This window comes from Pongo abelii, chromosome 19 (assembly GCF_028885655.2).
Source record: "Pongo abelii isolate AG06213 chromosome 19, NHGRI_mPonAbe1-v2.0_pri, whole genome shotgun sequence".
Classification (NCBI taxonomy): Eukaryota; Metazoa; Chordata; class Mammalia; order Primates; family Hominidae; genus Pongo; species Pongo abelii.
In genome coordinates, this window is record NC_072004.2 from 61,613,122 (window position 1) to 61,685,210 (window position 72,089).

General features: G+C 37.6%; 1 long non-coding RNA gene across 2 annotated transcripts; it reads right to left on the minus strand.

Annotated features, from left to right (window-relative positions):
* Nucleotides 1-7,555: 7,555 nt before the first annotated feature.
* On the minus strand, nt 7,556-27,540 carry LOC129054968 (uncharacterized). 2 transcript variants are annotated; one of them, XR_008519643.2, is made up of 7 exons: nt 27,393-27,540; nt 21,971-24,266; nt 21,323-21,395; nt 20,863-20,953; nt 16,025-16,178; nt 8,128-8,317; nt 7,556-7,681 (listed from the first exon to the last, which is right to left on the minus strand). It is a non-coding gene; the product is annotated as an uncharacterized LOC129054968 (long non-coding RNA). The 2 variants fall into 2 exon arrangements; XR_008519642.2 differs by lacking the exon at nt 7,556-7,681 and having other exon boundaries at nt 7,924-8,317.
* Nucleotides 27,541-72,089: the final 44,549 nt, after the last annotated feature.

Here is a 72,089-nt window from a genome sequence, read left to right on the forward strand (position 1 = left end):
GATAATAGCAGAGAACCTCCCAAATGTAGAGAAAGAGATCAACATTAAAGGACAAGAAGGTTATAGAACACCAAGCAGATTTAACTCAAAGAAAAGTAAAGGCATTTAATAATCAAATTCCCGAAGGTCAAGGATAAAGAAAGGATGCTAAAAGCAGCAAGAGAAGAAAAACAAATAATGTACAATGGAGCTCCAATATGTCTGGAGTAGACTTCTCAGTGGAAACCTTACAGGCCAGGAAAGAGTGGTATGACATATTTAAAGTACTGAAGGAAAAAAACCCTTTTAGCCTAGAATAGTGTGTTCAGTGAAAATATCCTCCAAATATGAAGGAGAAATAAAGGCATCAAAAGATGAATAAAAGCTGAGGGATTTCATCAATACCAAATCTGTCCTACAAAGAATGCTGAAAGGAGTTCTTCAATCAAAAAAAAAAAGGATGTTAATGGGCAATAAGAAATCATATGAATATACAAAACTCACTGGCAATAGTAAGCACACAGAAAAACACAGAATATTATAACACTGTAATTGTAGTGTGTAAACTACTCTTAAGTAGAAAGATTAAAAGATAAATCAGTTAACACTAATAACTACAAGTTTTCAAGACATAGACAGTAGAGTAATAAATAAAGAGAAACAACAAATGTTAAAATGTGGGGAACAAAGTTAAAGTGTAGAACTGTAGAATTTTTATTAGTTTTCTTTCTGAATATTTGTTTATGCAATTAGTGTTAACTTGTTATCAGTTTAATATAATGGATTATAAAATAATATTTGCAAACCTCATGGTAACCCCAAATCAAAAGTATACCATGGGTACACAAAAAATAAAAAGCAAGAAATTACATCATACCACCAGAGAAAATATCCTACACTAAAAGGAAGACAAGAAGGAAAGAAAGAAGGGAGAGAAGACCACGAATCAACCCCAAAACACATATCAAAATTGCATGATTAGGTCCTTAATTATCAATATTAGCAGTGAATGTAAATGGACTAAACTCTCCAATAAAACGACATAGAGTGGTTGAATAGATAATAAATCATAGCTGAATGATCTGTTGCCTACAGGAACAACACTTCACCTATAAAGACACACACAGACTGAAAATACAGGGCTACAAAAGAAATATTTCATGCCAATGGAAACCAAAAAAGAGCAGGAGTAGCTATACTTACATAAAAAATATATTTCAATACAAAAACTATAAGAAGAGACAAAGAAGGTCATTATATAACGATAATGAGGTCAATTCAGCAAGAGGATATACTAATTTTAAATATATATGCATCCAACACTGGAGCAGCCAGATATATAAAGCAAATAATATTAAAGCTAAAGAGAGATATAATCCAATACAATAATAGCTGGGGACTTCAACAACCCACTTTCAGCATTGGACAGATCTCCCAGACAGAAAATTAACAAAGAAATATTAGACTTAATCTGCACTATGGTCCAAATGGTCCTAATAGATATTTACAGAACACTTCATGCAACAGCTGCAGAATACACCTTATTTTCCTCAGCACATGGATCATTCTCAAGGGTAGATCATGTTAGGTCACAAAACGTCTTAAAACTTTCAAAATAATTGAAGTAACATAAAGCATCTTCTCTGACCACAATGGAATAAAACTATTAATCGACAATGAGAGGATATTTGGAAAGTGCATAAGCACACAAAAATTAATATTCTCCTGAATGAACAGTGGCTCAATAAGGAAATTAAGAGAGAAATTGAAAAAATTATTGAAACAAATGATAATGAAAACACAACATACCAAAACCTGTGAGATATAATGACAGAAGTTCTAATAGGAAAGTTTATAGCTATAAGTGCCTACATTAAAAAAGAAGAAAAACTTCAAGTAAATAACCTAACAATACATCTCAAAGAACTAGAAGTGCAAACCCAAAATTAGCAAAAGAAAAAGTACAATTAAAAAGAAGATACAAAATACCAATGAAAGGAAAGATTGTTTTTTTAAAAGACAAACAAAATTGACAAATCTCTAGCCAGACTAAGATAAAAGGTGAGAAGACCCAAGTAAGTAAAATCAGAAATAAAAAAGGAGATGTTTATACCAATACTGCAGAAATTAAAAGAATCATTCGTGACTACTATGAGTAACTATATTCCAATAAATTAAAAGACCCAGAAAAATGGATGAATTCCTAGGCATATACAAATTACCAAGACTGAACCATGAAGAAGTCCAAAACCTGAACAGATCACTAACAAGTAATGGGATCAAAGCCATAATAAAAAGTCTTCCAGGAAATAAAAGCCCAGGATCCGTTGGCTTCACTGCTGAATTCTACCAAACATTTAAAGAAAATCTAATACCAATCCTATTCAAACTCTTCCAAGAAACAGAGGAGAAGGGAATACTTCCAAACTCATCTACAAGGCTGCTACTACCTTATACCGAAATTAGACAAAGACAAACTAAAAAAATATATATCCTACAGGCCAATATTGCTAATGAATATTGATGCAAACATACTCAACAAAATACTAGCAAATTGAATTCAATAATACATTAAAAAAATCATTTATTATGACCAAGTGAGATTCATCCCAAGGCTGCAAGGATCATTCAACATATGCAAATCAACCAATGAGATACATCATATTAACAGAATGAAGAACAAAAACCATAAGATCATTTCAATTGATTATTAAAAAGCATTTGATAAAATTTAACATTCCTTTGTGATAAAAACCTTTAAAGAACTGGCTGTAGAAGGAGTACCTCAATATGCCATATATAACAGACCCACATCTGCTATCATACTGAATGGGGAAAAGCTAAAAGCCTTTCTTCTAAGATCTAGAAAATGCCAAGGATGCCCACATTCACCACTCTTATTCAAAATAGTACTGGAAGTCCTAGCTAGAGCAATCATACAAGATAAAGAAATAAAGGGCAACCAAAATGGAATGGAAGAATTCAAATTATCCTTTTTCCAGAAGATATGTTCTTACATTTGGAAAAACTGAAAGACACCACCAAAAAGCTACTAGAACTGATTAACAAATTTAGTAAAATTACAGGATACAAAAATCAAAATACAAAAATCAGTAGCATTTCTATATGCCAACAGTAAACAATGTGAAAAGAAATCAAGAAAAAATCCTAGTTATAATAGCCACAAATAAAATTAAATACCTAGGAATTACTTAACCAATGAAGTGAAAGATTACTACAATGGAAACTTTAGAACATTGATTAAACAATTGAAAAGGACACAAAAAATGGAAAGATATTCTATGTTCATAGATTGGAAGAATAAATATTGTTAAAATGTCCATACACCCCAAGCAGTCTACAGATCCAATATGATACCTATCAAAATACTGATGACATTCTTTGCAGAAATAGAAAAAAATCCTAAAATTTATATAAAACCACAAAAGACCCAGAATAGTCCAAGCCATCTGTAGCAAAAAGAACAAAACTAGAGGAATCAAATTACTTGACTTCAAATTATAGTACAGAGCTATAGTAACCAAAACAGTATGGTACTGGCATAAAAACAGATACATAAACCAATGAAACAAAATATAGAACCCAGAAATAAATCCATACATCTACAGTGAATTCATTTTTGACAAAGGTACCAACAAAATACACTGGAGAAAGGACAGTCCCGTCAATAAATGGTGCTGGGAAAACTGGTATCCATATGCACAAGAATGAAACTAGACCCTTATCTCTCACCACATACAAAAATCAAATCGAAATGGATTGAAGACTTAAATCTAAGGAATTAATCTATGAAAATACTACAAGAAAACATTGGGGGAATTCTCCAGGACAGGACATTGGAGTGGGCAAATATTTCTTGAGTGATACCCTACAAGCACAGGCAAAACGGACAAATGCAAAAATGGACAAATGAGATCACATTAAATTAAAAAGCCTCTGCACAGTAAAGAGAACAATCAACAAGGTGAAGAGACAACATACAGAATGGGATAATATATTAATATTTGCAAACTACCCATCTGACAAGGAGTTAATAACCAGAATATATAAGGAGCTCAAACAACTCTATAGGAAAAAAAATCTAATAATCTGATAAAAAATGGGCAAAAGTTTCTGGCGGGGTTGGGGGAGAAGTGGGGATGGTTAATGGGCAGCATAAAATAGGTAGAATGAATAAGATCTAGTATTTGATAGCACAACAGGGTGGCTATAAACAATAATTTAATTGTACATTTTAAAATAACTAAATGAGTGTAATTGAATTATTTGTAACAGAAAGGATAAATGCTTCCAGTGACGGATACCTCATTTACTCTGACATGTTTATTATGGATTGCATACCTACATCAAAATATCTAATATATCCTATAAATATGTACATCTACAATGTACCCCCAAATTTTAAAAATTAATAATAATGCAGCAATGTTAGGCTCATGAACATCATTTTTGCAAAAATTAAAAAAAAAAATCTCATAGGACAAAGGAAGCAAGCGATTATCTTGCATGGTTGACCTCTAAGCATTGGCTTCCAAAACAGCCCAGTAACCTATAAGAACAGATCATTTCATCATAAAGAAGTAAATTACATGCAAAACTGTTACACACCAGGTATCTGCCTTACTCTATGAAGATTTGAATCAGGCAACAATTCTTTACGATATTTTAGCCATAGTGTTCTTTGTCAAATAGTTTTTCATGTGAAGAAACTGACACATAAAGAAACAAAACGATGGGGTTTTTTTTTGACCAAACAAACATACATTTCTTCACAATTAACGATATAGTTTTATTAATACATATTATTTTTGCCTAAATGGGTCAACATGATCATAATTTTAAAAGTCACTAAAAATAAAATACAATTGATGACTGGTTGAGTTGAAAATGGGGCAGTGGCTTAGAAATGTCTGAAGGCAAGAGGCTGTTAAATTTCTCATACAAGCTAACATATTTTCCATGTATTTCATTCTGTATGGAATTTCTTTCAGGAGTCTTTTCCAAAAATAGCTAAGGGCAAATTAGCTATACTATAACATTCTTTTAAATTCATAGTGTTAAAATATAGTATTCTCTGTTAATTATTTTAAATTGAAAAAGGACAAGTTATCAATAAGGATTGAAAGTCAAGTTTTTAACATAATCACATATTGAATTGTCCATTGCAATACAAAAACACCTACTTCATGGGGTTGGTTGGTTAATGGCTACAAAATATAGTTAGGTAAAATAAATAAGGTGCAGTATTTGATAGCACAATAAGGTGACAAAAGTCAACAATAATTTATCATATATTTTAAAAAACTTAAAAGAGTAAAATTGGAATGTTTGTAACACAAAGAAATGATAAATGCTTGAGGAGACAGATACCTCATTTACCCTGATGTGAATATTACTTGTTGTGTCTGTATCAAAATATCTCATGTACCACATAAATATATACACCTACCATGTACCCACAGAAATTAAAAATGTTATAAATAAAAACACCTACTTTAATTCTGCATAGTATATAAAACAGGAGGCAGAGCGCCATTTGGGCACAGTATATCAAAAAGAATAAAATTTAAAGAAGAAAATCTCAAAAATGTTTGAATGCTCTCAGTTATTCTGTCTAATACTCTGTTATCAAAGGGTGACAGCCTGGCTGGATTTAAAAGTTGAGGTACACTTTTTTCCTGCTTTTCTAAAACCAGGCATAAGACTAAGTTCTTCAAACTATCAAAAAAGTATAACTTTTAGCAAAGCTGGGAATATGTGGCTGATATATTGAAGTTTTGTATAAATTGAATCTAAAACACCAGCATTATTTCTCTTTATGATTTATTTACCTCTAACAGAAACAGACTCCAGCTATGAATTTAGTAATTTTTCTCTTAAAATGCCTCCTCATTTTCTTGTCTTAATGAAGCTTATAAAGACAAGAGTCTTAAAAATTATTTCAAAGAAAATATCCAAATCCAATTTCTGCAGAATGAATTCAGGCAATATTTTCCTAATGTTGCTTCTGAAAATGCCATTTAGATGATTATGAGGAAGGCTTTTCTTACTAATGTTGAGTCATTGCCAGATTTTAAGAGAAATTTTAGAATTCAACTTTGATGTATCTATCAGAAAGAATATATGGAATGCCGCTTTGGAGATTTGGGGGGCAAAATATCTCTCTGTCTGTCACAAGAGAATAGGATTTGCCTGTCATCTGTTTTCATCAGAATGCATTTGCAAAGATATATTTTTTCCTGCACTTCTGCCTCTGAAAGCAAAGTAATACAGTCGGTTCAGTACAGTCATTTTATTTTTTCCTGCACTTCTGCCTCTGAAAGCAAAGTAATACAGCGGGCTCAGAGTAGTCATTAGTACTGTTGCCAAATATTTCTGGTTCTCTGCTTCTTGACACATGACAGGATTGCACTTTTTGACTCCATTTTGGTTGTGTGGGGCTGTGTAAGTCATTTTGGCTAACAAGTTATGAGTGGAAAGGAAGCAGGACACTTCTGTGTTGAGCCAAAGTGAGACACACTCTGGAACTCAGTTACCCATTGCCTAAGTCACCAGCTGTATGAGTTTCCTAAGGCTGCCATAACAAATTATCACAAACTAGGTGGCTTAAAACAACAGAAATTTAACCTCCTATAGTTTTGAAGACCAGGAGTACAAAGTGAAGGGGTTAAAAGTGTTGGTTCTTTCCAGAGGCTCCAAGGGAGAAGCCATGCCTCCCTCCTGGTTTCTGGTGGTTAACAGTGCTTGACATTCTTTGCCTTGTAGATGCGTCATTTCAATCTCTACCTCCATCTTCACATCACTTTCTGTGTCTCTGTGTCCTCTCCTCATATAAAAACATGAGTCATTATATTTAGGACCCACCTTAAATCTGGGATGATTTTATCTAAATATGCTTAACTAATTAATTCTGCAAAGATCCTATTTCCAGATATGATCACATTCTGAAGTTCTAGATGGACATGAAATTTTAAAGAACACTATGCAGCCCAGTACACCAGCCATTGTCCAGATTCTTGAAGCTCCATACACCTGAGATCCAGAGTAAAGACAGCATTAAGCCTCAGCCAAGCTACAATGTACCTTTAACATAAGCGAGAAAGAGGCTGCTGCAAGCCACCAAAAGGGGGGATTCGTTACTGCAGCAGTTAACTCTATGTAGATAGACACGGATTTGATGTTGAAAGTGATCCTCTTAGAGTTCAACTTTCCAGTTTCCTGGTGTGTGGAAGTCTACTGGAAGCAGACTCAATGGTCACATTAACATCAAATGATTACAGTAAAAATGAGTACATAAGCTTAAATGTTATTTGAAAATAGGGTGGCTCATCCAAAGGAGATTTGGATTAACAAATTTAAGTAGTAATAGTTAAAAGAAGAGAATATTGTTTTAGCATTAAGAAAGCTAAAAAGTACTTCAGGTAAATAAATTTGTTACTCAAAGATCAATCTATCATTTAAATAAAATATTAATCAAAATTCCAGTAAGTTTTTTTAAACTAACAAACAAGTTCATTAGACAAAAAGTAGAATAGTGTTGACAGTTTATTCTTTTAAGTAATTTATTTTGAATTTAGGATTTTTGCATCTGTATCTCAGACAGGTCTGTGTGGTTTTCTGAGTTCTCTTTTTAAGATTTTGGTTTTGCTCTCATTAATTAAATTCATTTTTTTTCAGTTCCCTGAAATAGTTAAAACATTACATAAAAATATTTTCAAAGAATATAGAAATATTCTGTACTCATCTGGGTATGGTATTTATTATAGGTGGAGTTTTTTCACAAAATAGAGAGCAGAGGAGGACTCTGTGTGTGTACACACTCACATATATATGTGTATATATAATCTTTGATCTATTCTTCATGCCTCTTTGCCTCTTTTACTTTTTATCACTATGTGAATCTCTTCATTATTTGCCTTGGAGTTCTAGGACATTCTAAGAATTCTCTAGATGGTCATCTAATTCAACATGCTATTTACAACTTCCAGTAGACTCCTTTCTACCTCCATTTCTCTTTTTAGTTGAGCAATTATATATTTAACCTGTAAGCAATGTTCCCAATCTCTATTTGCTCAGTGTCTATTACTTGACTACTACCTGGGAAAGCAGGGAGACTTCCAGCCTTACCTCCAGCCCATGTCACTGGGACTGGTTGCTTTGCTGACCTCCTTCTGGAGTCTCCTATTACACACAATCCTTAGGCAAGTTATCTGTATCCAGTGACTTGGGGGTTGGAAACTTTTCCTTTAAAAAATTTTGTGGGTTTCCAGCATTTTCATTCTTTGTCTTGTTGACAAAATTTACTCATTGGAAGGGGCTAAGGGTGAAGAACACAAAAGAGAATTAAACACATAGGCTGAATTCACTACCCCAAACCAAAATTCTCCCTACTTGATATTAAATGATTTCTTTACATTTGTTGTAGGCCCAGTCAAGTGCCTGGTGTATAGTAAGCCCTTAAGAAATAAGTAATGATTGACTTTTAGCAGGTTGAAAACAATCACTTTATACAACAGATTGAATCTATTAAATATGACAATACTAAAATTTAAGTATTCTTCTTTTTCATAGATTTTGAAAGTTTTCTCTCATTTAGCAAACATTTGTAAGAATCACTTCATTTCAGCCAATATCTGGAGCATGGAATCATACAATGACATGATTCTTGTTATTGAGGTCTTTCTAAGCTTTTAAGTCTCTGCTTTGTATTCAGCTCCTGATGCTATGCTTCCTACCATAGTAAATAGTATTGCACAATTGTAAATCCTTCAACAGTTTCCAAGGCACTTTTTCAGATTCTGGTATCTCATTTGGTCCACACAGCAACTCCCACAGGTTATTTTGTTTTTACTGGTGAGCAAAAGGAGACTCAAAGTAAAAGAAAAAATTACCAAAGTTTTACAGACAGCAAGATGTGATGATAAGGAACATAAATTCAAGGTAGACTGGATGGCCAAATATATATTCATCTCTCTCTTTATCATAAAGATCAAAAGCACTAAAGATGTTATTAATTTGGGAAATTTACTGAGTGTTCAGAGCTTTGCACACATTTTGTCTGTTGGACAGATACATTTACACCCCAAACTCACACGAAGAGCCCTGGAAGAATGCCAACATCAATTACATGTGGGGAAGCCTATTAACAATTTATCAGTTGCTTGAATCCTCAACCAACGTTAAGTCCTATGGAGGAAGGAAGATGAGACTCTGGCAGAGAGAAATGCATGTCATTCTGGAAGAAAATTCTGCTCACCCAATAGCTGTTATTATAGATGAATAAGAAGGGAAATAAGAATAGTGAAAAGGACAAAATATGGAGAAAAGATATAAAAAAAGGAAGTAAAGTGAAAATTCAGTCATCCATTCAGCTCTTCGGGCACTCCCAGATGATTGACATTTAGTAACTATCCAGATGGCCAGCTGAGGTGTTCACCTGTCATCAGATGTTTTGGCATCCTGTAGACAGTGGGCTACACGCCATTTTGCAGAAAAGTTAAATTAGATTTGAACCATTTCTAACTGCCTGCATAATCCTGTAATATTTGCCACTAGGCATAAAATGAAGTAGAGTCCTCAAGGATTTTTAATTTTTTATTCAGTGGCTGTGGTTTTTCTTAATGCAAAATGAATTGCTGAAAAGATGCTAAATTTATTTGTAACTCTGTAAAAACTTGTCACTCTCCATAGAGAGATGATGAAAAGATTAATTTCTGGTTACCTGAGAAGCCAGAATACCTGGGCTTTAGGTAACAAGGGAGCTTCCTTTGAATCCAGAGGGCTCACTTACAATCTATCTGAAGGAACTTGAAGCCTAATTGAGAAAAGTTTAATAATGTGGAAGAGGGAATAATATGGAGGACTACAGAAGTTCCAATCTTCACCCATTCTGCCATGTGGGAAATAGGGAATACTGTGGTCTGATTGTGTAGAGCATGGGTTTTAAAGAGAACCCACATGAACAAAATGAGAGGAAGGAAAGAGCCACTTATTCCTCATCACCTTTGACCAGTGATTTCCGAGTTCCCACTCTAATGCTTTGTCATCAATGCATAACAGAGATTAAAAACAAATTAATGTCTGTTCTGAATGTTCACAAGAATTAAGGTATGTTTAGATTTTAAATATGCACATTTTTTCAAAGTGCTAAAAATTAACATAAAGAAAGCTAATGTTATTATCAAGTATTATACATCAAGTACTATTTAAATCAATTTAAGTGGATTGTCTCATGAAATCATTACTACAAAATCTACTATATACCTTCTCAGTTCCAGCTGGATTATACATCTTTCATGCTTCTTTCTGGGCATATGATTAGTATAAACAAATTTTCAGCCGGGTGCAGTGGCTCACACCTGTAATCCCAGCACTTTGGGAGGCAGAGGCGGGCAGATCACAAGGTCAGGAGTTTGAGACCAGCCGGGCCAATATGCTGAAACCCCATCTCTCTAAAAGTACAAAAAAATTAGCCGGATGTGGTGGCACATGCCTGTAATCCCAGCTACTTGGGAGGCTGAGGCCGGAGAATTGCTTGAACCCAGGAGGCTGAGGTTGCAGTGAGCTGAGATTGCACCACTGCACTCCAGCCTGGGCAACAGAGCAAGACTCTGTCTAAAAAAAAAAAAATTTCCCTCATTTTTTCCTGAAATGCTTTCACATAAATGATTCTGTTTAATCTGCACAACAAGCCTGTGTGGAATGTACTGATATACCCACTTTTGCAGATGAGGAAACTGAGCTTAGAGAGATGGAGTAACTTGCCTCTGGACTCCCAGCATAGACCTGGTGATCACAGGATTTGAGCCTGAGCAACCTGACTCTAGAACTGGTACTCTTGAAACTACGCTAAGTTGCTTATATGCTGCCAGGAGGATTATTGCCAATATTCATTCTCAAAAGTATCCACTACCAGATCAAAGCAAGACAAGAGGAAAAGTTGGTATAAGAATTCCATTGAGCTCAGAATCAGTCACAAAACCATTAAAACAGCACCTCTGTTCTCACATCTCATCTACTTAATTGTCCCAGAGATTCCAGCTGTCTACTTTCTAGTAGAGGTGATCTTTCACAGGGTGGTGTATATTTAGCTGAACTTTTAAAGAAACTTCAATTGATCTTTTCAAAGGGATAAAATGTGTTGTGTTTTTAAAGAGAAAACATTAGCACAATTCACTAGCGTGAATATAGCCACTACTTTCTTGTATGATGAAAATGCTTCCAAAAATGTCATTAGTCAGCCATCTCAATATCAACAGAAATACCTGGGTAAGGTCATAAATGAAAATGATTATTCTTAATAAATTATTTATCTAGGCAAATTGTTTATCTGGAGGGGAAAGAGCAATAAAATTCAGAGTTGGACACTTTGATGTTTCCCTTCATATCTCCTCATTGTGTCTTCAGCACAACCCTTCATGAAGACCAAGGATCAGTTTCACAGCTCAAAAACTTAGAAACAGTAACACCCAAAATATGTATGCACTGCTGAACAGGACTATAGGGAAGTACCTCATTTTAACCAACATTAGGTTATGGAAAGATAACATAAACCCAAAATAGTGTATGTTAAGTCGGTTTCATATAAACTGATTTTTGGATTTTTCTAAATAAGAAAAACTGGATATTTATTTTATTTTCTTTTTTAATTTAGGTATAGCTTTACATAGAATGCACAAATCTCAGGTGTACAGATTGATGACATTTTATATTTGTATATGCCCAGGAAACCACTACTCAGGTCAAGACATAGAACATTTTCAGCACATCAGAGGGTTTCCTCATGCCAATCAATCTTATTACTAATCATTCTCTCCCACAAGTAACCATGGCCTGGTATCTATCATCCAACGTTAATTTTGTCTCTTATTAAACTTTATATAATTTAAATCAAACAGTATATACACCTTTTTGTCTGGATTTTTTCACTCAACGTTATGTCAATGTGATTTATTCATGTTTTTCTGTGTATCAGTTCTTTTCTATTGCTGTGTGTATATCACTGCATGAGTGCACCAAAGTTTAGTTATCAATATTCCTATTGAGAGACATTTGGGTTATTTTCAGTTTTTGTCTGTGATTATTGAAGATGCTATGAATACTTCGTGCATGTCTTATGTTGGACTACACACTCACCTAATTTCTGTTGGGTGTATACTTAGGAGTAGAATTACTATGTCTTAGAGCCCCATGTGTTCAAGTTTGGTAGTATGTGCTGCTAAAACATTTTCCAAAGTGGCTTTATTAACCAATTAACACTCCTACTAATAAGGTATAAGAATTCCAGTTCGTCTATGTTCTTGCAAAACTTGCTATTGTCATTCTTTTAAATTTTAACAATTTTGCTGGATTTAAGGAGGCATTTAATTATGGTTTTACAATGCATTTTCATACTGAGCAATGATGTTGCATACTTGTTCGAAGTCAAATCTGTTTGAGTATTTTTTTTTTTTTTTTTTTTTTTTGAGACAGAGTCTCACTCTGTAGCCTAGGCTGGAGTGCAGTGGTGCTATCTCGGCTCACTGCAAGTTCCACCTCCTGGGTTCAGGCCACTCTCCTGACTCAGCCTCCTGAGTAGCTGGGACTACAAGTGCCCGCCACCACACCTGGCTAATTTTTTGTATTTTTAGTAGAGATGGGGGTTTCACTGTGTTACCCAGGATGGTCTTGATCTCCTGACCTCTTGATCCACCAGCATCAGCATCCCAAAGTGCTGGGATTACAGGCTGACTGAATGTTTTTTAAAGCTCCAACTATATGCTGTTTACAAGGAACACACTTGAAATAAAAATACATATAGGTTAAAAATAAAAAAATGGAAAAGATATGCTATGTATGATAAATACTAAGCAAAAGAATACTGATATGACTATAATAGTATCAGACAAAGTACACCTAAACAACAAGTGTTATGAGTGAAAAATAAGGGTATTTTATGATAAAATCTCTTTTTCACAGGAAGATATAACCATCTTTAACCTACAGTTCATGAAGAACAGCAAGAAAAAAAATAATTAAAAAAAATCTTAAATGTATTTTCCTTAATAACATAGCTTCAAAATATGTAAACAAAAGATGACAGAACCCAAAAAAGGAATAGGTGAATCTGCAATAATTGTTTGAGATTTTAATATTTCCCTGTCAATAACTTACATTAACAGGGAGATCAATCAGCATGAAGAGACTGTGAACATATAATTAGCCAACTTGACCTAATTGATATTTATAGGGCAGTATAACCAAAATTGCACAATACAATTATTTTCGATTGCTAACTGGAATTTACCAAACATAACCATACTCTGACATTTTTAACTGTTTTGTAAAATTAAAGAACTTGCAGTTGATAAAAAAGTTATCAAACTCTAATAGTTAATATATTATTATATATTATCCATAACTTTTTCTTTGCACATACAAATAAAATATATATAGTATGTTCATGTATACACACATACACACATGTGTGTGTTTCCATTTTATATGTTATATATATATGTGTACTTTTAAAAAGGTATGGAATATGTGTGTGTGTGTGTTTCTAAAGTACCGTGAATATTCTTCTATGTTATGTAACACAGATCTTCTATATTAATGCTTTATCCATATTCCTTGTCCATGTTTCTAGAATTAATTTTTATTTGTTACTTATTCATAAGAACTCTTTGTACATTATGGATGTCTATTCCTTGTCTATAAATCATCATTTTTTCAACAAAGTATTATATATCTATTATCCTTCTTCCATGGTAGGTTTTCTATAGAGAGCTTTTAGATTTTATGTAATCAAATTTGTTCCCTTCTTTTACAATTTCTGGGTTGTCTCGTTTGCTTAAAGGATTCCACACTCCAAGAATATCACAATAGTCTTTCTATTTTGCATGTCTTACTGTAACTGCCTCAGGTAGGATGAGCCAGGTGATGACCTAGTAAAGAGCAACCTCCAGATCTCAATAGCTTGACAAAATAAACTTCTTTGCTCATATTTTATACCCAGTGCAGGTCAGTAAGGGATATCTACTCAGAACAGTGACTGTAGGACCCAGGATGATGAAGTCTTCAACTGTGCATATTCATGTACTCACTCTCTCATATGTATCTTCATAAGGCTTATTCTTATAATATTTTACATTGTAATTTGCTCCATTCCCATGCAGCACCAGCAATCTAACACCCCTTACCCTGTTTAATTTTTTCTTTTTTTAACTGATAGAACTTATTAATTTATAAAATACATCATAGTTTACCTTTGTATTTTTATTGCCTGTTTCCCCTTTCACTTTCAACACTAGAAGGTGTCTAAGAGCAGAGAATATTTACTTAGGGATATGTGTATTTTGTGTGTGTTCTAATGATGTAGCTCAAGTGTCTAGAACAGGGCCTGGAACATAGAAAGTGCCCAATAGTTTTAGAATTAATAACAATGAAATATTATAAACAAGAAAAATATGGGCAGCCCAATATGGTAAAAGTTTGAATAAAAAATTCGCAAAAAAAAGGCAACCCAAATGACTTATAAACTACAAAAAGTTTGTATCATTTGTAATCAAATAAATTCAGATGAAAGCCATGATGAGATAATTTTACATAAATGCAAGATTAAGCTTTAAACTTTAATGATTCAAGACCAGGTGTGGTGGGTCATGCCTTTAATCCCAGCACGTTGGAAGGCCAAGGCAGGAGGATCACTTGAAATCAGGAGTTCAACACCAGCCTGGCCAACATGGCAAAACTCATGGTGCACGCCTGTAATCCCAGCTACTTGGGAGGTTGAGGCAGGAGAATCACTTGAACCTGGGAGGTGTAGGTTACAGTGAGCGAAGATCGCACCACTGCACTTCAGCCTGGGTGACAGAACAAGACTCCATCTCAAAAAAAAAAAAAAAAAAAAACTTTAATGACTCAAATGATGGCAAGAAATGCAAAGCAACAGAATATCACTTATACATCTGGTGGGAGTGTAAATTGGTACAAGTATTTTGAAAATAGGTTGGCATGCCCTAAGAAAGTTGAGCATATGAATATTTTACTCTGATGTGTATAACAAAGGGAATTGTTTACACATGTGCATCAGGCTTTATTACAAAAATATTTATAGCAGTACTGTTCATCAAAGTTAAAAAATGGAAGCAATCTAAATACTCTTCAACAGGAATTGGTTTAAAAATGGTTGTATATCTATAAACTAGATTATTATCTACCAGTGAAAAGGAATGAATTGCAGGTACATACATCAACAAGTTTGAAACTAACAAATATAGTGTTGAGTGAGAAAAGTAATCACAAAAGAGTAGATACACTATGATTCCACGTATATCAAAGTCCCAAAAGAGTAAAAACCAAATAATATTTATAGTTGTGATCTTAGAAGGTTACTTTTTTTTTTTTTTTTGAGACGGAGTCTTGCTCTGTCACCCAGGCTGGAGTGCAGTGGCTCGATGTTAGCTCACTGCAAGCTCCGCCTCCCAGGTTCACGCCATTTTCCTGCCTCAGCCTCCCGAGTAGCTGGGACTACAGGTGCCCGCCACCATGCCCGGCTAATTTTTTTGTATCTTTTTTTAGTAGAGACGGGATTTCACCGTGTTAGCCAGGATGGTCTTGATCTCCTGACCTCATGATCCACCCACCTCGGCCTCGCAAAGTGGTGGGATTACAGGCGTGAGCCACCGTGCCCGGCCTAGTAGTTACTTTTAGGGGAAAGAGAAGTTGTTATCCAAAAGAGGCATTTTAATGTACTAGCAATGTTCTATTCTTAACTGGAGTCATGGTCACATGGGTATTCATTTATTCTTAAACTGAGTTTGTATATTTTAACATTCTCTTTATATGAAAAATATCTATTCCCATCACTTTTTCAGCACTTCTAGCATCCTATGTTGCCAGATGCTCTGCGAGCCAGAGACAGAGTAGCTATTTTGCAGTCTTTAATTAATTACTTGCTGAATTTTCTACTTCTGGCTCTTGCTTCTATTTCCTGCTGCCTCTCATCATTTGTTATTCCAGAGTTTTAAGGGGGAAAACTTACTTTTTCATTAGTCACATCTCAAGCATGTACTAAGTCTCAGTTTCTTCGTCATATCTACTTTTTATCTTCCAGAAATTCCTCATTATTTTGGTATGTGGAATAGGATGCTTCTCAGTTTCCTTGGACTGTTATGTATTTATAACTCCCATCATTTCTTTTGGATTTGGAGGAAGAAGACAGGTAATGATTATTCTCAGATATTTTGATTCAGAAGCCTTCTATACTCGTGGGCAAATATTTTAGAACATTTTTGAATATCTTTACTTTCATTCCAAAGTAATCTTTAATAAGCAATGATTCTGAATCTCAACTTTAGATTTTTCTACCAATCCAAATAAACCATTGGGACCCTGTTTTGTAGTTGATGATATTTTAATGTGCTGTGGAAATTGCAACTCAGAATGCACATTAGAATTAACTGTGAGATTTGGAAATACTGGCATCCAAGGTGTAACCTAGAACAGTTAAATCACAATTTCTTGGTAGAGCTCTAAAATATTTATTTAAAATAAAAATTTCCAGTTTGTTTAATACACACTGGAGATTAAAAACCATTAATTTAGTGAGTGAGATAAAAGCATAAAGATGTATTAAGTAAGGTAATTATAAGATAAAATTATAAAATAAGATAAAATGTCATTGGATCAGCATTTAGGGTACTTGCTTACCTAAACCATTGGGAGTAGTTTTTTTTTTTTTCTTTTTTTTTGAGACAGGTTCTCACTCTGTCACTTAGGCTGGAGTGCAGTGGTGTGATCTCGGTTCACTGCAACCTCCGCCTCCCAGGTTCAAGCGATTCTCTTGGCTCAGCCTCCTAAGTAGCTGGGATTACAGGCATGAACCATCACGCCCAGCTAATTTTTGTATTTTTAGTGCAGACGGGGTTTCACCATGTTGGCCAGGCTGGTCTAGAACTCCTGACCTCAGATGATCTGCCCGCCTCTGCCTCTGAAAGTGCTGGGATTACAGGTGTGAGCCATTGCGCCCAGCCAGGAGTAGATATTAATGCTTATGCCAACAACAGTCATGCCAACACTTCTGTAATGAAACAGGGACCCATTTTTTATTCTATATTTTCAGGGAACAAGTCTCTCCCGGTTCCATATATTTGGACATCTAAGGTTTCTCTGTTCTCCTAGTACATTGTTTATTTGAAGTGAATCTCTGCTGTGTACACGAATTATTAGATGATGATCTTTCTCCCCTATTTTTAATCCAAGATTCATTTTCTGGAGATTATGTCTTACTCTTATTTGGACAATACCCTTATAATTATCTTGGTTCTGGCTTAAACAATAAATTTATCCACTCCAGAATTTACAAACTATGTTCATGTCATTATCATTCCAAAGAAATGGGTCTTCCCTTGAAATTCTAACACAGGGATGGAAGCCAACTGAACTATTCTTACGGATTACTGATGGTCATTTCATCTTTTCACCAACTCCTCCAACTCCTTCTATTCCTTTTTTTGTCCCCTTTTGCTTCCACCCTCTAACATAAGCCATAATGCCCTTCTGGTGGAGGAGCTGTGTGGATTACCTCTACAAATTATAGTGAGTCTTTATTTTATTTATTTATTTATTTTTTTTTTAAGACAGTGTCTTACTCTGTCACCCAGGGTGGAGTGCAGTGGTGCCATCTTGGCTCACTGCAACCTCTGCTGCCTGGGTTCAAGTGATTCTCCTGCCTCAGCCTCCTGAGTAGCTGGGATTACAGGCACACACCACCACACCCAGCTAATTTTTGTATTTTTAGTAGAGACAGGGTTTCACTAAGTTGGCCAGGGTCTCAAACTCCTGACCTCAAGTGATCTGCTCACTTTGGTCTCCCAAAATGCTGGGATTACAGGTGTGAGCCACTGTGCTCAGCCTGTAGTCAGTCTTTAAACCCAGCTAGTAACTTACCTCTTCTAAACCTTACCTAGTGCTTTGGGCTTGAATTCCTAGACCTCAGCTTAGTGTTACTTCTGACCTTTGACTTACTGCTCACCTTTATTTTTTTTTGGTTTGATTTTCTACTCTGAAGTGTAACCATTTCTCAAATACATCCCTAAACCATTCCTATACTTTTTAGGATCTCCATACCCTGCTCTGGCCCTTTATGATCCATTCCAGGCCCTGCCATCTGGCACTAGAAATGCCATATCAAGACCTTCCCTGGTTTTCCCCAATGCAGGTAGCCTCCTCTTGTTCTCCGAGAAAGAAGACATGCTGCATAGAAGCCCTCAGAATGCCTTGTCTAAGCCTAGAAATGCCCAAAATGTCTCCTTTCACTGGGCATTCTCCTCTTATTCTTTATTAGAAAATGAATATTTTGATATACCTCTTTTCCTCATCATAATGATCTGTTTCACAAGTGCTTCACATATTAAATATTTAGTAAACATCTGTTAAATAGATGACTGAATGATTGAATGAATGATTTGGGGTAAGTGTCAGCCCATCTTGGCCTCCACATTATTATTCCTAGGCAATATTCTCACTTTTTATACCATGTTCTTCTCCAGAGGTCGTGATCCTATTTGACTGTCAGGCCCACATTTTCTCCAAAAAGCCTCCTCTGACACGCATAAGGAAGTGTTCTGTTTGCACATGTTTCATATTAGAGTTAGTTGCATCAATATCTCCTTCATAAACTGTAAGTTGTTAGCAAGAATCATACCTTATTCATAGTTGTACTTTCAAGTTCTTGGTAAAAATATATTTCATGTTTTAGGAAAATAATAAATGTCAAAGTGAATTAAAGGATTAAACTACCTTTAAAAACTTTCTTGCTTTATTTCTCTCTCATTGACTCAATGAGCATTTATTAAACACTTAAACACTTACACATCATGGCAAGAATAACCTTGAAACCAGGAGTACTGAGATGAAAATGGCATGATTCTTTCTCTGGAGAAACTTGTAGTACAGAAGAAAAAGTTGAAAAGGAAGTACATGAACTCCAGTATTCTAGACTTCACCTGCCTTTGACTACAAAATGAGATCATAGTTCTTTTTCATATTCAAATTATAATAGTTGTATTAGTCCGTTTTCATGCTGCTGATAAAGACATACTCAAGACTGGGTAATTTATAAAGAAAAAGAGGTTTAATAGACTCACAGTTCCACGTGGCTGGGAGACCTCACAATCATGGTGGAGGGCAAAAGACATGTCTTACATGGCAGCAGGCAAGAGAGAATGAGAGCCAAGTGAAAGGGGAAACCCCTTATAAAACCATCAGATCTTGTGAGACTTATTTACTCCCAAGAGAACAGTATTGGGGGAAACTCAATTATCTCCCACCTGGTCCCTCCCACAACATGTGGGAATTATGGGTGCTACAATTCAAGATGAGATTTGAGTGGGGACAAAGTCAAACCATATCAATGGTACAAGTTAATATCTCTCTCTTTTTCTTCCTTTCTCTTCAGATGTAGCTGTCCTCTGTTAATGATAGCTACCACCTGCCTTCACCGTTCTCTACTATAGGAAGAAGGAGGACTACTCAAGAAAGGGGAAATTGCTTCCTTTTGTATCACTTTACCCTACATGGGCATAGTACTTTTCTAATTTTCTGCATGTCATTATAGTCAGGCTGCAACTATTAATAACACTTTACTGAATAGTCTTGGATAATGGAAAGGCCATACAACATATAGAATTATTATTATACAAATACAGAGCCTGAAATACTTCCTAGGCTGGTTTACTATGTCTTTCTGATATGTTTATCCAAGGCTTAACCCCTCTATTTGATCTTGTCTAGGACTCTCTTTGGCTCAGAATCCAGGTTATATTGAGCCCTGGCTCATGGAAGTGAGAAAATCTTTCCTGAACTCACATCTAAGGTTTATTTATCTCCAACTTCATTTCTTCATAGACCCAAGGCTAACTTTTTCCAAAGGTAGTATGTTTGGACATCTGATAAATTCATATTTAGTGTCTACTCCTAACACGTACCAGATACTGAATTAAACAGATATCAAAAGATTCTCAATATATTCTGCCACAGTGGCTCAACAAAGGTAAATCCCTAATTCACCCTTAGCCAGAATGTTGGAATGAAAGGGGGACTGTTCTCTTTTGGTACTTAGGATGCAGGTCCTTAGTTAGTTATGAAAAAAAAAAAATGAAACAAGAAACAGAAATGTGAGATAGGGGCAAGGTCAAAATTAGTGAACAGTTATCAGAAGTAGATGACCTATCATAAGCAAATTGAGAAAAGTTCACTCTATGGGTTCTAGTTTAATAAGAAAAATAAGACAGTTTAAAGTCTGCGAGACTATATTCCAATGTTTTGGGTTTAGAGTGTGCAAGTGTGTGCAGGAACAAACACACCCACTATGGTGTGCTTTAGGCTTGGGTCTTGCAACATTTTGTATAGAGTCACACAAAAGACTTTAATCCTTTATGTAGTTGGCCAGGTCTCACTAACAACAGTTTCAGTACTGACTGAGTGGTTAAGTTAAATATTAAAAGCCAGTGTCCTTATACAAAGGCCAGAATGTAACAAAAGCCCATCAAGAGTCTTGTCTAGGCCTTTCTTGGGCCTTAAAGCATGAAAAAATAAAGAACGAATTCTTAACAGACCTATTTAGGATTAAGCAAGTTTTACTGGGGTTCTGAAGAAACTCCCCAGGCCTCCACAAACAAGTTTATTGGAGGTCTGAAGGAATTTCCCAAATGCCCTCGATTTTGCAGGAGACAAGATAAAGGTAATCACCCCAGCACCTGGAACCATTTAGATTAAGTTGATTTACTGAGGCTCCAGAGAAAGGTCTTCAAGACTCAGACCTTAGTTGTAGATTAAAATAAGTTAATCACTTATGTCTTTAGATGAATGTGTACTTACATGTAGACGTATAGCTTAGATGGTACATAAGCTCTGCAAAACTGTAATTTTGAGTAGGTCTGGCAATAATTTCCAGGTCTTCTCCCTGTAACTGGTTACAGAAATAAAAAATTTTCTTCCCCCTCAGTTCATCTACATCTCACTATTGGACCATGAGAAATAGCAGCACAAACCTCAGTTTGGTCTGGGAACATTTAGAAAGACTAATTCTGTGTTCTCATGAACTTGCATTATATTAATGATTAACAACAAAGATTTCAATACTCAGCAAGACTCACAAAGTTGTGGTCTGAATATGGGATCCTGGAAAAAAAAAAATGTTCAAATACTGTGACATTGGTGCATTTCTGAATTATTCAGTTTTCCCTTGGTCATTTCAATATACAAAGGAAATGATGATTGCTGTAACATATGTTTTTAAAAGGGCCACTGAAATTCAAAAGAGAAAGACTAAATCTACCTGAAGAAGCCCAGAAACGATGAAGAGAAAATGGAACAGTTGACTCCAGTCTTGAAAAATGAGAGGGCATTCACTAGGAAGGAAGAGGAGAAAGGCTGTGTCCAGAGTTTGTTCCTTCCGATGGGTTCGTGGTCTCACTGACTTCAAGAATGAAGCTATGGACCTTTGCAGTGAGTGTTATAGCTCTTAAATGTGACATGGACCCAAAGAGTGAGCAGCAGCAAGATTTACTGTGAAGAGCAAAAGAACAAAGCTTCCACAGCACGGAAGAGGACCCGAGTGGGTTGCTGCTGCTGGCTGGGGTGGCCAGCTTTTATTCCCTTATTTGTCCACACCCATCCTGCTGATTTATCCATTTTACAGAGTGCTGATTGGTCCATTTTACAGAATGCTGATTGGTCCATTTTACAAACCTCTATCTGGCCACAGAGTGCTGATTGGTGCATTTTTACAGAGCACTGATTGGCACATTTTACAAACCTCTAGCTAGCCACAGAGCACTGATTGGTGCTTTTTACAATGCTAGCTACACAGTGCTGATTGGTGCATTTTACAATCCTCTTGTAAGACTGGAAAGTTCTCTGAGTCCCCACCCAACCCAGAAGTCCAGCTGGCTTCACCTCTCAGTTCCCCTTCTAAACAGGATACCTCAACTGCTGTTAGGAATTGGGCAATGACCATTCTAGCTACTTCCTGCTGGATAGTGGTGAAGAAGGGGCCCTGCAGTGGTAGTGTCCTCCAGAGGGGAAATCTCTAGGCCAGCCAAAGGGTCAGTGGGTTGATCCAGGTGTCCTTGGTAGAAGTTGTTAGTTGAGCTCTTTTGGGGTTCCATTTGTAAGGCCATCTGTAGCTTGATGGCCTAAATCCTACAGGAAACAAATTTGACAAGGAGGTTAAAAATACAGGGCCTGAAGGTGAGTAATAGCAAGATGGCTGTCACGGGACCTAGAAAGGGAAGAATCCATGTCACCTAACTCCAGAGGTTGGTATAAGAGTTTGAAATGTGTTTTCTGATTTCAGAAGACTTTTCTCGTAAATGCCGGGCATCTCTTACTATCCCTGACTGGTTAGTGTAAAGCAACACTCTTTCATTAAGAAGATGCAGAGTCCTCCTTTCTCAGCAGTGAAGAGGTCTAGGCCTCAGCGGTTTTGGAGAGTCACTGCTGCCAAAGAGTCTGTTTGTGATTTTAGAGTAATGATAGATTTTGTTATTTCTTGCAAACTCTCTGAGAAATCCTTTGAGACTGTGTGGTAGTAGGATCATGAAGTAGATAAATTGGCTATTCCAGTTCCTGTAGCAGTAACGATTCCTAACCCTATAAGTAGGGGTATTAGTTGTATGGCTCTGCACTGACAGACTTGAGCTTTAAGGGACACTGATAGGGTCTGATTTCCTGTGGCAATGTCAATGTTGGGACTTAGGAAGACTAAGGTGCAGGTGCCTGTTCAGTTAGTGGGGAGGCAGATATAGGTTGAAGTTCCATATAAGAAGAATATGCGTTGGCTGGGTAGACAGAACTGGTAGTGTATGTTAAAAAGGTGTGTGAGTTTGTTGTTTTCATTTTCCCATACTCCTAGAGTACTTGCCAAGGTAGCTCTGGTGAGCAGCTGGAAAGGAGTATTGGGAGAAAACTGAGTGGCTCCCTGTATTCTGTTTTCCCATTGGAGAAAAAACCATTTTGTATTTACTAGGAATCTTTTGAGAGTGTTTGAAAGAGGGGATGAGAAGGCATTCACTAGTGGTGGGGGCACTGCTGCAGGGGCCCCAGGGGTAATGGTCATGCAGGGAGTATATTTGCCATTACAAAACCTGGGCTGATTGTTAAGCAGGAAGGAGGTGATGATTTTTGGAAGTGGTGAGAAGTGGACAAGCCATCTGAATGGAACTGTTTGAGTGACCTGGAAGTTACTATGATCAGCTGGGGCTTGAAGTTGTAGGGTGTAATTACACTGATGGGATAGTAGGTGCCCCAGGGGCAGGCCTGATAACAGGTTGCATTGGATGCCTAAAGGGGCTTGGAAAGTTAAGATGGTATTCATAGTTACAGGGTTGTGTTTGGGCTTTTCATTGCTTGTGTAATAGGTGAGGTTGGAAATGTAAGAACGTAAAAGTTGGATTGCACATCCTGTTAGGGTATTCTTGGTCCTATGAGAGATGGGGAAGTGAGCTAATGATTGCATATTTAGAAGTTGGAAAGGGTCTTTTCCTTCATAATGAGGGTGGTAGGTTAAGTTGGTAAGGACCCAGTTTTTTGCAGGAATGGGAGTGGAATGTAAGCAGTGGTTGATAGAGAGATACAAAGCCAACAGTCGTTTGCCAGGGGAAGGATTGGAGTGGTTTAACAGAGAGTGGGTTGAAAGTCTTGTAGAGGTAATTAGGAGCTAGTGGAAGGGTAGGGGTGATTGTGTGGGGTATCCAAGATAGCAGGAGGGATAGATAAGCAAAGAGTAAGTAGGAAAGGAAAGAGGGTACCCTGGAAGATGAAATCATTTAACCAGTCTGTTAAAGGTAGCAGTAAATTGCTGTCAGAAGGAAGGACGATAGAAAGAAGGTTGATGTGATTAGGATTTTCATCTCTGCAAGAGCTACAGTATATAGTCCTATTGCAAAGAGTATGGTTAGTATGCTGCTTAATAATATGATGAACTAGTAAAAGGATTCCATTAAAGGGGGAAGGAGAGGTGTTAAAGATTATGTAGGTTTTCACTTATCTTTTTTAAGGAGGAAGGTGTTTTTCTTCAGGATCATTCATAGGAGCCTTTTTAGTCTGGGATGTTTCCTTCTGAAATAGGAGACTCAAGTCCTCCAATGGTTCACAGGTGTATCAGGGTTGGTCTGGCTGATCTTGAGACTCCTGAGATGATGGTCCCACAGGTTCCTCAGGGGGTGTCCAAAGTTTAACTCGGGTCTGGTGAATCCAAGATTCCACTCCTGCCACCTTAACTGCAGTGGGGGTAGAGAGGATTACTGAGTATGGTCCTTCCCACAAAGAATCCACAGATGGGGAGGTAAAAGGGAGGGATTTAACCAACACTAGAACCCCCGGTTGAAACAACTCCATTCCCTTCTCTGTGAAAATCTTCGGGTAGATTTTTAAGGTTTCATTGATATTTTGCCAAAGGAGTTATATCTTTGATGAAGTTGGCCTTTTCCTGATCAAGCAGGAGGTCATTTGTGAGAAAAGCTCACCGTACAGCATTTCATATGGACCGAGCCCATTTAGTGAGGAGAATTTTGGATTCTCAACAAGGCCATGGGCAAAAGAGTAGGCCATGGGAGATGAGATTCTTGTGTTAGTTTCTTTAAGTGCCTCCTGAGTGTTTCATTTGCCTTCTCAACCCTCCCTGAGGATTGTGGCCTCCAGGCACAGTGAAGGTGATATTGTATCCCTAGTGCCCTGGAAATTCCCTGAGCTATCGTGGCTTTAAAAGCAGGACCATTGTCACTTTGTAAGCTTTGGGGAAGCCTAAACCTAGGAATTATTTCATGAATTAGGACTTTAACCATTTCTTGATCCCTCTCTGTCTTGCAGGGGAAGCCTTTTATCCAATTTGTAAAGGTATCAACACAGACCAACAAGTATTGAAATCCCTTTGACTTAGGCATATGGGTGATGTCTAACTGTCAGTCCTCTCCAGGATAGTGATCCATTCTTTGTTCCCCCAGAAGGGCCTTATGATGGACCAAGGGATTATTCCTTTGGCACACCTCACAGGCTTTGACTATCTGTCGGATGGTCCAGAGGAGATTTGGCCCTGTAAATAGGCATTTGGCCATTGGATGAGTGTTCTCAATACCCATATGAAAAGCTTGGTGGAGGGTTGTAAGTATTTTCTACTGGCTGGCTTCAGGTATGAGTACCTTTCCTTCTTCTGTCATTAACCGCCCTGAGGGGAGAAAACTATGACCCTGTGAAAGTCCCCATTCTGTTTCAGTCAGGGAATACTGGGGCTTAATCTCTCGGAGGGGACTGTTCCATACCAAGGGTCTTTCCATAGGTATTTCTAATGGGAGGTTCCACCTGGCAGCAATTTTGGCCTCAGCGTCTGCCTGATGATTTCCTTCTGCCTTCTCTCCTTCACCTTTTTGATGGCTTTGGCAGTGTAAGACTGCCACCTCCTTGGGGTTTTGCATTGCGTGCAATAACTCCATGATTTCCTTGTGGTATTTAATGGGGGTTCCCCCGAGGTTAGGAGCTCCTTTTATTTCTATATTGCAGCATGGGCATGTAGGATTAGATAAGCATACTTGCTATCTGTATACATTTATTCTTTTTCCCTTTCCCAGTTCTAAAGCTCAGGTAAGTGCCACTAGTTCTGCTAACTCGGCACTGGTCCCTTGGGGAAGAGGCTTACTTTCAAGTACTGTTACATCACTAACTGTGGCATAACTTGCCTTTCGTATCCCATTTTCCACAAATGAACTTCCACTGGTATATAGGTAGAGGTCAGGATTAGCTAAGGGGATTTCTAAGAGATCCTCTTGGGCAGCATAAGTCTGGACTATAATTTGTTGTTAGTTATGCTCAATTAGTTCCCTATCCTCTGGGAGAAAAGTGGCAGGGTTGAGGGCCAGAAACATGTGTATTTGAAGCACCAGTCCCTCAAGGAGTAGCGCCTAGTAGTTAAGCAGGCAGTTGTGTGATAGCCATAAACTTCCTTTAGCATATAGTATGCTATTTACATCATGAATAGTCCAGATGGTGAGATTTGTTCTTTGTATTATTTTGATAGCCTCTGATACTAAGAGGGCCACTGCCGCAACTACCTGTAAACAGTGAGGCCAGCCTTTTCTACTATATCAATTTCCTTACTTAGGTATGCCACTGGTTGTGGGGTTGTCCCACAAGTCTGAGTAAGGACCCCAAGATCTATTCCTGCTCTCTCTGTGACAAATAAGAGAAGTTTTGTCGTGTGGGAAGGCTTGAGGCTGGAGCTTGTACTAGGGCCTGCTTTAAGGTTTTGAAGGCTGCTTCTGCCTCTGGTTCCCATTCTACTAGATGAGTAGTTGCCTTCTGGGTTTCCTTGATTAGAGTATAGAGTGGTCTGGCCATCTTGCTGTATCTGGGGATCCATAATCGGCAAAAGCCGGTGATCCCAAAGAACCCCCACAACTGTTTTAAAGTCTTAGAGTGAGGATAAGCCAGTATAGGCTCTTTTCACTCCTTGCTGAGGGCCCTGGTTCCTCTGGCTAAGATTAGGCCTAGATATTTGACCTGTTGTAGGCAGAGCTGGGCCTTCCATGTAGATGCCTTATACCCTTGATTAGCTAGAAAGTTTAAGAGATCTAGAGTAGCCTACTGGCACGAGGCTTCCGAACCAGTAGCCAAAAGTAAATCATCCACATACTGAGGTACCAGAGTGCCTGGATTTGAGAAGTGGCCTAGATCTTGGGCCAGTGCCTGAACAAACAGATGATGGCTGTCTCTAAACCCTTGGAGCAAGACCATCCTTGTAAGTTGGGATGTGTGGTCTGTGGGATCCTCAAAAGCAAAGAGAAACTGGGAGTCAGAGTGTGGGAGAATACAGAAGAAGTCATACTTGAGGTCCAGAACTGTGAACCATTCTGCTTCCTCTGGTATTTGAGAGAGCAGAGTATAGGGTTTTGATACTGCCTCATTGATGAGTCTAAGATCTTGTACTAGTCTCCACTGACCATTCAGTTTTTGTACTCCTAGAATTGTGGTGTTGCAGGGACTGTTGCATTTTCTTATTAAGCCTTGAGCTTTTAAATGTCTAACAATATCCTGTAATCCTTTATGAGCTTCAGGCCTTAAGGGATATTGCCTTTGATAAGGAAAAGTGGTGGGCTATTTTAGCCTGATTTGGACTGGGCAGGCATTTTTTACCCTTCCAAATTCTTTCTAATGTCCAGACTTCAGGGTTGATTCCATCTTCAAGTAGGAGACAACAAAAGGGTAACTTGTTCCCCATATTCATATAGATAATAACTCCAGCTTTGGCTAATATGTCCCTCTCTAATAAGGGTGTGGGACTTTCAGGCATAACAAGGAAGGAATGTGAAAACAGCAAAGTCTCCCAATTACAGCTGAGGAGGTGGGATAAATACCTGGTTACAGGCTGTTCCAGGACTCCTTGGATGGTAACAGACCTTGAGGACAGCCATCTGGAGCAGGAGATTAACACTGAGAAGGCTGCACCAGCGTCCAGGAGGAAGTCAATTTCCTGGCCCTCAACGGTTAAACATACCCAGGGCTCAGTGAGGGTGATGACCTGAGCTGATGCTTACTCAGTCCTATTGTTGGATCATCTGGTTGGGGGCTTCTGGCCCAGAGAACCTTTGTCCTCTGGGGCAGTGTGCCTCCCAGTGATTGCCTCAGCATAGTGGACATGGGTGAGAGGGCAGCTTGTTTCTCGTTGGACAATCTTTTTCTTTTTTTTGAGATGGAGTCTTGCTCTGTGGCCCAGGCTGGAGTGCAGTGGTGTGATCTCGGCTCACTGCAAGCTCCACCTCCCGGGTTCATGCCATTCTCCTGCCTCAGCCTCCCAAGTAGCTGGGACTACAGGCACCTGCCACCACACCCAGCTAATTTTTTGGGGGGGAGATTTTTAGTAGAGATGGGGTTTCACTGTGTTAGCCAGGATGGTCTCAATCTCCTGACCTCGTGATCTGCCCACCTTGGCCTCCCAAAGTGCTGGGATTAAAGGGACAATCTTCTTTAAAGTGTACTTGCAAACCACACTGATAAAAAGCCCTACAAGGTGATTGGCCTGCTACATTTTCTGTCCTCTCTGAACCACCGAGGTTTGTTTGTCTGAGGGCCATGACTAAGGCTGTGGCCTTTCTCTGATTTTGCTTTTCTTTTTTGGCCTGTTCCTATTGGTCGCTATTATAGAACATTGATGTTGCCAGGTTTAATAACGCCTCCAGATTTGTTCAGGGCTCAGGGCTCGCTTTTGGAGCTTTCTCCTGATATCTGCAGCTGATTGGGTAATAAACTTATCTTTTACAATCAATTGACCTTTGAGGGAGTCGGGTGACAGGGGAGTATATTTTCTTAAGGCCTCCTGTAGCTGCTCCGGGAAGGCAGAAGGATTTTCTTCCTTTCCCTGAGTTATGGTGGACATCATTGAATAATTCATGGGCTTTTTCCTAATTCTCCTTAGTCCTTCTAGAACACAGGTCAACAGACGTTTGCGTCTCCAGTCTCTATGATCTGAGTCGAGGTCCCAGTTGGGATCCATACTGGGGATGGCTTGCTGACCTGTAGCAAATTTGTCCCTTTCTTTGGCTGTCATTCTATCATTTACTTGACTAAGATACCAGGTATCTCCAAACTCTCAGGCTGCAGCTAAAGCCGCATTCTTTTCATTAAAGGCCAGTGTTTGATCTAAAAATAGCATGACATCTCTCCAATTGAGGTTGAAGGTTTGCCCTAGACCCTGTAGGACATCTATATACCTACCAGGATCATCTGAAAACTTCCCCAGTTCTACCTTGATCTGCTTTAAATCAGAGAGGGTGAAGGGGACGTGTACCCAGGTTGGGCCAAGTTCCCCTCACCAAGTTCCCAGCTCGAAGGGGACATAACCGATAGCCGGGGTTTTTTGTGGTCCTTTGGAGATTTCTTTGCTTGTTTCCTTCTGGGTAGGGGAGATTAGAGGAGGCTTATCATTAATAGGAAGGGGAGCTATAGGAAGGCTACGATATGGAGGTAAGCTGAGAGGTCCTCCTGTGGGATATAAATTGCAAGCTTTGCCTGTGGGATATAAATTGCAAGCTTTGCATAGTTGTGGATTATCCTTCAATGAAAAGAAAGCTTGGATATAAGTATTTCACTCCATTTGCCTTCCCTCTTACAGAAAAGGTCAAGCTGCAGGATAATATTGTAATTTATACTTCCCTCAGGTGGCCATTCTTCCCCATCAGAGAGAGAATATTGGGGCCAGGACATAGTGCAGAAAAAAATGAGCCATCTCTTTTTCAGGGTTTGCAGGTCAAATTGGTCCCAATGGCTTAGGATGCATTTCAAGGGTGAGCCTGTTGATGCTTGAGTGTTTCCCATCTGAAAGAAAAAACTTCCTGTGGTTTTGGTTTGTTTGTCACCCCCCCATGCCCCATCTAAGAACCCACAATGGTCCCTGGACCCTGCTGAGCAGAATAGTTGTGGTCACCAATGCAGCTGCAGATCCCCTCTTGCCCAAGAACCTGCTACGGTCCCTGGACCCGGCTTATCAGAATAGTTGCACTCACTGATGCAGAAGCAGACACACTAGTTTTCCTCTTAGACCACAAAGGGGACCAAGGAAAGTTAGATTTAGTGGCCCTTTCCAATGTATTCTCAAAAACCTGCACCATTGCCTTTCTTCTTAGACCACAAAGAGGACCGAGGAAAATCGGATTTAGTGGCACTTACTGACACATTCTCAAAAATCTGTTAGAGTCCTAAGCATTTTTTCCTGTTAGTATTGGGACCTTATCCTTGTCCTATAAAGATGTTATGCCTCAAAATGGAGTGGAGGTCCATACCCTGAGGGAGGAAAGGGATCTCCAGGGTTGGAAGAGTGACCTCTTTTGTCCTCACTTCTCATCATATGAATAAGAAGGATATCATTTCTGAGGCTCCCAATGTCCTAGCTTCAGGAATAGCCTTTGTTAGGCCTGCTTGTCTGAGGAGGGATCCTAAAATTCCAGATAGTGCCCCCCAATGGGGCTTTGGGCAAAAATTATGTCTCTCTGATTGGTGATTCTGGATGCCTAAAGAATGGAACAGAGTCTCAAAACTTATAGTAGAAATCATTCTTATAGGAGAAACTAGAAAAGCACCAGAGGCAGGGAGTGGTTTGTAGAAGCAAGACTAGCCTTGGAGAAGAAGGATGAGGGGAAGTTGGCCTGACAGGCATTAAGACCCTGGAGGCAAGGGTCAGGATAGATAGGATAGCTGGGCGAGTCTTGCTTGGGCAACGTGACTTTGAGAGTTCTGCTTATGGATGCAGGGTCAACCAACTTTTTTTCAGGACCCTGGAAGTGAATGGCTTTCCTCTCTGTCGACCCTTGGCTCAGCCCGGAAGTACAGGAAAAGTGGAAGCTGGCTCCAGGCAAACCAACACTCCCAACTCCGAAGAGTCGGGGGTCATTAGAGAGCCCTTTCAAAGAAATCCTGACACCCATGTCTTTAGTCCAGCAGCCATGCTAGTCACTTTTAACTGACCAACAGGTGCCCTGTGTTTAGCCCCCAAATTCTAAGGAAAAATAGGACAGAATAGCAAGCAAAAGGGGTCCGATGGTACTCTCCATGTGGTGGTATTCTGGATGAGCCCCAAAGATGTATCTGGAGTTTGTTCCTTCCAGTGGGTTCGTGGTCTCACTGACTTCAAGAATGAAGCTGTGCACCTTTGTGTTGAGTGTTACAGTTCTTAAAGGTGGCTCAGACCCAAAGAGTGAGCAGCAGCAAGATTTATTGTGAAGAGCAAAAGAACAAAGCTTCCATAGTATGGAAGGGGACCCGAGTGGGTTGCCGCTGCTGGCTAGGTGGCCAGCTTTTATTCTCTTACTTGTCCACCCCCACATCCTGCTGATTGATCCATTTTACAGAGCACTGATTGGTCCATTTTACAGAGTGCTGATTGGTCCATTTTACAGAGTGCTGATTGGTCCATTTTACAAACCTCTAGCTAGCCACAGAGCACTGATTGCTGTGTTTTACAATCCTAGCTACAGATTGCTGATTGGTGCATTTTACAATCCTCTTGTAAGACAGAAAAGTTCTCTGAGTCCCCACCCAACCCAGAAGTCCAAGCTCTGGAAAACTTTGTAATTTTGAGTTGGTCTGGCAATAATTTCCAGGCCTTCTCCCTGCAATTGTTTACAGAAATAAAAAACTCTCTTTCTCCAGTTCATCTGCATCTCATTATTGGGCCATGAGAAATAGCAGCCCAAACCTCAGTTTTGTCCAGGAACATTTACAAAGACTAATTCTGTGTTCTCATGAACTTGCATTATATTGATGATTAACAATGAAGATTTCAATACTCAGCAAGACCCACAAAGTTGTGGTCTGAATATGGGATCCTGGAAAAAAAAATGTTCAAATATTGTGACATTGGTGCATTTCTGAATTATTCAGTTTTCCCTTGGTCATTTCAATATACAAAAGAAGTGATGATTGCTGTAATATATGTTTTTAAAAGGGCCATTGAAATTCAAAAGAGAAAGACTAAATCTACCTGAAGAAGCCCAGAAAGGATGAAGAGAAAATGGAACAGTTGACTTCGGTCTTGAAAAATGAGAGGGCATTCAGTAGGAAGGAAGAGGAGAAAGGTTATTTAGGAAGAGAATAAAATGACATTATCAATTCTGTGTTTTAGAAAGACAGCATGGGGAATGATTTGGAAAAGGAAGTGGTAGGATGTGGGAAGATAAAGGAGACAGCTACTGGGCAAGTTAAAAAAAAGACATGGAGGGCTTAGAGAAAACCATTAGCAATGGAGATATAATAGAAACACAGAGATTTGAATAACATGTCTGGGAGAGCCTCGACAGTTTGTAGTTTGAGAGGGGCTTAGGAAAAAGGAATGAACGAAGGATGGCTCTGAAATTTATTTGGGGAGAAAAATTGGGGGAAAAAAAGCAAATTTGGATGAGTTGAGAGAAAGTATTTCTGTTTTTAACAGTAGGGTACTTGTGAGTCCCTAAGAGGAGAGAGTCAGTGGGTGTATATTAAACAGCTGGGATGATGGGGGGAAACTGAAGGCTAAATATAAAGATTTCTAAGTCACTGACATGGAGATAGTCCATGCCACATCAGGAAATGTTATGACTCAAGTATAACTTGTTAACTAAAAAGGCAAGAAAGGTAAGGTGTAAATAAAGAAGAAAATTGAAATGCATACATGATAAAAAGCAATGACAGTGGGGAAGAGATCCTTTGGACTAAGAATTCTCATATAATTATTTCATCTCTGGGTATTATATCTCCTGTGGAGGAGGGGATTTGAATATTGCATCAAAATGCATTGGCTGCTTCTGATTATTGCAGGAGGTTGGATGAGACTCTCCACATTCCCAATGTAGGACATATCTGTGTTCATCAATTAGCAACAGCTCATCACCATATAATGAGGCTTAATAGCCCTGCATTGATGTTATCAGTCTGCCTGATGATGCTGTCTCAGTTTTAAGTGGTAACTAATATACAAATGCTTGCTGGTTAACAACAGACCTGCATGTCACTCCAGCATTTAACACACTTCAAAGAATAAAGAGAAATATCTCTCCCCAAAATGTGAAAAGATGCAATGGTGTCTATTAATATACTATGACTGAAAGTGTTTTATTGAAGTCTGGCACAATCAACACATCCTTATTTCATGACAAATCACCAGTTCCTATCAGAAAAGATCATACATGGTATTCAGTTAACAAAAAATGAAAGAAAAGCCATAAGAGATGAAGCTGTACAGTCATAGAGGATCCCAAAGTTCATATGAAATCTATATACCAACACATCTTTACAAGTGCTTGCAATACACTTTTTAAAATTATTTCTCCTTAATTAGTAATTAAATATTTCCAGAGAAATAACATAGTATAATAAAAATAGAAAACAAATATATCATCACTAGTGTTTGAGAAGATCTGAGATCCAGTGTGAATTTAGGCACTGTAATATTGGTAACTGTTGCTGAACCAGAGAATGACAAATCTCTCAAAGGTGTGCCACCTCATTTTGATCCATATCAAAATTAGTATGTTTCTGCAATTTACACATGCTGATGTCAAAGTGTTTGAGCTGAGAGAATTGATGTACACATTCATTGGTCAAATGAAATGTTGACATGAGTGGATTGTGCAATGCTTGTGCAGACAGGGCCCAACATCTAGAAATTAAGTAATAGAAGAGAATATCAAGCCAACACCAAAAAGGTTGTGAATTATCTCACTGTAGTCAGATTGTAGCTTGGGTTTGTATTCCAACCTTTGTCTATGTGTTTATGAATACTGTGGTGTGGTAGATAAACACTGAACTTGGAGTCAGATGATTTGTGTTTTTCTATTTCTGTTACCCTGTATCTGTCACTTATGTGTTATGTGACCTTGAAAACTAATTTAACTGCTCTCAGCCTGATTTCTCCAAATGTGCCATGAATGGTAAGGATTAAATGAAATTTTCCTGGTGAAAGTTTCCAGTATGAAAGCACTCTGAAATGCAAAAGTCTACCAATGTGTTCTTGTCATCATAAACCCACATTTTGGACATCTAGTATTTCTTCACAGTGATCCATATGAAAATAATAACAACAGTTAACACAAACATGGTAGCTACTGTGTGTTTGGCATTTCTGTAAGTGATTTACATATATTAATGAATTTAGTCATTACAATAACCCCATGGTCTGAATATTATTATTATTATTATTATTATTATTATTATTGTTATTATTATTGTTATTATTTTTAGAGACAGGGTCTCGCTCTGTTGCACAGGCTGGAGTGTATTGGTGTAATCATGGTTCACTTATTATTTTTCTCCCCACTTTACAGGTACACAGACTAATCCCAGTAGATAGAATTTGAACACCAAAAATCTGGCTCTGGTGTCTGTTGTAAATTCAGATTTATGTAGTTGTAAGGATTGTTATTGATAATGTGTGGCTTCTATACTTTGTGTACATACAACCCTGACATGAGTTAGAAGCAATAAGGTTTTGAGTTTGTTGATTAAGAAAGCAATGCATTTCAAAGGCACAACATTGGTTTTCAAGTGAAATTTCAGGTAAAGCAGACTTAATTTGGGGCTGGTCTAGAATGCATGGAAGAAAATGTCTTTCAACTTCAATGCAAGCTAAAGAAAACAATGGTTCACTATTATTTAAAGGTAGATTGCTTCACAGTGTTGTAAATATTCATGGAGAAGATTTCAAAAGCAAATCTACCTGCAGGCAAATATTTCAATAAGAAATGATTGACATAAAAAGGGGGAAAAGAACAAATACGTGTTGAATGAACACAAAATCTCAGATTCTGATAGGTTCTTGACATATATCCTACAACTTAAACCTCAACAAGAAAGTGCAATATTTTATAGATCAAGAAAATGGGGATTAGAGGGATTAAGTTCGGGAGGGTGACAAATTGCTTGTTACTAAGGAATGAAGGAAGATAGAAACATCCTAAATGACAATAAAAAGTACTACTCTAGTTCACATTCACTTATTTTTTCTTCATTTAGCAAATATTTACTGAACACTCTCTGGGCAGTGTTATACTAAGGAGGCACTGTGACCATAACTTTAATAATGGCACACAGAGGCCTTCTCTTCAGGAAGAGACAGAATAAAAAGGCCATGCTGTCCTGCTATATGGATAAGACAGTATCTATAAGCCAGAACATGTAGGAGGGAGGCTTGATCCAGCCTTGGGTGGTGGGGAAATTTTTCTGAAGGATATAATAATGGCTATCTTGGAGAGAAAGGCGCTGGTCAGCATGGCACCAAAGGTGTCTGCCATTTTTCTTTTTTCTTATGATAATTTATTTCAAGTCTGTTGAAACCCTATGACTATTGGCAGAGAGAAGGTGGAGGTGGAGGATTTTGAGTAAATTACAACATACTTTTGGAAAGCTCTGGGTTTTAAATTAAATTTTGAGAATTGATGCTGAGAGTTCCTTTGGAGCCATGCCTTTTTACTTTTTGTATCTTTCTCTCTAGGTGCAAATACTCTTATTCCTCCCCACCCATCTTGCATACCCTTTTCTTGTTCACCATAAACTGATAGGGTTCCAGCTGTGTTTTTTTATTGTAGATGATGAACTTCCAATTAGACAGTCCCCTGCTGGCAATAATAATACAGTCTGTTGTTTTAAATCTACTAAACTCTGCTCAAGATAGTAGGTAACTCATTTTAAAAATTAAAACCCCTGCACTTTTATGTGGTATCTTTCTCCATTGAATTTATGTAGACAATATATTCTCCAAATTTTCCCTGAAGGCCTTTTGACCCACTTTGAAAACAGATCAGAATGTTTGAGCCAAATTCACTAATGCAATTTCCATATTTCCTTTGGTAATGTGTAGAAAGGACAGGAACTTCTGTTTACTGAGTGGCTAGTCTGTACTCGATCACTTTACCTATGTGGTTCTTTGACTCTGGGAGGTAAAAATTTGGTCAAAGAGGATAAGTAACTTGTCCCAGGCTACTCTTAAATGTCAGAGCTGGGACATAGACTCATCTATCTGCTTCAAAGCTATTGGCTATTGCTCTTTCCTTTGATCAATAAATGCAGGGACTAGCCAGTTGCCTGTTTTTGTAAATAAAATTTATTGGAACACAGCCATGCACATCTACTTACCGCTGCTTTTAGGTTATAATGGCAGAGTTGAGTTGCTATAACAGACACCATATGGCTCGCCAGTGCTTAACAGTGCTGAATAGCCACATTTGGCTAGTGACTATCACTATTGGACATTATACTTCTAAATGCACCAGTGAATTAGATGAGGGTTGGAAAAATGGGGTGAACAGAACAAACATATAATTATCATCTCCTATCCATTATGCATCATCCTACTTGTTTCCACATTGTGTTGCTTCAATATCCTTTTGAGGTTATCTCTTGGGTTTGTAAATGTATTATCTCTTGTATTTATCTTGGTGGCCAAAACATTTACTTATCTCTCTTGTTACATGTTAGCACCTGCAGGTCAGTTGCCATCTTCCTGCTCCCTGTGTCTTCTTATTCAAGGAGCTAGCTGAATGAGACACCCCAGTTTGGATATGCTATTCTCATAGCAGAAGAAAGACAGCAAGAGAACAACAAGAAACATACAATTACTCTTAAAGGCTTCTTTGCAGGCATGGTTTCTGCCTCTCATTCCATTGGCCTAAGCAAGTTGCATGGGCAAGCTTAACATCACCGTGCCAGAGAAGTATCCTGCATCCACACGGGACATGACAGTGGGTGGATAAGTGCATCCTCATCTAGGAAAGGGGTCAGTAAATGCTTGGAAACAATAAAACAGCCTACCACATTTTCTTGTTTCTGATGAGGAAATTAAGACCTGGAGATGACTGTATAACTTACTCATTGCCAACCAACTAGGCAGTGCCAGAAATAAGAAGGAAACTCAGGTTTATCTTACTCTAAATCCATGTTTTTCCATTACACATTTTGTAGGGTTCCCAAGGTATTTTGGCTGATAGGAGAAAAGTGTGCTGAACATCTTCTATTTGTCCTGTGAATACCCACTCTCCTTCTTCATCTCTCCCTTGCCTTGGGAGGCTGATATATACTGACTTCATCAATAGCTTCTCTTGCTCCCTAGTTTCCAGGTGGGTTTGGCATAGGGAAGCCCTGGCAACAGATTGGAGGGAAGCAGAGGAGTGAGACTGTATGTTTTATTACCCCATCTCCCTCCCAGTAGAGTGACCAAGGGCTGGCTGTGTCTCTTCACAAAAAGTCTTAGCTTCTAGCAGGCAGCTCTCTACACAACCCCTCCCTGTGGGTTCTGGAAGCACCTTCTCTTCACTTCACCTCTTCATGTCTAAGAGTATAAGACAGCTGAGCTGTCACTAAACTGAGTACTATCCCTGTGGCTCTTCGACACTATCCCTAGACCTTTAAAAATAATCCTTAAAGTTGAGCTCAATGGTTTATACCTTTAATCCCAGCACTTTGGGAGGCTGAGGCAAGAGGATCGCTTGAGCCCAGAAGTTCAAGAAAGAAAGAAAAGAGAAAAAATAATAACCCTTAAATTCTGCTTGAATTGTCATAATTTTAGAGTGCTCCCTTCTTCTTGCTGGGACTCAGTTCACAAAGAGCTCATAGCTGTAACCCAAGGCAGAACTAAAGAGAGATAATCACAGTTTTGCACTGCTTTATCCTCTGTTTTCCCCTTAAACATGGAGAAAAAAGTTATTGCAAAGCACTTAAGAAATTTAGACACAGGTTAAATGAATATAGAAGCATAGAAAAAAATTTAAGGAGGCTTGGGATCTAAGAAAGTAAGACTTTCTTGGCTTTATTTCTTGACACTATGATTGACTGGTAACAATATTCAGATTCTCTGAGCTATCTATTTCCATGACTGGAAAGATAACTCAAAATACATGATGCATTGAGATGATAGTGACTCATTCATTCATTCATTCATTCAAGAAATATTTATTATGCATTTACTTTAAGCAAGAATACCAATTTAGAGTAACAATAAATTAAGTGATTGAGTTACTGGTTTTATTAAAACATTTTTACTATTTTCTACCCATAGTATAAACTCCCTTAAAATGGATTTTTAAAAGGGAAATTTTGAGGCACTGTTGAGATGAAGAAATCAACAATTGTCTTTCACCTTTCTTGTCAAATAGTCATGTTCATGAGATGTCTTCAGAAATTATGTACTTCTATGTTCAAATGAATCCCAGAATTTCTAAGGGATAACTCAAAAAGGAAAATGTTCTGTTAACAGTGACGATCAAGTGAGAGAATCATAAGGAAATATGAAACTCAAGGCAATACAGTGGGGGTCCCTTCCTCATAAAGGCTACTCCTTCTGCAGAGAAACTGAACACACTGGGGTTTATTTCAATAGAGGAAAGAATGTTACCTCACGGATGGCAGAGGCCTTTTTACAGGTGGGGAGGATGAGTCTAATAAAACCTTAGGAATAGAAAGAATCTCAAGATATTGATATTTAACAATACCTCCTAGAGAATCTAAGGATCAGATTTATTCATGTCACTTTGTTAAAGTTGTCAAGTGGGTCCACACTACCAATAGCTGTTAGATACTGTATTGAGATGGTGACAAGCACGGATCCTGGACCAAGGCTAGCTGGCTTCAAGGCCTGCCTCTACTACCTTCTAACAGTGTGGAATAGGCAAGTTACTAACTGTGGTGGATAGGGAAGTGTACCACTCAAAACGTCCTCAAGAAGATTATGATGTCCAGAAGCAGAGAGTGTGGTCTGAGATAGTCTGTAGCTCTTAGCTCCTTCAGGGTCAGCTTCAATCCATAGAGATCATTTTGCCTGAAGTCATACCTTTCCTGGGTCAGCCTGCACCTGCTGACAGAGTGAGGCAGGGTTACAAAGGTCTGACTACTTTTGCTCAACATGGAACACTGTGATAGGCAGTGTTAGCGTTAGAACCCCTTGGTGAGTTGGCCAAATCTTTGTCAAGCCTGCATCTAAGTCAACTTCTCTGTTCAATCCTGTTTCCTCCTTACTTCCTTCACTCAGGTTGACCCCTGCTACACATCTGATTCTCCAAACTCTATCTCAATCTCTGCTTCCAGAGAGCCTAGCCTGTGATAGTACTGGAAGTGGTATGAGAAATTAAGTGAGACAATAGTGGCATTTTGGAGCTGGATCATTCAGCTCCTCGTTGATGAGGAGGACTCCGTCACTGAAGATAGATGGAACACAGAAGGGCTCTGGTTCCAGGCAATGGAACTTTTAGCAGTGGGGAGATGGGAGGGAGTGCCATGGGTGGAAATGCACTAGCAAGTTCAATATATTAAATACTTGAAATATAAGAAGAAAATAGTAAATATAAGGATATTAGGGTAAGATAGTTATTGCAAAGCATCATTGATGCACTACTGTAGCAGTCCTCAAACTGTGGTGTATATCAGAATCACTGGAAGGGCTTTTAAAAACACGGACTGCTATGTCCCAATGCCACAATTTCTGACTGAATAGGTCTGGGGTGGGACTCAGTAATTTCCATTTCTAACACATTTCCAGGTGATGCTAATTCTGCTGGTCCACAAACATGCTTTAAGAATCTTGCTCCCAGAAAAATAGCTGAGGAGAATTTACAGGTCATCAAAAGCCAACCATGAAAGCCAGAGGGCTTTTCTGGTTGCATATTTATTAAATAAATAAATAAATAAATGCTCATCTCTGAGTCAGAGGGCAGACAAAGCCAGGACCAAGCCTAGGGCATAATAGTCAGAAGAGCTGAATTTCAAAGATGGTTAAACACCCAATAAGGCAAGTCTTTATGCCAAGGTCAATCCCTTCATTAGGAAAACCTGAAATCTTTGCCCACTCCTTGGAATGGGATATCTGATGGCTTTCCTGGAATACTTTGAAAATTCAGACTCCTCTGCACCTCCTAAATTTTCTGTGGTGCCCCACACCATTCTTGTAAGAGTCAACTTTTTTCACTCTCGTGTTACCCCCACTGAAATACAGCTGCAGAAGCCTCTTCCACAAGGCAGCATATGGTCCCTCAAGACTTGCCCCTATTTCTATACCATACCATTCCAGGTTATCAGATTCCAGCCCTGCTTGTTATTTTTAGCTACTTTGCCCCTCTTTATAAATTTGGGATAACTGATGATACACAAACTCTGCCTGATGGATATTTAATTTACTGCTTCCCCCACCAAAAAACACAACAGTACAAAACTCAATTTTGGTACCCATCTAGTAAATCCTTACCTTGCCCAAATTATCAATCCTTTCCAAGTTTTCAATTCTTCCAGTTTTCCTCAATATGTGGTTATAATCTTCCAAACTTACTTTTTCTGATGATTCACCTTCCTTCTTCAATCAAGATTACTAAATAATAAAATCTTAATGCCTAGATCCCTGTTGGAACACTAGATTGCTGTGTGGCTGGCCCCTATCTGCAGGATCTAAAAAAGTTTTGCAGGCCAGGTGCAGTCACTCATGCTTGTAATTCCAGCATTTTGGAGGCCAAAGCGAGAGGTCAAGAGTTCAAGACCAGCCTGGCCAACATAGTGAAACCCCATCTCTACTAAAAATACCAAAAAAAAAAAAAAAATTACCCGGGCATGGTGGCAGGTTTCTGTAATACCAGCTACTTGAGAGGCTGAGGCAGGAGAATCGCTTAAACCCAGGAAGCAGAGGTTACAGTGAGCTGAGATTGCGCCATTGCACACCAGCCTGGGTGACAAGAGCAATACGCTGCTCCCCCGCCCCCGCCCCCAGAAAAAAAAAAAAGAAGAAGCTCTGCAAACTGAAGCTTCATAAGTTAGTAAAAACTTAGAAAGACTCATTCTGGCAGCCAGACTAAGCATAAGCTGCATTCTTTTTGTATTGTCTGGATCACAAAGGAAGTTGCATGAAATGCTCAGTCAGTCATGCCTGCCCTTATAGGAGAGGTAACCGAGACCTTGGACCATATCACCAAGATATTGGTGCATCAACAATCCTAGCTTGAGAGCTTCAAGAAATCAGTGAGGGCTGCTGTTTCACCAATTTCCCTCCACAGAACTCTTGGCACCCATTAGACTGGTTACCTTCAGAGTTTACATCCTGTTTCTTTATTTTAATACAACTTTTTATGCTAATATTTCTGAGGCATCTCTTAATATTACCTAAGGCATCCCTCTAATGAGATATCTGATCTCCAGAATCCTAAAGCAACTAATCATTGTTTCTCCCTCTTAATAGCTAGTTCAACTGGTTTTGCTAACAAGAGTCCTTGAGAGGCAATTTTTTAGACCCTGCTTTGCCCACTCAAGAGGTTTATTATGACCTCTGAGATGTTCAGTCATGAATGATATTTTTTTCTCGAACAAAAGCGGGGGACTAACAATGCTGAACTTTACCTGAGTCCCATGCTTACAGAGAATGCAATGGCTAAGAAATGCTGCTCCCTCTGCCCCCCACACCTCCAACCTTTTTGTGTTCTGGAAAATGGGCAACCACAAGGGAACATCTGCTCTCCCTTATTCTGAAATTAAGACTTACCTCCACTCTTCCTCAATGGCACTCTTGTTTTATGAAACTAGATTTTCTCCCTCTTATTTGAGACAGTTATCATTAATAAATATTCTCCCCATTAGAATGACCTGAATAAAATTACCTCCTTAATTATCTGGTTCATTTTGTTTTTGTATCTGCTTCTTCCTCTTCTTTCTTTTCACTGATGTTGATCCCCAATAAAACATTTTGCAGTCTGAATTCTGTCTCAATGTCTGTTTCTGAGGAAATCAACCTATAACATTAATTTCCTGCCTCAATTCCCTCTCTTACATATAGTGGTAATCATAATACCATTCCTACCTCATTGACTTTTTGTGAAGATTTCTTATGTTAACATATGTAAAGTGCTTAAAATTATGTCTAGCAAATAGTCCTAAATAAATGCTAGCCATTAATATTATTGAAGAGCTTGCAATAGGAGAGGGAAAAGGTATATAAATAACTTTTTTTGGGACTACACAAAATTTCTGCAGACCCCATTGTGACTGCATACCACTGACTAGCCGCATGATTAATCACATGTGTCATGCAGTTACCCCCTTGCCTTACAGCAAGAACATCTTTGAATGAAAAGAGTGCATGCTCATCAAATGGCATGTGACCCTCTCCATGACACAGCTGCTACCCACCTCTCAGGATGTTCATCTCCACCCTTGTCCCTGCTGCATTCTACCCTCGCATAATTATCAAGGGCTATTAGTTTACTTCACACAGGTCAGGGCCTTGGTATATGTCTTTGTAATGCTAGAAATGAATCTCCACCTACCTTCTTAAATTTACTAAATCCTACTCTAAGATTCAGTTTATAAAGTCTTTTGCCCAGACACACTCATATACACAATAGGCAAATAACTGAATTATGTACTCCTTTTATGTGTCTTCACAGGACCCTAGGCATACTTCCAAAATGGTGCCTGCCGCATTGTAAGTGCTGTTGAAATTACTTATTTATGTGTCTCTCTTCCTTACTATAAGTTTTTAGAGAGCAGGAACCATATTGCGGTACAAATCCATTTTGGTGCTTTGTATAGAGGTGGTATCCAATAAATTCATATTGGATGATTACACTGAAATAAATGTAGAGAGCTCTATGCACTTTTAAGTAGCTGAAAATTTCAAAGACCTTGCAATTCTTTTATTATTACGAGAGGACTGGTGGTGGTGAGTTCAAGAACACGTGCATGCATGTGTACACACAGACATGTATGCACCACCACTATTTTTTTTGTAAATCAGAATCATTAGCAAGACTATTAAGAAATGTTATTTACTTTTATATTATCTATTTTCACAGATATTTCTTGTATTTTTGTTAAAAACTCATATACAAAATGCTCTAATTATACATTCTTATATTATACATTCTTATATTCTTATATTATACATTCTTATGTTATACATTCTCTATATTTCTAAACATTTTTAGTAATATATAATCCTTCAAAATTACAGGTTTTTAGCACTTTAAATTGAGATTTTTAAATGTTGAAAGAATGATATACAGAAGGTTCAATTTTAATAACTACATTAGTTTAATTTGAAAATTTGATAAAAATATACTAATGGGGCTGATTTTGGTGTCTCACGCCTGTAATCCCAGCACTTTGAGAGGAGGCTGAGGCAGGTGGATTACTTGAGGTCAAGAGTTTGAGAACAGCCTGGCCAGCATGGTGAAACCCCATCTCTATTAAAAATACAAAAATTAGCCGAGCGTGGTGGTGGGCACCTGTAATCCCAGCTACTCGGGAGGCTGGGGCAGGAGAATCTCTTGAACCCAGGAGCTGAGGTTGTGCCGCTGCAATCCAGCCTGGGCCTGGGTGATGGAGAGAGGCTCTGTCTCAAAATAAGTAAATAAAATTAAATAAATAAATAAATAAGAAATGAACTAATGGGACGAGGGAAAAAAAGATTGCTTCTTTTACTTTATGAAATGAAATTTCAGAGGCCAAATATTACTGAAAAAATTTTAAAGGTAAAATGTTGATATCCTAAGGAGATCCACCCTTTAACTGTATATCACGATTTTCTCTCATAACCTTCTCAATAAATAAAATTCATGCAATAAACAAATCTATTTCTGTATTCAATGTTCCATGATTGAGTTTGTACTCTGCCAGGTAATACCAGAAGGGGTGGGTTATAGCTATAAATCAGATAGGCTGCTTAAAGCTCAGTGGAGAAGACAGGCAAGTAAACATTGATTAGAGTTCAAGGTGACAAGCGCTAAGAGATAAAGTATTAGGTACTACTAGTGCAAATTAGAAGGTGACTTCCTCTGCTGATGGGGCCAGGGATGGAAAAGAATGGGTGGAGAGAATGATATTTCTATAATGTTCCTCCTTTGCCTCAGCTGTCACTTGTACTTACTGTTAAACTGCCTTCTTTTAGTTCCTCATTCACTTCTGATCACATGTGTGTGTTCTAAACCTTTAATTAGTTTGCAAATTTTCCAAGGTTGTGGGACAAACTTTCCTTTTAATTTCTGGCAGTCCTAAAGTCTCTGCACACAGTGGGTACTCAATAAATGCCATCAGCCAACTCTAGCCAGTAATTGCCTCTTACCCATGCTTTCCCTGAGTCTTGCTATGTAGCTAACTAGGTGGCATCCCTCTGGTTTACCGTCAAAGCTGACTAGGAGGGCACTAAGGGAGCCATTCCAGAGCTTCTCAGCAGATTAGCAGTGCAACTCCTATCATTGTTAATAAGATTTACAGAGGCAATCTACCTGGCTTGGTAGAGAAACCCTGCTATTAAAATAAAAAGGGCAATACCTTCAGAACAGAACAAAGTCAACTGTTTTACCTTTTAAGACATTAACATGATAATGTCACTGTTCCTCCAAGGGTGCCTGGCTTGCTAATAAATATGCTGGTGCCATTCAGAAAGACACAAAGGGCAGATTATTAGGTGAAACGTTTATATTCTGTTGCTTGAGGGAAAAATAGGCTTTCTCTTATGACCCTTTTTTCCAGAGCTACATTCTCATAGACGTATGTAAGGATGGGTCTCCTGAAGTTCAAGAAGTCATGGAAGCAAAAAATTGAGGGTTGTATACAGGCAATAGTGAGTAGTTTCACATAGACCTAAAATTAGGAGCCCTGAAAAGGAGTAGTGAAGTACTGTTGGAAATAAGAATTATGGCTAGTTCTCTGAGTAACTTGCAATGGTTGCCAAAAAAAATTGATTTTCCTCTAAGTAGTGTGGAGTTTTCTGAAGGATTTTAAGCAGAAGAGAGGTGTAGATAGATATGTGTTTCAGGAAATTTAAACTAGGCTGAATGTATTGGAATAACTGTAGGTGTTTATTATTATAATAATGACCCTCCATATCTATAGATTTAGCATTCATGTATTCAACTAACCACAGGTTGAAAAGTGTTTTTTAAAAAGGATGGTTGCATCTGTACTGAATACATATAGACATTTTTCTTTATTATTATTCCCTAAATAACACATTATAACAACTATTTACATAGTACTTATATTTTCTTATATAGTATAAGTAATCTAGAGATTAAAGTATACGGGAGGATGCGCATAAGTTATGTGCAATACTATGCCATTTTATATAAGAGACTTAAGCATCTGTGGATTTTGATCTCTGATGGGCATTCTAAAACCAATTCCCCATGAATATGGAAGAACGGCTGTAGTTTTTCTTTATTTGAACTTTTGTCTAAAAAAAAATTTTTGCCAACACAGTATAACTACAAGTCAGATCATATTAATCTCAAAGTTCTTCTTTACTATATCAGAGATGTGTAGTGGACCACCATAGAAAGTGATTCTCACTAACACTGGTAATAACAATGTATCAAAAGAAAAGTTGAAAGACCTGACTTCAGGCAGAGCAAGAGAAAGGTTAGTTATAGAGACCTGAGAATCAGGTCTTCTCTAGGACTCTGCCTTTGAACAAGTCAGCTTCAGTCATGATCAATTTTTATAAGGCTCTGCTCAAAATGCAAATTTCTAGGCCAGGGCAACTGATTTCTAGGCAAAGGCAACTTGATTAAGTTGAATAATCACCCCTGGGATTAGCAGATATTGTCTCATGATTAAAAATCCCACCAGAATAATACGGCATAGGGAACGATGTTGAGCAGACAAACCTTGAAATCAGTGAAGAACACAAGTAAAACAAAACCATGTCCACAAGGACATTCCTAAAAAGAAAGTTCACACTCTGACACCTCCATCAAGGTTCTCTAAGAAGGCCCTACTCTACCTTTCAAATCTTAGTTCTTAGTATAGCCATCTTTGCATAAGTTATTTCAGACATTTTCCTTCTTATACAAAGCATAGATTTTCACATCATCTTGCATTTGTTTATGATACTGTATTACTTATGAATACTCTATTTATACTATTCATTGCTCACCTTTCCATACTTCATAACCAAAATTTCACTCATCTTCACTAGCTTAGCTTAAATATTATTTCCACAAATCTTCAGCTGTATTCAAATAACACTTTACTTGTATCTCTATTGTCGTTTATTTTATTTTGCCTTTAATAATTTATTGATAATACTATTATTATCAACAACTAAGAAACTGTACAGAAACTTACAATAAAAAATATTGTAAATGTTATTTCACTTGACCCTGGTAGTGCTCTCTGTTTTATTGTACTTCATCTTTCATAGGTCAAGAAATGTTAGATAGATAGCTTAAGTTTATGCATCTAGTAACTGGCAAGATTGAATCCCAATTCAGGCTCTTTTAGTTCATGCCTCCCTATGTTATTTGAAAGTATCTACTCAACTAGATTTCAATTTCCAAAGGCAGAGACCTTTGTCTATCTGTGTGTCTCCCATGGTGCCTACCAAAGGTTTGCAATTGTGGGTAGTCAGTAAATGTGTGTTGAATAAAAGAATGACAGCATCAAATTTTAAAATGTATTGTCAAATGATAAGTAGTTTTGGATTCAGAAAAAGAGAAATCAATGAAAGCTAGATAATGGAATGAGTCTTCTTCTTGAAGGTAAGAGTTGAACTTCAGACATGAATGTTTGAAAAGTCAGGAAATGACAAAGAAATTCCATGGTAGTAAAAATCTGTAAGCTGAGGCTTTCTCACTGTCTGGATTGGTACATCTTTGTTGTTTAGTTTATAAACATAAAGAATCCTTTCAAATGGGATGCTGACCTGTTTAGGGGATGTGGGAGGTGGTATGAGGCCAAGATGCACTAAACAGTGATTTATCATTTACTCCCTGATTCTTCTAATCAGGTTGATTTACGAGGCAGCTGTCAGGCCTAGCTCTGTGATCTGTGATAGACTTTGAGCTTCAGGCTTCTTCAGTCAAATTAAATTTGACATTCAATTTAAAATCTGGGATACAGTATGGGCAACTGTAACTATAACAGTGATATAGCAATGAGCATTCTGCTTAACATGGGGTTTCTACAGCTCCCTGGGTCTTCTCCACTATAATAGAGCATTTAATTCATTTCACCGAATCATACCCTTTAAGAACTAAAAGACATCTTACAAATGCTTGAGGACAAAGAGAATCTTGCAATTCTTGTATCAGTCATAGCAACTAACATCTTCCTGTGTGAGATCATGTGCATAACAACCAGCATCCAGGATTTTGAGTCAGACGGATTCATGTTTCATTCATAAGTCTGCTGCTGACTTCTTGGGTAAAATTGGGCAGAATATCTAACCTATTTAGGTTTCAGGTTCCTTATCTCTAAAATGAGAATAATACCTATCTCAGAAGTTATTGTAATGATTCATCAAGCTAGAGTATGTAATTCGCTCTGCACACAGTACACCCTTAAAACATCTTGGCCCCACTCCACTTATAACACTTAGTGCATTGGGTTAAAATGACTTGCCTAGTGGCATAGAAAAGTAGTCCTGTAATATTCTGTCATTTAAGCCCTCCTGAAAGCAGACATTGAGATGGTCTTAGGAATGTAAGAGGTTTATTGAGCAGGGAAAAGATTACCATACTCAAGTCAACCTGAAACCTGTGAAAGAAAAGGAAAGAAGAGGTGAGATTGGGCAAGGAGAGCCTCAACTTCAAATGAAGGTCTGACAGCGTCTGCCAACTCACTGGATAGTTCTGAAGCAGAGATGAATTGTTAGAGGATTCCAGCTAGGGAGGAATGGTGCCCAGATATTTGTTGAGGGTTGCCTGGGATGAGAGTGGGCTTGATTCAAACTCTGAGACAATTCTTGCAGATGCCAGTAGCTGAGGGCTGCCAGCTAACTACATTCTTTACAACTGAATTTCTTGCAAGTTCTTTCTTGAAGGGAGATCTGAGTTGTACATTCCAAGCCTGCCACAACTAGGAGCATAGTGTTCTATTGATCAAAAAGCAGTTGTGACCTTTAAAGTTTCATATAATTCAAAGCCAAGAAAGACTTGATAACTAAAAGATGAAATTTTAAAAATAGAAAGCAAACTTTGAAGTATATGTTCAAACTGTATTCAGAACTGTATGGGACTAAAGAGGCAACAATTTCTATATTTCAAGACTCAAAGAGATCAAAAAAGCCATAGAAAAACACAGATGAATGTTGACAGCAATAGAGAGAAAAAATGAGAATGTTGGAAACAGAAAGAAAAAAAAATCAATTCTCTTTTTCTAATGGCAATGTAGTATAAAGAAGACAAATGCTTAGAGGAGTCAGATAAGTTGTGAGTGCATTCCCAGCTCTGGTAACTGCTAGGTCTTTTACCTTGGGCAAGTTATTGAGCCTCTCTGAAAGTTAGTTAGCTCATACTTTTCTGTTTCTATGTTAATTAATTCTTGTATAAATAATACTTTCCCGTTTCTGTGCCAAACAGCACTGAGACCAGGCTAAAAAACTCACTTAGCTCCTTCTTCCAAGAAATATTTGCTCTTGGATAAGACTGAAACAACTGAATAGCTTATTTATCATGACTAGCAACTTGCTTATAATACTGCAAGACCTTCATTTCACTGTGTTCACCAATCTAAAGCTAGTGTGTCATAAATTCTGCCATTCCCAAATATTTCCCCATCCTTTAAAACTTGCCTTAAATCACCCCATCTAAGCATAAATTTGATAAATGCATTTTCCTGACTTTTGTGAGATACTATAAATACACTGTCAAGATCATCCTCTTCTTTACTTCATTCATCTAAATAAGCTTAGCTTTGTTCAATCAATAAATGTTTCTGGTGGTCTTTTTAGGGGATGTGATGGTTAATATTGAGTGTCAACTTCATTGGAATGAAGGATGCAAAGTGTTGTTCCTGGGTGTATCTGTGAGGGTGTCACCAAAGGAGATTAAAATTTGAGTTAGTGGACTAGGAAAGGCAGACCCACTCTCAATCTGGGTGGGCACCATCTAATCAGCTGCCAGCACAGCTAAGATAAAAGCAGGCAGAAGAACATGGAGGGACTAGACTGGCTAATTTTCTGGCCTCTATCTTTCTCCGTGCTGGATGCTTCCTGCCCTCAAACATTGGACTCCAAGCTTTTCAGTTTTTGGACTCTTGATCTTACACCAGTGGTTTGCCAGGAACTCTCGGTCCTTCATCCACAACTGAATGCTGCACTGTCAGCTTCCCTACTTTTGAGGTTTTGGAACCTGGACTGGCTTCCTTGCTCCTCAGCTTGCAGACAGCCTATTGTGGGACTTGACTTTGTGATCATGTGAGTCAATACTCTTTAATAAACTTCCCTTCATATATACATCTATCCTATTACTCTTGTCTGTCTAGAGAACCCTGACTAATACAGGGAGTCAACAACCAACACAAGATTGGAAGTTTTGCAAAGAGTGGTAATGGAAGGTAATATGGGCAAAAGAATTGAGGAAATTAGCAAGAAAGAGATGTTGTGATGGACTGTTGAGCCTACCATGGAAGACTAAGAAAATGAAAACAATCAGGGGACTAAATGTAGGGATTTTCAACCTTGGCATTCTTGATATTTGAGGCTGGAAAATTCTGTTGTGGGAGATGTCCTGTGTATGATATTAGCAGCATCACTGGCCTCTACCCACTTGATAACAATACTACATACCCAGTGGTAACTACCAGAAATATCTTCTGACATTTTCTTGTTTTTTAGAAGGCACAAGTTCCCACTTGAGAGCCACTGGGCTACAGAGAGAATGGAAAGATCAATTTATTGGTTACTAAAGTACGTCAAACAACTATTTTGGCAGGATTACTTGAGTAAGTAAGTGGGCAGGGTAGGTGAGTTTGGTTGGGAGGGAGGATGCTTAGTTAGTGATTTCAAATATAGTGTCATTTTAGGCTTTATTATTTTTCAGAGTATAAGCAGAGGGATGGATGAGTGATACATAGAGTAGAAGGATGCTACATAAGAGAAGCCCAGACTTGATGGGAACAGTCGGTGTTCTAATGCATATCAAGTAATTAGTTCAGAGGCTGCCACAAGATGAATAGTTAAAAAGCCTGATTGTCTTCTCAATTTGATTTGTGGCAAAGGTGGTTAAAAATAGAAAAGAAGCTGAAACTTTACATGTAAATATGTCCCTGCTTGAGTAAAAACAATGAAAGTGATCCTGATAAAATGAGTCTCCAATGAATAACAACAGGATTTTATTTTAATAGCACTGACATGTTCCTGTTTCTAAAATAAATGTTTAATAGGGGCGAGATGACTTCCATACTAAGGTACGTTGAAAGAAAAGGGCTCCTTTACTTACTACTGAGGTAGGAGTTATTAAGAAATTATTTTAGGCAGATAGAGAGGAAAAAAGGGGTCCTTGGAAAATTTTTCGAAGCTCTTGTCTAGCATGAAAGCCCTGGCTTTAGACCCAAGCTGGCAATGTTTGATATGCAAATACAAGCCATTAGAAACTGGGTCCACTCAACATGGCGATTACCATGATTGTCCTCTTGCCCTTGCCCCAAAGTGTGCCTGGCAGCATGCGCATGCCCACATATCCCCACGTGTGTGGAACATCATGGCATCCTGCATTTGCACATTAAAAGGCTAGGGTGGGAAGGCCAGATTTTTCATGGGCTACACGAATGACATGACCGGTGAAACCAATACCCTGAGCCCTATGCAAATCAAATTGAATATAGCTGGCTGATATTACCTAAATGTGGGGTCCTATCTCTCCACTTTGGAGCCCGCCTCCCTCTGTCTTCGGGCAGCTTCTTCTTTCTTTCTCCTCCCTTCTTTCTTGCCTATTAAACTCCCTGCTCCTTAAAACTACTCCATGTGTGTCATGTTGGTTTTTCTAATTCCACTCCAGACTAAGAACCTGGTGTTCCTCCACTCATCAAAGCCATATCATTACCTTGGGTCAATTATAGTGAGACAATAAACAAAGCTGAAGTATTTATTTGATAGTACAGAATGAGATTCAGGAATGATCTTCATGAGTCTTAATTATTCAGAAAATTTTATTATTTATCATAAATTATCTTAATAAGTAAAGCAATGACAAAAGTAGTATAGCTAAACAGAAAAATAAGTAATGCAGACTTATGTGTGAAATATGATTAGACTGCTACTATCATCCAGGAGTTAATTTTATTTCAACAGGCCATTATTCTATTCTTATAACATACACAAACACTGATCCACAACAAAAAATTGAATCAAAGATTGTACCAAGTAAATGATTGGATAATATCACCACAAATCTCAATCTCATATCTTTTTGTACCTTCATCTGAAGCTATCTGGAAAAAGTCTGCCATCTACTTCTTACCCATCACTGAACTCTGATTTTAGCCTTTCTTCCCGTCACTCCCAGACTTAGAGTTGTGGCCCATATCATGCTGACTAGGTCACCAGGGCATTTTTGGCTTTTTGAAGTACTTTTGAATGAACCCTCACTACAATTTTAAAGACATAATTTCAATTACAAAGGCAGATTTGAACAGAGGCAATCTGGCATTAGGCTATGGTGATTGAAAGCAAAGCTTTTAACCCTCTACACCTTTCCTAGAGACTAATGGCTTTATTGGAAAGGATCAAGCAAGCCAGTTGATAAAGGCTTTTTCATCCTACCTGCTGGTGGCTGCCTTTTTGTAGCTAAAGTGGGAGTCTAGATGAGAAACGTGCATTGTGTCCCATAACCTGTAGTTTTTCTTAATTATAAGGATATTTTTTTCTTAAGCTTGAGCCCTCCATAATGCCAGCAGAATTACACCATTCAAGTTGTGGCATCACAGAGGTGGGCAACTATTTTTCCCCAAAATGTCTGCATTGTGCTTCAGGGAAAAAAAAAAAAAAAGTACCAGAGAGACTCTAATGGCACTTTTCCTTATAAAGAATTGAGAAACAAAGAAAAACATTTCAGAAAAAGACTTCCTCACCTGATCTTACTCTGCCTAACGCAGCTTCATAAAACTGTACTTCTTCTGAAATGCATGATTGTCTTTTCTTCAAACAACCTACTTAAATTTTTTATTTCTTCTTCATTTTTTGTTTGTTTTTTAATGAAGAAAAGGAGACTAAGGACTTAAAAATAGACTCAACTTACCAGGCATCTGTGAAATACATTCAGAGCCTCATCTTTAGGCCTGAAGATTCGAAGAAAGCAGTTTCTTTACAAATTTTTATTTGAAATAAATTTCTTAATGATAGTCAGTTTTCCCTAGAATTTAAAGTAAGGATAATAGAAGAAAATGGACTCATCCTCTGTTGCGGGAAGTCAGGGACCCCGAACAGAGGGACCAACTGGAGCCGAAGCAGAGGAACATAAATTGTGAAGATTTCATGGACATTTATCAGTTCCCAAAATTAATACTTTTATAATTTCTTATGCCTGTCTTGACTGCAATCTCTGAACATAAATTGTGAAGATTTCATGGACATTCATCTGTTCCCCAAATTAATACTCATAATTTCTTATGCCTGTCTTTGCTTTAATCTCTTAATCCTGTTATCTTTGTAAGCTGAGAATGTACATCACCTCAGGACCACTATTGTACAAATTGATTGTAAAACGTGTGTTTGAACAATATGAAATCAGAGCACCTTGAAAATGAACAGAATAACAGAGATTTTAGGGAACAAGGGAAGACAACCAAAGGTCTGACCGCCTGCAGGGTTGGGCAGAATATAGCCATATTTTTCTTCTTGCAGAGAGCCTATAAACGGACGTGCAAGTAGGAGAGATATCGCTGAATTCTTTTCCCAGCAAGGAATATTAATAATTAATACCCTGGGGAAGGAATGCATTCCTTGGGGGAGGTCTATAAATGGCTGCTTTGGGAGCATCTGTCTTATGTGATTGAGATAAGGACTGAAATACGCCCTGGTCTGCTGCAGTACCCTCAGGCATACTAGGGTGGGGAAAAATCCCACCCTGGTGAATTCGAGGTCAGACCAGTTCTCTGCTCTTGAACCTTGTTTTCTGTTGCTTAAGATGTTTATCAAGACAATATGTGCATAGCCAAACATAGACCCTCATCAGTAATTCTAATTTTTCTCTTTGCCTTGTGATCTTTGCTTTGCCCTTTGCCTTGTGATCTTTATTGCCTTTTAAAGCATTTGATCTTTGTGACCTACTCCCTGTTCGTACACCCTCTCTCCTTTTAAAGTCCTTAATAAAAACCTGCTGGTTTTGCGGCTCAGGTTGGACATCACGGATCTACCAGTATGTGATGTCATCCCCGGAGGCCCAGCTGTAAAATTCCTCTTTTTGTACTCTTTTTCTTTATTTCTCAGACCAGCCAGCACTTAGGGAAAATAGAAAGAAGAATGTATGTTAAAATATTGGTGTTGGGTTCCCCCGATAATCCTCCATATTTGAATCCCAACCGAAAATATTCTTACTCCCAGATTTCTTCATCTACTCATTTTTTAACTCTGGGTTTTACAGAGAAAATCAAAGGAAAGTCAAAGGACAGAGGATAAAAGACATCGTGGTCCATTCATTCAGTGCTACAAGTAAGACATCACAAACCCAGGTGTGCAAGATATGGGACTTCTTTTTTTTTGAGATGGAGTTTTTGCTCTTGTTGCTCAGGCTGGAGTGCTGTGGTGTGATCTTGGCTCACTGCAACCTCTGCCTCTGGAGTTCAAGCGATTCTCGTGCCTCAGCCTCCTGAGTAGCTGGGATTACAGGTGCGCACCACCACACCTGGAGAATTTTTTGTATTTTTAGTAGAGATGGGATTTCATCATGTTGGCCAGGGTGGTCTTGAACTCCTGACCTTAGGTGATCCACCTGACTCGGCCTCCCAAAGGGCAGGGATTACAGGCGTGAGCCACTGCTCCTAGCCGATATGGGACTTCTTTAATTTTTCCTGTTTCTCGTTCAAGCCACCATGTGACTGAGTTCTGGAAACTGAATCTCACTTTATTTAGAGTAATCTCAGTCATGTCAGGGCTTTTGTTCCTCTCTTAGAAATTGTGTTCAACGTCTTGTGGGAGTCAGGGAGAGCCAATGTGTGAATATTGGCACTAGTCCTATACCATTATCATCCATGCTAGCCTATGTAGAAAGTCTCTTGTTCTTACTTGTCCTTTAGTCATGAGACACATTGATCACTGTGGTGTCTCCTTCATACAGTACTTCCAGGTCTCTACACCCAGCTATTTCCTAGTTAGTCCTGTACTACTTTTGGATGCGCAGAGAACAACTGGAAACTCTGGAGCTGATCAGATCAATCTGCCTAGAAACTCAGTGAACATCTTTGTTCTGTGCCTCTTGTGGTATATCAACTTCTAAGAGGCTTTCCACCCGCTCAGGTTCTCCCTGGGAGGTAAGGCGCAGGTCAGCTCTGCTCTTTGATCCCCCAAACTTCCTCATATTTTCTACTGGGTATGCCCCCATCTCCCTTCTAATAGGTGGTATTTACACATCTCTGTGACCATGATATAATCAGATTTATATTTTATTAAGCTTTTTTTAATGAAATTATGATAGACTCACAAGAAACCAAAAATAGTATAGGAAGTTTCCATGTACCCTTCCCAATGATAACATTTTACATAACCATAGCACATTTTCAAAACCAAGAAATTGTTGTGATATGATTAACTAAACTAAGGACTTTATTCTGATTTTACCAGTTTTTACATTTACTCACACATTTTCTTCTTTTTTGGTGTATAGTTTTATAAAATTTTGTCACATGTATAGATAAAATTTGTGTAACCACCATTGTAGTAGCCAGAGTAATCCAGAGAAACAGAATCAGTAGGATATGTGAAAACAACAACAAAAACAACAAATATATGTGTGTGTGTATATATATATATATATATATGAGATATATATGAGAGATATATATGAGAGAGAGAGAGAGAGAGATTTATTTTTAAGGAATTGGCTTATGTGATTATAAAACCCAAAAAAAAGCTAATGTTGCTGTTTAAGTCCAAAGACTGTCTACTGTCAGAATTCACTTTTGCATGGCGGAGGTCATTCTTTTGTGCCATTCAGGTCTCCAAATGATTGGATGAGGTCCATCTGCATTATAATGGATACTTTGCTTTCCTCAAAGTTCACCAAGTTAAATGTTAATTTCGTCCAAAACACCCTTGCAGAAACATCCAGAATAATATTTAATCAAATATCTGGATACCATGGCCCAGCCAAGTTGATACATAAAATTAACAGCCACAGCCACCACAATTAGAATACTGAATTGTTTCATCATCACAAAGAAACTTCTTGGTGCAACTCCTTTAAAATTTTGTCTTCCTTTTTATAACAATAAAAATAGCTAATATATATTTATTAAATGTTTACTAAATGCCCATGCTCTATTCTAAACATTTTATATGCATTACTACAGGCAATACTAAAAGTAACCTAATAAGGTAGGTATTAAGATAAACCCATTCAGGCCACAAAAGAGTTCCAAAATAGATTAAATTAAAATGATAAGTTGAAGAACTGCATGTATAGGGTAACAATTATATAAATACATATGTATGCACATATATACTCATACCCCACAAAATATAAATTTTTTTTCTCTCTCTCTTTCAGAGACTAGAATGGGTAGAGGTATTCAGGAAAGAATTTCATTTTATTTGTATGCTTTATTAAATAAAAACAGAGTAAGAATAATTTTGTATTACTTGTAAAATTAATACAAATAAAAATTTGAAAACTCAATTATACTAATATTACTTTGTATATTGTCTTACTTGAACAACTTAAAACTTATTACAAAGGGGGCAGAATTCATTCTCTGTATTGCTTCTCCTTCTTTGGAAAAACATCCCCAAATTATTGCATCTAATTTAAGTTTCTAAATATAAATACAAGAAGTTGACTTGTTATTACATGGAATAAGCTTTAATGTCTTCCCCTTAACCAAACTACATTCAGAAAGGTAGAAAATAAATTAATACCTAATTTTATGCATTTATTTTGAACAGTTAGTGAGCATCTCTTATATGCAAAGCACTGGGGATACCATGTGAAAAGCCCCCATACTTCCACTTCCTGTATGTAGAAGGTAGCTGCTGAGATGACACCCAATGATCCATACCTCCTGGTAGTCATACCCTCATGTAATTATCTTCCCTTGAATGCGAGCAAGGCTTATTGACTGGTTTCTAATAAACAGAAAACAACAAAAATGAAGGGCTCTAACTTCTGAGAGCAGATTATACACTGTGGCCTTTACCTTAGGCAGTCTCTTTTGATCTCTCTTGAATTGCTCGTCTGGAGAGAGTCAGCTGCCATGTCATGAGGTGGCCCTGTGGAAAGGCCCAAGTGGTGAAGGGCTAATACTTACCCACAACCACATCAGTAAGAGTAGAAACAGATCTCCTCCCCACTCCACACTGATTGGGTCTTCAGATAAGACCACAGCCCCTGCTAACAGCATGACTACAATCTCTTCAGAGATCTTGAGCCAGAGGTATACAGTTAAGCCATGCCCAGATTCCTGACACATACAAACTTTGAGATAGCAGATGTTTGATGATTTAAGTTTCAAATTTGTGGAATAAACAGTGTTTCTTCTGTGCTCCCAAGATACCTTGTATTCTTCCTCTATTAAAATCTTTAACAGAAATTATTGTGCTGACCATATGGCAGGCATTGTTCTAAGCACTTTACATATGTTAATTTACTCAACTTTCTCACCACATCTGTAGAGATATCAAGTTCATTCTTCTGGCTGCTCTGACAAAGTACCACAAACTGGGTGTCTTAAAACAATAGATATATTGTTTCAATTTTGGGATCTAGAATTCTGAAATCAAGTTGTTCCAGGGCCATGCTGCTGTGTGACATTCTGAGATTCTGGGCTGAATCCTTCTTTACCTGCTCCTGTCTTCTATGGGGGCTGGCAGTCCTTGGTGTTCCCTAGCTTGCATCAGTTCAGTCTCTGCCTCTGTGTTCCCATGGTGTTTTTCTTGCATGTCTTTACATTTTCTTTCTTCTGAGTGTGCCTGTCTGTGTATCCAAATTTCCCTTTTGTAAGAACCAGTCGTGTTGGATTAGGGCCCACCCTAATGACTTTATTTAAACTTGATTATTTTCATACAGACCCTATTTTCAAGTAAGGTCATATTGTAAGTTACTAGGGGTTAGGACTTCAACATATGTTTTTTAGGGGGACACAATTCAGCCCGTAGCAGGTAAGTTCTATCATCATTATTATTCCTATTTTAAAGAAAGAGTTTAAATACTTGCCAGCATTGCACAGATAATAAATGCTAGAGGAAAGATTTGAATTTAGGCATTCTGGCTCCAAAACCTGTGCTGACAACCATTTCCTTACACCACCTATAATATGGTCACATTCTACTTAATGACAGGGATACATTCTAAGGAATGCATCATTAGGTGATTTATTTGTTGTACAGATATCATAGAGTGCACTTACACAACCCTAGATGGTACAGTCTTCTACACACTTAGGCTATCTGATATAGCTATGACTCCAAGGCTACAAACCCATACAACATGTTACTTTACTAAATGCTGTAGGCAACTGTAACACAATGATACATATTTGTGTATCTAAACATAGAAGATTTACAGTAAAAATACAGTATTATAATCTTAAGGGACTTCTATCATATTTGCAGTCATTAACCAAAACATTCTTATGCATCACATAACTACATTTATTTCTTTGTATTTTTATTTTCCATAAGTAGCAGCTAGTTAGCACTAGCACGCAGTATCTGATATGTGCTGAAGAAATATTTGTTAGTTTTAAATTTCAGTGATATTTGAGATGGGTTTTAAATCATAGCTGTTCTTTGTCAGATGGGAAAGATAGAAGGGAAGTGTCCTTACTGAAGTTCTTACTCAAGTTTTATTTGATTAGAAGCTTAGAACTGACAGATTATACGTATTATAATAAATACACCTTCAGTTGTTCCTGAAGAGCATCTTCTATTTCCTAAAGCACTTTTGGTCATCGTACGATATATAATAGTTCTCTTTGAGACTATCTGACTGGCAAATAAATAAAAATGTAAAACACGTTTAAAAAGGTTCCAAACAAAATAACAAGAGGCACATTTTGAAATGTACAATTGCTAGGTTAATTCTTCTTCTGAGCCTCAACATGACAGAGGGTCCTACTGCATCAGATGATCATGCCTGTGATGACTGATGAGAGCTAAAATGTAACTTTACAAGTTTATCCAAATAATGACCTCAGTACATTGAAGGTAAGTCAATTCATGTTTCCCTGAAACAGTATTGTTGTTTCTTAATTGTAGGTGCGTTAGCAAGTTCCCTTTGGAGCGTGAGTTATTAAACAATTAAATATATGTTGCCCATCTGTGCACCAGCGATTTAAATGACTTACTGTACAGTTAATCAGTCATGCTTAATCAGCATGTCAACGGTTACCCACTTGGCTTAGGGGCACAGGCATTTTATTTGTGCTGGGAATTGCAGAAATGGAGTCGGATAGAATAATTTCACCATGAGAGCAGAGGAAGTCAGAGATTAAGTGTTTTGTTGTTTTTGCTGATGCGAAGTGAAGAATATGTAGCTTTTGGTTTTTGGGTTCCCCTCCCCCCAACATTTGCTTCAATCTAAGCAATAGCATTAGAAATGTACATGACAAGCATCTGGTCATTTCCTCCAGGGTGTTGTCAGATTCTCTCAGCATCCCATTTGACTCTGTCTGTAAAAACACTTTGCATTTACATTATACCGTTACGTAATGATACCAAGGAAGTAAAAATCATAATAATTATGTGAACCTGGGAAGAAATAGAAATTCTTATGCACAGTTGTGAGACTAAAAAGAATGCTTCATTAATGTTGGCTGTTTGTCTGAAACTCAATTTTCATTTCATTAATAACTTAAGGAATGTACTGACGCTAATAACATCTTGCAGCCCTGTTCTTTTCAAAGGTGCCAAAATATTAGTGCTTACGTACACTGATGGTGTGCTAAAAGCAGAATATTCACCTCCCTTTATTCCAAGGATTCATAAGAAGATAGCCTAAGAGAGCTGTCCACATGATGAAACTATTTAACCAAAGCAAGCATTGCCCTTCATCCACGATCTCATTATCAAGAGACTGATGTTAAAAATATAAACATTTAAAAAAAAAAGAGAAAAGGGAGTGTGAAGATTGAGAAAATAAAAAGAAAGTAAAATCGATGGCAGATGTACATTTGTTTTTTAATAAAATATATATGGATTAGAATAAATTTTAGATGCATATGCAGAAAACTCAAAATAACTTGATTTATACCAAAGTCAAGAGCTTATTTCTCTCTCATGTTAAAGTTTGGAGCTATGCAGATTAGGGCCAATATGCCAGTTTTTTCCCACTACCTTCTCAAAGACCCTGGCTGCTTCCTGAATATGCTTTCTCTAGTGTATGTCTTTCACACTTATGTTCCAAGACAGTATCTATGTTTCAGGCAGCAAGGAAAAAGCTCATGTAGTAAAAAGGGGCAAAGGGGCAAAAAGTACCCACCAATGTCTTTTAATGATGGTTTCTGAAAGTTGCCACACATTTCTGAGCATACTCCATTGACCAAAACCTAGTAACATAACCACATTGCAATGCAAAGGAAACAGGAAAGTGTAGTCTATTTTGGATGACCATGTACTCTACTAAATATCTAAGAAGCTGGCCAGGAGTAGTGGGTCACACCTGTAATTGCAACAGCTTGGGGGGCCGAGGTGGGCAGATCACCTCAGGTCAGGGGTTCGAGACCAGCCTGGCCAGCATGGCAAAACCCTGTCTCTACTAAAAATAATTTTAAAAAAATTAGCCAGGTGCGGTGGCATGCTACTGTAATCCCAGCTACTTGGGAGGCTGAGGCAGGAGAGAATCACTTGAGTCTGAGAGGTGAAGGTTGCAGTGAGTCGAGATTCCACCACTGCACTCCGGCCTGCACGATGGAGTTAGACTCCATCTCAAAAAACAAACAAACAAACAAAACAAACAAACAAACTAAAATTCCAAGAATCTATGTTAATGGAAATAATCTTTTAAAAAGTAGAGTAGGACAACACATTTCTACACTCCATGATTTCATCCCACTCCAAAAAGGTAATTACTTTTGATTTTTTTCTATTTAGTTATTCAAAAAGTTATATATATAACTAAAATATTTGTTAATTCCTTTATTTTTTGATTTATCAATAATATACTCTTCTCTGACTGCCATTATAAATTATATTGTTAGTATAGATTATCTGGTGTGGCCGAAAGCCCCCAGATAAACAAAGATGCTCTTATCAGGCAGGATATTCCAAGGAATAAAAGATTTCCTCCCAGAAGCTGATGGCAAAGGGCCAAACTTATCTTTGGGCAAGGTTAATCCTTTCTGCACAAAACTCATAATGTGACTAGGCAGGTTACTCAACTCTTTAAAGAATGGTTCTTTGGTTCCACCTGGGAGCAAACAGTACAATTGTATATGCAGGAATAAAGGGGCATCATGACCATTCAGTCTCTGCTCCCCTTCCTGCTTTTACTTTCTTTAATTTTCTTATATGAGTGTGGTTCTGCAGGTTCCACCTGAACATTCCTTTAGCATACGCTGCACTGATTCTATTTCTGTTCAGTTTTCCTATCAATATGATGCTATATAACTTTAATATTTCAATGCTTCACCTTCCATACTTAGAGTACAGATAAGCGCATCACCTTAATCTACTCCTCTAATGATCCTTCTTCCCTCTCTGCACTTTCATGAATGTATTCCTTTTTTACCTTCCTTACCATCATTTTAATTGGATTTTGGTAGGATACGAGATAAATACAACATATGAGATAAATACTCAGAGTTCAGTTCACTGTGCCAAACTGTGAGCTCACACATAAATTTCAACTCACTAACTTTGGAAGAGATTTTTAAAAATAATCTCTACCAAAACATTCAATTGGTTGGAAGTGCATTTCTGACTCTTTGGGAGGGGTGAACTGTTGTATAAATGAAAGCCTATATGAAGTCATATCACAGAGTCCTACTAAAATCTTCCAGGTTCTGGTAAATCATCATGGTGGAAATGAGGTTCTTTAGCATATCAAAAATGGTTGCAAATTCTTTGACACGCCTTGCATTGAGAGATGGAAATCTATGTCCTCTTTCCTTGAATCTTGGCATATTTTCACCAGAAAATATTGTAGAATTATACTTGTGGTGGTTTCCTTGTCCAAGCCTTCATAGACTGTCCACTTCCCCATCCTTCTCATGAAAATGTTTGCTCTGGGAAAGTAAGCCACTATGCAAGGATTGCCCTAAGATTATCATGCTGTGAGGAAGCTCAAGCTAGCCATGGGGGAGGCTGCATGGGAAAAAGAAGAGAGATGGCCATTCAACTCCAGCTATTCCAACCATCCTAGCCTACATGCAAGGCTGTCAGTGAAGAAGCCATCTTAGACATTTTATCTTAAGCAGATGCAACATGGAAAAAAACCAAAGAAACTGGTCGACAGCCAGAACTGAAGCCCCAGATATATGACCATAGTTAAATTGCCCAATTAACTTCCACTCATTTAAGTTATCCCAGCTGTGGTCTCAGTCACAGTGGAGTAGAGACAAGATACCCTCTCTGTGTCATTCTCAATTTTCTGACCAACAAAATTGTGAGCAGAATAAAATATTTACCTTTTTACTTGAAAAGTTTGGGGTGGTGTGTTATGCAGCAGTAGATAACTAGCACAGGTTTTATAAGCCAGGATTTTTCTTTTTTGATAAGCACCTTGACTACGCTATTAGTGATAGAAAGTTAAATATGTTTATCTTTCTTTCCTGTGTCTCTGGAGAAAAAAGTATTGGAGCTTGGCTCTAAGGAAGGCATTTTCTAAATGTAGGTCTTTATTGCCTTTTATCCACTGAAGCTTATTATATTTGTAGTCCAATAGATAGTTTGTTTTCTAAGATTTATATTTAGTTTATCAATCAATGAGATTAGGATATTACTTCATTTATAACATGTTAAATGATCCATAAATGTAATATAATACAAATGAAATGTGATAAACTGTAGAAATATAAATACAAATTTGATTCAATATGTTCGCAGTTTCTTTTGCCCTCTGTCAGTGTGATTGCTTTTGCATAATCCATGTCTCTAATTATCCCTTCCCCTGCTTTGCATATAAATAGCTAATTAGATAGTGTCCCTGTCAGCTATGAAGTATATAATATCCAAAGACACACTCCTTTAGAAATTTAATTTGGGGTAACAGATTGTACTAACCAATTGAAAAACCTCAAGATTCATGTTTGGCGAATAATTTGATGTTTTAATTTGAAGTCAGAAATGTCACATGTGAATCAAAATATCAGTCCAAGTAATTTACTTATTTTGAAAAATTCCACTTTTTGCAAAGATTTTTCAAGTCTTCTTCTTGCTTTATATCAACTCAATGGGTGGCAATGAAAACAATGAGAATGAAGGCTAAAATTTATTTTCTTTAAGAAAATATAATTTAAGAAAGTTAATGGGTGGGGGTGGGGGAAAGAATAACTATGTCCTACTTACCAGGTGTAAGAAACAGCAGGCCTGTTTTCTGGCAATTGAATAAATACTCATAATATGTGAAGCTTTCACTAAATGCTATTTGTTTACAGGCACAATTTCACCCAAGCCTTATTGCCTTAAGAAATAGCTGCTGCACATGATTGGTGTAGCCTGTGCTAAGGGTACAGGAGAATGTCAGGCTATCAGTGAACTCTGTTCAGGAACACAGCCATGGGAAAGCATCAAGAATTCTAAAACTAAAAACGCATACTGTATTAGTTCATTTTTCTGCTGCTTATAACAGAGTACCTGAAACTGGGTAATTTACAAATAAAAGAAATTTATTTCTTACGGTTATGAAGGCCGAGAGGTTTCAAGTTGAGAACCCATATCTAGTGAGAATTTTCTTTCTGGTGGGGACTCTCTGAAGAGTCCTGAGGAGGTGCAGGATGTCACATGATGAGGGGACTGAGTGTGCTAATGTACTTGTTCAGGTATCTCTCCTTCTTTTAAAGCCACCAGTTCCACTCACATGATAACCCATTAATCCATTAACCCATCAATCCATTCATCCATAAATGGATTAGTCCATTTATAAGGGCTCTGCCCTATGACCCAGTTACCTTTTAATAGCCTTACCTTTCAATACTGCCATATTAAGGGTTGTTTCCAACATGTGAAATTTGGGGGGCATATTCAAACCATAGCACACGCTGCCTTTCCTTGAGGAAAGGACTAGAGTCAGTTTCTAAAAGTGCACAAGCTTGAAAACTAGATAGATCTTGTTCATATCCAGGGATATACTATTTGCTGAAAATATCAGAAGCTTACTTTGGTTTATTTAAAAAATAGAAGGCTGCAAATATCAGAAGCTTATTTGATTTACTTAAAAATAAGAGGATTTCACTTTGGGAGGCTGAGGTGGGCAGATCACCTGAGGTCAGGAGTTTGAGACCAGCCTGGCCGGCATAGTGAAACCGTGTCTCCACTGAAAATACAAAATTAGTGGAATATGGTGGCGGGCACCTGTAATCCCAGCTACTTGGGAGGCTGAGGCAGGAGAATTGCTTGAACCTGGGAGACAGAGGTTGCAGTGAGCCGAGATTGCGCCGTTGCACTCCAGTGTGGGCAAGGAGCAAAACTCTGTCTTCAAAAAAACAACAACAACAAAAAAGAGGGCTGGGCATGGTGGCTCATGCCTGTAATTCCAGCACTTTGAGAGGCTGAGGCAGGCAGATTGCCTGAGCTCAAGAGTTCGCAACCAGCTTGGGCAACATGGTGAAACCCCGTCTCTACTAAAATGCAAAAAAAAAAAAAAAAAAAAGGAAAAATTAGGCGGGCGTGGTGGCATGCACCTGTAGTCCTGGCGGCTACTTGGGAGGCTGAGGCAGGCGAATAGTTTGAACCAGGGAGGCAGAAGTTGTGGTGAGTCAAGATCGCATCATTGCACTCCAGCCTGGGCAACAGAGCAAGACTCCAACTCAAAAAAAAAAGGATTTATGAGAAGAGTTGTGGGAAGTATTCCTATTAGAAGTTTGGTGAATGACTCTTAAGTAGAAACCAAGGGAGGCCACATGCAGCCAAACTCAAAAAGTTTGCTCAAGAAACCACTATGAGAAACTGTCACTCTTGCTGGCCCTCTATGAAGATTGACTACCCTGAATACTCATTGCTGATACAAACAGGAGACAGGGAAATACTGTACTGAAAGGGGTGGTTCCCCGTCAAAGGCCCCACCCTCAACCCTGGATACCGATGGCCCTAAATGAGAGCAGGCATTTCTGTTTTGACACCCAAAATTGCCTTTTGGCCTGCTGCATACCCTATCCTGCCTCCATATAAACTCCAAACCCTAAGCTCCAGAAGAGACCAGCAGACCTGCGATGGTAGAACAATGCAGTGGAAAAGAGAGAAGAGGAGGGACATCTGGAGGCTGAGGGGAGTTCAGCTGGGGACGGTTGGAAAAGAGGTCACTGGGCAGCCCGATTCCAAGGGAAGACAACCTTCCCACTCCATTCCATCCTCTGGCTCCCCATCGATCTCGCTGAGAGCCACCTCCACCACTCAGTAAAACCTTGCACTCACCCTTCGAGCCCACGTGTGATCCGATTCTTATGGGATACAGGGCAAAAGCTCGGGATACATAAGGCTATGACACTGGCCCTCTGCCCTTGTGATAAGGCTGAGAGTCCATTGAGTTGATTAACACACAAGCCATCTGTAGACAGCAAAGCTGAAAGAGCTTGGTAACACTGTGGTTGCAGACAACCACTCCTAGACGCTGCCATGGGGCTGGTGTCCCAAAGTGCTAGCCCTGGTTCCTACATCTGCCCATCTGCGTGTTCCCCCTCCTGTAAAGGGTTTGGGCTTGCAGTGGCCAAACAGAGAGCCACTTCCCTGTTGCATGTCCTGCGAGGGGGGCCAGAGAACTCTCCCATTTCATTGCCACATTCTTAATTTGGTGGATGAATTCCATGTGACCCTGAGCATTTGCATCACTACTCCAGTATTCAACTTGAGAGTGCTTAAACGGCTGCACTTAGATTACTTGATCAAATTCTAAGTTCCTCCATCTTCAGACTCCCTAATACAAGTTAAGCATTCAGGGCCATTAGAAATCAACTCCTTCAAAAGAGCTCAAGCAGGGGTCCTGGTCATTGGAATTTAATGAAACTCATCCCCTACTTGGTTAAGAACAACCCCAAAAACAGATCTCAGCCCCCTGCCACCTGCACTTTCCATGGATTGGGATAAAAAAATTAATGTCTTTTCCCAGGGGAATTCAGTTTCATCATCTTGGTAATGGAGAATGCCAAGCTCAAGCTCCAGGTAAATTTTGTTCATCCCATACAGGCATTGAGATTAACATCTCATTCTCTTAGACACTGAACCCAGCATTGATAAGGTCAGAGAGCTCCGGAACCATCATTTGCCATCTCCCTACAGATTTAACCTCTTTAACACAATCTTCCTTGAGAAAACCAAAATCATCTCATTTTGCCCTTTCTTCCCTTATTGTCATTTTATATCAGTTCTCACAACCTCAGGCACTTATCATTTTTAAAATTCTAACCTGTATATAGTCTGAAAATTTCCTTTTCTTCTATCCTCCACTCACTCTCAACTCCTGAATCCTTTTTCATTGGGACCAATGTAATTCACTGTTCATCACCAGTGAAATCCTCTATGTATTCAAACTCTGTCATGATTTTATTTTCTCTTTCTTGCTGTAACTTGAACCTGGATCTCTTTTGGGGTATTGCATTCCCCAACTTCTCTTAAGTGGTGGTTATTTCTATCTCTATATCTTTTACCATTAAGCATATCCTTCATATTTCCAGAGCCTTCTTCCTTCCTCTTCCTTAAAATTTTAGCTTAAAATCTCAAGCCCTTTAGACTATATTATCCATTATCTGTAATTAGTGATGTAATTTACCTACCCTATCTACCCCCATTTCTCCACATTTTAGTTCCTTCTGAGCAGTTTGCCTATCTTATTTCTTATTGTCTTCAATATATACATACATGATATTTGCAATTCAGATACCTGTCTGTTACTTGATCTCCTATTTTATGATCATCTTGTCAACTGCTCTACTTAAATCACTACTCTATGGCCACACTCTGGACTTGTTATTACCCATAATTGAAACTTGGACATAATTTCAATTTTGTGCACAACCTCACTTTTCAGCTCACTCCTCTATGACCACAATTTCAACAATTCCACCATTCAAATGAGACCTCCCATCCATTTGTCTTACCACCTCTTCTCTGTTCTTCAATGTACCACTGGATGTCCTTTTTTTCCTCCTTATCCAAATTCAATTACATGGCTGATCATTTTATTTATTCCTTTGAATATATTCTTTATTCCATTGTTCTTTCAATTTGGAAACTTACTTAACAAAATCACAACTCTGGTAAATCCAACCTTTTGCCAGCTTTGCATCTGTACCAATGCAAATAATTATGGTTGCATAGAAATATGAAATCATGTTGATAGGTCTCATTTAAAATAACTACAAGTGCCAGATAAGCTCTTAAAATTGCTATGCAAATCATAGAATATCTCCCTGGTTCATTCACTTCCTAGTTTCTTATAAGTCCGTTCACACTTTGTTCTTTCTTCTCAAACCTCTAACACAAGCTCCACCAGCCTTATCATCAGATGATTATCTTTTTTACTGAGGTGAGTAAAAAAAAAAAAGAAAGAAAATAACTTCCATAGACTTCTACCATCATTATCTACCTACTTATTGGCATCTATGCCCACATATCCATCCTTTTTACTTTTTAGTATGGATTAACTATTCACACACTTATCCAAAGCTAATTCCCTGAGTTGGGCAATTAATTTCATTTCCTCTTAACTGCTTAATAAATTCTTAAGGAATTTCTACTCCAGCAATTTTCCACTTGGTCTCCCCTGCATTATCAATTTTCCCCCTTGTACTGGATCATTCACTCCAGCCTACAAACATGCTGTTATTTCTTGCATCTAAATCAAACAAATAAAAAACACCTTTAAAACTTACACCTCCCCCACTATGCACACTGCCCTTTTCAGAGATTGACATTGCAGCCAAACTCCTCAAAAGAGACCTCTCTCTTCCCAATTTCCAGTTCATCTCCCCTCGCTACACATTAGCTGGTAAACTACTTGGAGAGTTTTAGCTCACCTACTAAACCAAAATGCTTTAAAGGTCATGAAGAACTTCCTTATGCTAAATCCAGTGATATATTATTAGTATTTATTATATTTGATCTTGCTAAACATCTTTTATTATAGTTGATTACATTTTCCTTCTTAAACCATTAGCTTCTCTTGGCTTCTGAGACGTCACCTCTGTTTTCTTTCCTCCTTACTGATTACTCCTTCTTGGCCTTCTTTGGTGAGTCTTTCTCATTTTCTCATCCTCTTAGATGTATTAATGTTGTAGTAATTCAAGGCTCTCTCTCTAACCCTCTTCTCTTCTTTATCTACACTCTCTTCCTTGAGTTTACCAGTTTCATGTCTTTAAATTCCATTCTCATGTTCCGACCCAGCCCAATCCAGCCCAGGCCTCTCTTCTGACTTCAAAAGTTTTAAATCCAACTCTTTATTTGGCATATCTACTTGGATGTCTAATAATCATCTTTAACTACTGTTGATCTTTCCTGAAAATCCTCCTCTATCCACTGACTTGTCTTTTTGGCTGATGGTAACTGTCCTTCCACGTTCTCAGGCCCAAACCCTTGAAGTCAATCTTAACTCTCTTCTCTCATACTCAAATCCATCGCAAATTTCTGTTGGCATGACCTTTAAAAAATAATGAGAAACTGATAGCTTCTGGTTATCTTCACTGTAACTTCTTGCCTAGAAACACATTCTCATTTAGAGTGCCATAGGTGCCTCTTAATACAGCAGCCAGAGTAATTGTTTTAAAACACGTCACATCTGTAATTCCTCTCCTGAAAAAGCTCAATGGTGTTACATCTGGCTGGCTGAGCATAAAAAACAAATACATATAACGACTTCTAATTTCCCATGGCTTACACCTGGCACATCTATACTACTCCCTTAGTCACTTCTACTTAAGGCCATGGAACTGGCTCTTTCCTGTGTCTGAATCGCTCTTCCCCTAGAGAGCAGCATCTCCTTCCCTCCTGTGTTTAAGTGTGCCTTCTCACTGAGGATTGACAGCTCTATGTAAAATTTCACCCACCCGCCTTTCTACACCCCACTTCCATCCCTATCCTGAAACTTCTAATCCATTTTTTCTCCTTTGATTCTGTCACCTTTTAACATAATGTTAATTAACGTGCTATATTTAGAGTTTAAAGTCTTTTCTTCTGGTATAATGCAAGCCTCTAAGGGCAAAGATTTCTATCCTTTCCTTTTATTTTTTACATAGCCAATAGTCAATAAATGTGGTTGAATAAATGAATAACAGTCCAAACCTATTCTAATTTTTTTTTCCAGGATATTTTATGGTCATTTGAGTGACTTTGGCTAGATAATTCATCTATAATTTAATTTTTAATATTTTAAAATATGGCTTTAGCTCTATTTCCTCCAATAGATAACTATCACATCCACATTTATGGAATAATTTAGCTTTCTACACCAAATGCCAAATTCATCACATCCTTATGTGAATAAATGTGATAGATCTTTTTCAGAATTCTATATTTTTCTTTATTTATTTATCAACTAGTATACCTTACATGGACTGTAGTAGTAATAACTGTGGTGTCAGAGTATTTGTCCTGTCTGGTAGGACAAATGTCTGTTTGTTGTATAATTGACAATTCTTGCACATTTAATGTTTTAGACAAACTTTAACTCAGCTTAAAGAGTTTCTTAAAAACCACATTGGACTTTTCTTTGAAATTGAATTATTTACATTCATAGATTTTGGAGAAATCATCATCCATTTTTCATTAATTCACTAAGCATATCATTTTTGATTGATGTCTATATGTCAGAATTGAATTACGTATAGAATTTAAAATTTTCTAAAAGTCAACTGAAAAAAGAGAAACAGGTAAAATTAATTTTAACAATATCTTATTTAACTAAATATGATAAAAATATTAATCATTTCAACATGTAATCAATATACAAACTAATGCCACAAGGCACTGAAGTAGACAGTGGGGTATGATGGTTGAAGAAAGCAGACAGAATATTGTCCTTCTGTACCTCATGTCTTCTTTACGGTACTGAAACTTCAGATTCTCAGCATTGTAAAATGTCTCCTTATTTACACAATTCTTCTTTTAAGCTCTATAAAATTAATAAATTCTCAAATACATCTAGCACATTTTTTTATTTATTCCTAGAGTTCTGTCTTTGTTGTCTTTAACAGCTAATGTACCACGTAGGTGGTGTTAATTTTTTAAGATTTATTTTCTACTTGATTATTGCAATATAAAATGAGTAAAATAAATATAAAATCAGTTATTTTACTTTTTTTGTACTCAATCACGTTATTACATTCTTTATATTTTTAATCGCTGTTTAGCTATCTGGAAATTCATGGAAAAAAATCATATCACTTACAAATGTGAGATAAATCTTTTCCCTGCTAATATTTTTTTATAGTGGTTTGGTTGAAAATGTTACAAAATGTTTTGATGTTTGTTGTAGAATTCCGATAGTTATCTTATATTAAGATGAGAAATTTTGTATTTCTTTCTAGACTGGTAACTTTTAATAAAAAACAGAAAAACGGCGTATCTAAGAACACACATTTTAAAAGCTAATTTTAAAGCTAAGTTCCATGCTTATGACTGAGTGTTCTACTTGTGGCTTCAGCTGTAGGATGTTGAGGCTGGAAATTTCCCATTTTGCTGCAGAATCTTCAAGTGCCAATATGCTAAGTTCCCCGCTTCCTCGGGGATTATTCAACTGGGGTGAGAGAAAAGGAATAATTGATCAACATCTTGGGGTATAAATGCCCAATTGCTGGCATTCTGTGTATCTTAGGGAATTAAGATCTAAGACTTCAACTTAAATCTCTGGTTTTCAGATTTTCTTAGAGCCTTGAGTCTTTGCTCAATTTCTCCTGAAGAAACACCTTTGATTTTGTACCTAAAAAGAGCCAGGGTGGTAGCTGGCTGAGGTGAGGAGGGTTAGCCTGTGCTGTATACTGACTTCTAAGTGAATCCTCCTGATTTCAGCCTGTCAGCTAATTTCGGCCTTCTCCTATATCAAATTTCTGAATTCTAAAATAGAAGATTTTGCCAGGCTACTATGATAAATTCTTTTCTTTCCATATTCTGTACAGCATGCCCTGCAACGGGGGTCCCCATCCCCCTATCCATGGCCTGTTATGAACTGGACTGCACAGCAGGAGGTGACTGGCTGGAAGCCGCAAGTGAGCAAAGCTTCATTTGTATTTACAGCCACTGCCCATCACTCACATTACCACCTGAGCTTCGCCTCCTGTCAGATCAGTGGCGGCATTACCTTCTCATAGGAGCACGAGCCCTGTTGTGAACGGCCCATGCAAGAGATCTAGGTTATGTGCTCCTTACGAGAATCTAATGCCTGATGATCTGCCACTGTTTCTCATTACCCCCAGATGGGACTGTCTAGTTGCAGGGTGGCAGGGAAAAGAGTTCAGGGCTCCCACTGAGTCTACATTATGGTGAGTTGTATAATTATTTCACTATATATTATAGTGCAATAATAGAAATAAAGTACACAATAAATGTAATATGCTTGAATCATCCTGAAACTATCTGCCTCCATCACTCCAGTCCACAGAAAAATTGTCTTCCATGAAATTGGCCCCGGTGCCAAAAAGGTTGGGCCCATGTCTCTGTAGTCTATGGCTGCCTCTGCCATTGTAAATCAGTTCCTGTTTCTCTACTTGCTTTTAGTCATTAAAAATTTTGGTTAAAATCTTCAAATCTACAAAAATGTAGATATCTTTTTCCCCATTTCTTGTGCACTGATGCCTTTGTATTTATTTGTCATAATTCTAGTGAGGTCTCCAGAGAAATGGAGAAATGAGTGATAACACATGTTCAGTCAATCTGCTATTTGAAACTGAAGTTGCTTCCATTTTATGAGCTTCATAAATGAGTTATCCATATAGTTTGGAGTTAATTATGTCTTTTACTATTTATATGTTCTTCTTCATTCTCTTTTCTTCGATTCAGTTTTTTGTTTTGCTGGAGAGCATACTTTAATAATTAATCAAGGGGAAGGAATTAGTTTTCAGCTGCCTGATTCCTTGAATTTCTGAAAATGTATTTCTTTTGCATTCATATTTGAACATAATTTAGATGAGTCTAAAATATTTTTCATAAGCCCTTTATAGGCATGATTTAATGTTTTCTGTAATACTGGGAATTTTTATTATTTTCTTACTCTGTCTGTTAGTTTATGGAATTTTCCATTTGTTCCTGGGCATTGACAAATTTCATCACAATGTCTCTAGGTGTTTTTTTATAAATTATAATTTTAGTACTCATTGACCCTTTTCACATAAAGACTCAAAACTGTTCAGATTAGTAATTTTAAAAATTATTTTTCCAGTTGTTTATTTGGTGGGAAATAAATATTCATTGACTTCTTACATCTATTCTTCACATCTCTTAACTTCATATATAATATCTATATGTAATTTTCTAATACATATATACATATATACACATACATATATACAAAATTAAATATACATATATACATATTTATATGCATATGTATTTATATATTATATATGTATATATGTCATATAAACACATGTGCGTATATATCATATACATGTGTATATATATCATATATTATCTATGTATATATCATATATTATTTATGTGTATATCTCATATATATTATCTATGTATATATATAATATATTATATGTATATGTGTATATGTATATGTATATATACATGTAATATATATACATATATAATATATATACTTGTTATATATACATATATAATATATATACATATACATAGATGATATATATACATATATTATATACATATACATAGATAATATATATACATATATAATATATATTATATATACATGTATGTGTATATATACATATATATACATGTATGTGTATATATACATATATAATATATATACATATGTATGTGTATATATACATATATACATATGTATGTGTATATACATCTATAATATATACACATATGTATGTGTATATACATCTATTATATATACACATATGTATGTGTATATACATCTATTATATATACACATATGTATGTGTATATACATCTATTATATATACATATGTATGTGTATATATACATCTATTATATATACATATGTGTGTGTATATATACATCTATAATATATACATATGTGTGTGTATATATACATCTATAATATATACATATGTATGTGCGTATATACACATATATAATATATACATATGTATGTGCGTATATACACATATATAATATATACATATGTATGTGCGTATATACATATATAATATATACATATGCATGTGCGTATATACATATATAATATATACATATGCATGTGCGTATATACATATATAATATATACATATGCATGTGCGTATATACATATATAATATATACATATGCATGTGCGTATATACATATAATATATATACATATGTATGTGTATATATAATATATAATATATATACATATGTATGTGTATATATAATATATAATATATATACATATGTATGTGTATATATAA